This window comes from Microtus oregoni, unplaced genomic scaffold (assembly GCF_018167655.1).
Source record: "Microtus oregoni isolate MIOR12 unplaced genomic scaffold, Mior012 000019F_ref0000042, whole genome shotgun sequence".
NCBI lineage: Eukaryota > Metazoa > Chordata > Mammalia > Rodentia > Cricetidae > Microtus > Microtus oregoni.
Window position 1 is genome coordinate 2,845,648 of NW_024543078.1, and position 69,674 is coordinate 2,915,321.

The 69,674-nt window shown below is 53.2% G+C and overlaps 3 protein-coding genes across 3 annotated transcripts; all 3 read right to left on the reverse strand.

Annotated features, from left to right (window-relative positions):
• Positions 1-12,834: 12,834 nt before the first annotated feature.
• Positions 12,835-16,140, reverse strand: C2cd4c (C2 calcium dependent domain containing 4C). The gene is made up of 2 exons (XM_041668735.1): positions 15,765-16,140; positions 12,835-15,360 (listed from the first exon to the last, which is right to left on the reverse strand). The coding sequence occupies exon 2, from the start codon at positions 15,330-15,332 to the stop codon at positions 14,064-14,066; it is 1,269 nt and encodes a 422-aa protein (XP_041524669.1). The 5' UTR covers positions 15,333-15,360; positions 15,765-16,140; the 3' UTR covers positions 12,835-14,063.
• A 4,433-nt stretch (positions 16,141-20,573) lies between these two features.
• On the reverse strand, positions 20,574-42,608 carry Shc2 (SHC adaptor protein 2). Its single transcript, XM_041669350.1, has 13 exons — positions 42,102-42,608; positions 34,114-34,184; positions 32,438-32,498; positions 32,191-32,310; positions 29,643-29,696; positions 29,502-29,553; positions 29,292-29,418; positions 28,833-28,998; positions 28,662-28,725; positions 26,678-26,842; positions 24,632-24,942; positions 22,163-22,296; positions 20,574-21,309 (listed from the first exon to the last, which is right to left on the reverse strand). The coding sequence occupies exons 1-12, from the start codon at positions 42,504-42,506 to the stop codon at positions 22,168-22,170; spliced, it is 1,725 nt and encodes a 574-aa protein (XP_041525284.1). The 5' UTR covers positions 42,507-42,608; the 3' UTR covers positions 20,574-21,309; positions 22,163-22,167.
• Positions 42,609-44,688: 2,080 nt separating this feature from the next.
• On the reverse strand, positions 44,689-49,917 carry Odf3l2 (outer dense fiber of sperm tails 3 like 2). The gene is made up of 4 exons (XM_041670000.1): positions 49,791-49,917; positions 48,852-48,959; positions 46,412-46,525; positions 44,689-45,173 (listed from the first exon to the last, which is right to left on the reverse strand). The coding sequence occupies exons 1-4, from the start codon at positions 49,915-49,917 to the stop codon at positions 44,689-44,691; spliced, it is 834 nt and encodes a 277-aa protein (XP_041525934.1).
• Between the last annotated feature and the right edge of the window lie 19,757 nt (positions 49,918-69,674).

The following is a 69,674-nucleotide window of genomic DNA, read 5'->3' on the forward strand; positions in this document are numbered from 1 at the left end:
TTGTAGACCAGGCTGGCCTCGAACTCACAGAGACCCGCCTGCCTCTGCCTCCCGAGTGCTGGGATTAAAGGCGTGTGCCACCACCGCCCGGCTTAGTGTATGTAGTTTTGTATTGGGTTTGGAACTCTCTTATTTAAACAAAAAGGGAAGGTACTGTGGGAGCTCCTTCTGCTCCTTCAGCCAATAGCCTTTAAGATACCAGCCCACTTGGGCATAGTCTTTTACACTATAAATGCAGCTGTGAAGCCTGGGCTTGCTATCTTGCTTCTGGCTCTCACTTCCGGCTGCTAGACTCTGTTCCTGTTCCCTACTCAGAGGACTGTGATCTGAGTCAGTGATCTGTGAGTCTCCCCTAAATAAATAACCCTTTATTATATGCAATTCTGAACTAGTGTGGGATTATTTTGTATCTTCCGCCATCACAGGGGGAGGGGGCTATTTTTTGTCCTGGGACTTTACAATTCTTTCCAGCGGGTAGAACATCCCAGAACTTGCTCTAACGAAGAAGAAAGGGCAGGAGCGAGCTAACAACCCTGTCACAACACTTGGGCTTCCACCTCTTTCCAGGTCAGCATTTAGGAGTCAGAGGGGACCTGGAGGTGCCGAGGCTCCCTCAATGGCTGTCATGAGCACCCCCAAGCCCAGGCTTCAGTAAGGCAGAGGCAGAACCCATCTCCAGTGTGGTCCTCTATCCTGGCACTTCCCAGCCCAGTCTGGTTCCCATGGAGACGCCCAGAGAGGAACCAGGCTGAGCTGGGCTTCCCGCCACGCACCAGGCTCTCGCCTCAGACTAAATTAAGTCGTCCCAGTGGGGGAGGTGGAAAGAGAGAATCTAAAATGAGCCAGGGTGAGTCAGCACCCGGGGCCTGAGGGGGACAGAGCCAGCCCACCGAGGTCTCATTCAGCGAGGGGAGCTGCAGAGCAGCTCCATCTGAGAGAAGTTTATTAACAGGCGTTAGGCTTTCTGTCACTCGGGGAAGTGACCATCCCGCTCCGTGCTGGGAGCTCCCCTGGTTCAGAGAGACACACGTGACCCCAACAGGGCCCAGGATCCCCTAGAGCAGAATCGTCCTGAGTGCAGATGACTGTGCAGCGGGTAAGGCGATGAGCAGTAGTCGCTATGGAGACCACAGGCTGCGCACAACACCTGCCATCATTATCCCTCCCAACCAGACGTGGATGTCCTTGAGAGCCCACCTGGCCCAGGATGGCTGGTGGAGAGAGGAATACTCCCAGCCCAGGGCTTAGATGGCATATCTGGCATCATCTGCTCTGGGGGTGACGCTGGAGCTGTGGGGTACAGCCTCATATTGGCCACTGGGGCTTAGATGGCATATCTGACTATCATCTGCTCTGGGGTGGTGCTGGAGCTGTAGGGGGCTTAGGCTTCAGGAAAACCAATGGCTCATTTAGATTGAAACTTACTTGTTACTCATGGGGCCCAGCTGCTGGGAGCAGGCCTGGTTTCTGGTAAAAGGGAGAAGAGAGGCCTGCAAGGGCAAAGAACAGAAGGAATATTTAACCCCTTGCCTACCATCAGTGAGAACTAAACTCCTAACTACCTCAGGCCAAGCTAACCTATCTCCTGCTAGTCCCTGACTGCCTCAGTCCCAAGCCAAGATCCTCTGCTAACCCCTGAATACCTCAGGCCAAGCTAACCAGGCAGTGGTGGCACAAACTTTTAATCCCAGAACTCATGAGGCAGAAGTAGGCAGATCTCTGTGAGTTTGAGGCCAGCCCAGTCTACAGAATGAGTTCTAAGAAAGCCAGGGCTACAAAGAGAAACTTGTCTCAGAAAAAAGAAAGAAAGAAAGAAAGAAAGAAAATTAGAACAGGGAGTGAGAAGAGGAGGATGGGGGAGGATGGTGGAGTGGAGGATGGTGGAGGATGGTGGAGGATAGTGGGGGATGGTGGGGGATGATGGAGGATGGTGGGGGATGGTGGGGGGGTTGGAGGGTGGTAGTGGGAGGATGGTTGGAAGACAGCGGTTGGAGGATGGTGGGAGGATCCAAAGAGTGTAGCGGAAAGATGGGAAGATAGTGGTAGGATGAAGGAAAGATTATGGGATCGATTTTGAAGTTTGTGACAGATCAGTCATTGGACACCTTCCACTTGGTGCTGTATCAGTTTATCATCGCTGCGGGTATGGAGAGACAGCTCAGCATTAGGGCACAGGCTACTCTGCAGAGGACCCAGGTTAGGTTCTCAGCACCTACAGGTGCTCACAATCACCTTTAACTCTGGTTCCAGGGGATCCAATGCCCTCTTCTGGCCTTTGTTGGCACTATAAATACACAGAACATAGACCTACCTGCAAGCAAAATACCTATACACATCAAATAAAAAATGAAGAAAATATTAAATACTCAAACAAAAACAAATTAAAAGAGAAAGGCTTTGTTTTTCTTCATATTTTGTGTAGCACAGGCCATCATGGAGGGAAACCATGGCAACCGGAGCACTCACTGGCTACATTGTATCCCGGCAGGAAACAGTATAATGAATTCTGGGGCTCAGCTCACTTTCTCCCTACGCTGTCCAGGAACTCACTCTGTAGACCAGGTTGCCCTTAAACTCATAGAGATCCGCTTGCCTCTGCCTCCTGAGTGCTGGGATCAAAGGCTGTAGCACTAGCCGGGCTCATAGGACCCAGGCCAGGAAAGGTGCCATTAGCACTTAGGGTGGGTCTTCTTTACCTAATCTACACAACCCCTTGCAAGCAGGGCTAGAGGCTACCTGCTCCACAAGTGCTCACATACCTCTTGTCTATTTGACCTAAACGTATACCACTTTTACATCCTAATCTTTCTCCCCTTGCCCCCAGAGGTTCGTGGCCATCTCGAAATGCAGAATGCATCCCATCCAATTTCAAAGGTCACCCATAGTCTTTAACAGCTCCAACACTTTGGAGAGTCCAAGATATTCCTAGTTGTGAATGCCTATACAATCAAACACAGTTGCATCCTGCCAAGACACAACAGTGCACAGTAAACATTTCCATCCCAGACAGGAGAGGACAGGATATGGTGAGTATCTGTATCTACCAGACCAAAATAAGAATAAAACTCAGGGTGCCAGCCCCATGTCCAGCATCTGTGGTTTATAACAGAATCATCTGGGCTCCAGAGGACCTGGAGCCCCACCCCTCCAGCTCTGCCGCTTGAAACACATGTGACGTTTCTCTTGGGCTCACCCCACTCCATGCCTACAGCTCCCCTATGCTGGTGCTATCTACTTCCTCCTGGGTCTCTACTGAAACTTACATAGACTTTGCTTTCACCACAGTGGCCTCTCAAAGCCTTCTTGCAGAGACTCCACCCCTACCTCCCATTGCCTGGCTCAGTGACTCTCTGGAATCGTGGTATAAGACTCCCTGACCCCTTTTCTACCTGGAAAACCCGCACTTCATGGGAGATGCTGCCAAGTTCTGTCTCCAGCTCTGACACACATTGCATTGTAGCAGCCTTGATGTGATGTGCCTTAAGAAACGTTTCCCTGAGCAGGTTTGTCCAGCAGGGAACTCCTTCAGACGCATTCTTGATTCAGGCTGTCTGCTCTCAGAGAAGTTTGCATTTATATATCGGAACCTTTGATGGATTTTTGCCCTGAGGGCACACTGCCTATCAACCCGTAGTGCAGAAGGCTTTCTCTTTTTCAGTGTGTGCCTTGACGGAAACTTTAAAGCTATGTGTGTTCTTTCCCTCAATGTGTTGGTCAGGCCCTCTGGAGGGACAGAACTCACAGGATGAATATAACACACATAGGGGTGAGATTTATCTGAATGGCTTGTGGGCTGTGGTTCACCTAGTCCAACAACTACTGTCTACCAACAGGAGGTTCAAGAATCCAGGAGCTGTTCAGTCCACGAGGCAGGACGTCTCTGCTGGCCTTCAGGATAGTCAGGAATCCTGAAGAAGTCGACTACAGTGCCAGTGGGGGAAATGAACTCGATAGAGAGAATGCAAGCAAGCCCTTCCTTCTTCCACGTCCTTTATAGAGGTGTGGCCTGGATTAAAGGCAGATCTTCCCACCTCAAAGATCTGGATTAGAGGTGGTTCTTCCCACTCGAATGATCTAATTAAGAAAAATCCCTCTGGACAGTGGAGACCCAGCACTCAGGAGTCAGAAGCAGGGAAATCTCTGTGAGTTCGAGGCCAGCCTGGTCTACAGAGCGAGTTCCAGGCCAGCTAGAGAGCTATAGAAAGCAAAGCCTGTCTTGAAAAACAAAACAAAAAAGAAAGAAAGGGAAGGACAGAAGGAAGGAAGGAAGGAAGGAAGGAAGGAAGGTCAGTCCTTCACAGGCATTTGTGGTTGAATATTACTTTAATTGTACAAAGCTGTGTTGCTTTTGTTTATGCTGTATTTGTTTAATGATGTGAGGATGTGTGTTTTGTTATGTAAAGATGTGTTGCATCTGTTTCACAAGCTTGAGGCACCTGATTGGTCTAATAAAGACCTCACTGGCCAATAGGAAGGCAGGAAAAGGATAAAAGGGACTGGGAGGCAGAAAGAATAGGAGAAATCTGGGCTCAAAAGAAAGAAAAAGGAAAAAACTGGAGAAGAAAGAGGAGGGAACGAGGGACCCGCCTGAAACAAGAATTCAGGCAGACAGCAGCCAGTCAGAGAAGCAGTGAGAGTAAGACCTACAGAAGGAAGAAAGGTGAGAGCCCAGAGGCCAAAGGAAGATAAAGAGAAACAGGTTGATTTAAGCGCTACTTGGTAATTACCACTACCACCCCCTGCAAAAACAAAACCCGGCCTGATACAGGGGTTTCCGGCCCTTAGGGTTTTAATTAATCTAGATGTAGTCAAGTAGACAACTGAGCATCCCATCCCCTTACCAAGCCGCACACTTTGAATATCGTTCTTCCCAACCGTGTTTTCTCTCCCCGTACACCTGCACTGTGCCAGCATTTATGTGTGTTATAACTGGACCACAGGCTGTCTCTCGTCTTGAAACCTCCGCTGTCATATAAATGAATATATTAACTTGTATATTTGTTTAATTATTATTTTATGTGTATAGTTGTTTTCTCTGCATATGTGTCTTGCATCATGTGCCTAATGCCGTCAGAGGCCAGAAGAAGGCATAGAATCACCTGCAGCTGGAGTTCTCATGTGGGAAGTCCTTCTGTATTTCTGTATATGTGTTGCTTTTATTGGTTAATGAATAAAGCTGTTTCGGCCAGTGGCTTGGTAGAATAGAGCTAGGTGGGAAAACTAAACTGAATACTGGAAGGAAGAAGGCAGAGTCAATGGGAAGCCAGGTAGCCTATGCAGGAAGCCAGGTCAATGGGAAGCCAGGTAGCCGAGCCTACGCCTCGGCTGGAGCCACCAGAACCATGTGGCGATACACAGATGAATAGAAATGGGTTAATTTAAGATGAGCTAGCCAGAAACATGCTGGAGCTATTGGCCAAGCAGTGATTTAAATAATATAGTTTCTGTCTGTTTAATGCAGGACTGGGAGGGACAGAAGCCTCCCCCAGCGAATTACAGATGATTGTGAGCCACTGTGTGGATGCTGGGGACTTAGCCTGGGTCCTCTGCAAGAGCAGCCAGTGTTCTAACCACTGAGCAATCTCTCTGGTCCTGAGTCTGCATTCAGCCTCACTCAGGTTTTCTCTTGGCCAGGACAACCCCTTAGCCCTTATTTCCCTCTAACACCCGGTGAGCCAGGCCTCCACGGTCCTTATGGGTTTCCCCCAGCCTTATATTCTTCCAAAAATTCATCAGAACAACCCGTTAGGCTCTGCTCACATTTGAGGACTTTCCTGGGCCCAGCTTCTGCTCTTCCACGTTCCTCCCACAAACTGCTCTGAAGCTCCAAGAACTCCATGGTCAGGTCTATCAAAGCAATGACTCTCCTGACCATTCCGGTCCTCTCCCTGTTCCTGCCACTGTGACTACACACATGGGCAGAAGCAGTCTAAGGGGAGAGGTTTGCTCTGGCTCACACTCGGAGGGTGCAGTCCATGATGGGGGAGCATGCTGGTCGGCGCATGCTGCATCGGCTGCACCATGTGTGCAGTTAGGAAGCAGAGAGAGAAGCGCTGGTGTCGACTTGCCCCAAACACGGAAAGGCGGGTGTTTCGCTGCACTGGCTGGTTTTAGATCATTTTGACACAGCCAGAGGGAGCTTCAGTTGAGAAAAGGCCTCCATAATAATGGGCTGTAGGCAAGACTCAAGGCATTTTCCTCAATTAGTGATCAACGGGGGAGGGCCCAGCCCATTGTGGGTGGTGCCATCACTGGGCTGCTGGTCCTGGGTTCTATAAGAAAGCAGGCTGAGTGAGCCACGGGGGAACAAGTCAGTAAGCAGCACACTCCATGGTCTCTGTATCAGCTCCTGCCGCCAGAAACCTGCCCTGTTTGAGTTCCTGTCCTGACTTCTTCAGTGATGAAGTAATGTGGAAGTGTGAGCCTCATGAACCCTCTCCTCCCCAACTCGATCGGATCGTGGCGTTTCACCACAGCAACGGTGACCCCGGTGAAGACACTCCCAGTGAGGGGCTTGGCTCATAGGGGATTCTAATGCCACCAAGAGCTGTGCAGACACGTGTGCTGAGGTTCCACATGTCTTCTGCCTACGACTTTTTAATAGACAACAGCACAGACTCATGAGCTGCTGTGTAACTGCAGTGGAATTCAGATATCAAACTAATTCTATCGTACACCTCAGTTCCGGGTCCACGACACTTTTGCAGCATTATGCAACCATTGTCCTTACTCTTACCATATGTCCTTCTGTCATATCGAGAACTACTCCCGTCCCCAACCAGTCACCCCATGTCCTCCCAGCCCTTGGCATCTATGATCTCACATCTCCAGAGTCCCATACTGTTGTAGGAGGCTGGTTTTTCATTCCCACCTGCCCACACTCAAAATAGCCACACAGAAACTGTATTAATTAAACCACTGCTTGGGCTATTAGCTCTAGCTTCTTATTGGCTAAGTCTTACATCTTAATTTAACCCATTTCTATTAATCTGCATATCACCACGTGGCTGTGGCTTACTGGCAAGGTTCTGGCATGTCTGTTCCCTGCGGCAGCTACATGGAGTCTCCCAATTCTGTCTTCTTTCTCCCAGAATTCAGTTTAGTTTACCCCGCCTAGCTCTACTCTACCCTATCACAGGCCAAGGCAGTTTCTTTATTAACCAGTGGTATTCACAGCATACAGAGGGGAATCCCACATCACCATACTGATGTGAAAAGCCTTTCCATATATCCGTTGCTTTTATTGGTTAATGAATAAAGAAGCTGCTTTGTCCTGTGATAGGGCAGAATAGAGCTAGGTGGGAAAACTAAACTGAATGCTGGGAGAAAGAAGGCAGAGTCTGACAGAAGTCATGGAGCCTCTGCAGGAGACAGATGCAGGAGTCAGACACCAGATGGAATTCTGTTTATAGTTAAGACAGCTAAGAATAAGGTCCTGGCCAGGCAGGGGTGCACGCCTTTAATCCCAGCATTGGGGAAGATTGAACCTCGTGGCTGCTGCACATGATTCCCTCTCTCTTCTCCTCCCCCACTTCTCCCCGACTCAGGGTCATGCCCCTGCCTCTGCCTGTGTTTCCCTTGTATCTACAGTAACCTTCTCCCCCACCACACCTCGGAGGCGCCAAGCCCTTTCCTTTTTCTTCATCTGCTGCCAAACCCAGGAAACCTAACAAGAATGATATAATAATAATAACAATAATAAATTTTTAAAAACCTTATGCCCAGAGGTTTGTCTCTGCTCAGGACCCAACCTTTCACTCCTTGCTGCTACTCACACATCTCCCCCTCCTGTCCCCTCCCACTCCAGGAAGCCCCTAGTCTCACCCCTCTCTGGTGACACAGCACTGGACTGAAGGGAACTCAGGCACATAGGGGCCCTTATCCCTTGTCCCACTGAGGCTAGGCTCTTGTGTGCTGCCAGCTGGCCCTCGGCTGCCTGGACCTCCCCTTGGCCGGTGGCAGGTTCCCAGAGTAAGCGAAGAGTGAATGAGAACGAGGACATGGTCACTGGGAGGCATGGTCGAGAGATGGTCCCTACTGTAGACATTAAGGAGAGTTCAGTCAAAGCAGCAGATTGAACATGGCCAGCAGAATAGAGGAGAGGTGGGGAAGAGACGAGAGAGAAGCAAGAGATGAGACCAGGAGCCAAGAGCAGGAGATCAAGAGGAATCAAGAGAAGAACCAAGACAGCATGTGGCCAAGATGACAGGTTTTCTTAGGAAGCTGGGGTGAGAAGAGCAGAGAGGATCCGGGGTGCAGAAGGAGCCTGGTGACCAGCACGCACATTGTGTGTTAACAGGCACCACAGTCAGCCACTTTCCTGGGTTTCTCTGGGACCTAACTGAGAGCAGACGAGAAAAAAACAAAGCATCCTGCTGTTACTTGGCCATGGGGATCATGACATATCTGCCCAAACTGAGAGAGGGCGGGGGATGTCATCTGGGACACTATTCCAGGAACATGAGTCCCCATAGGGTCCTACCTTCTATCAGAGACTCCAGAGCCAGACTTGAATATCAGCTAAGGAATGCGGACGGAGCACCTTCTGTCTGCACAGAAGGCATTGTGCGCAGCCGGCATGCACTGAGCACTGACTGCCACAGCTGGCTGTATCATGTGGCCGACGGGTCACAGGTCCTTTCTAAGAAAACCCAGAGCCTGAAAAGGGACACAAACATCCCTGCTGCCTTCTTGTTACACCCTAGACCGAGGGTCTCGTGGTGTGGCTTGACGTGGCATAGCATGGCACGTGAGTTCTCCAGCCTAGCCCTCTCTCCCTCCCGACAATGGGAATGACTGACTCCCACCGGGGCCCTCTGGTAAGCAGAGCCAGTACCATGTGTATCAGTCTCTATCCCTCCCACACCACCATCAGGATGCAGGCCAAGTCTGCACACAGAGCAGCCCTGAACCTGAGTCCTACAATCTGCAGCCCTGAGGGTGGGCGCTTACAGCAGCCCATTGTAAAGTGGATGCCAGGTGGTAGCTCACAGACCCCCCTGTAAACACTGCAATCATCGCTATGCGGCCACCACCACCCCACAACTCCAGCAGCTTGAAACCCAAAGTCAGCTGAGATGGCTGAAGCCCCTCCTACCCAGAGCATGGAGGGAAGTGGGGGATCACCATCCAGGGAGACACTGTCTCAGACAACCTGCAATTACCACCTAATATGATTGTGTTCATTACCACTGCAGTGTAGCGCACTGAGCTGGGAGCCCAAGGTTACTCTAGACCACACACAGGCTTTCCAAACCAATCACAGGCTCAGCTGGAACCCCACACAGTCAAATGGAAAAACAGAGGCTTAAGCTGGAGCATGGAGACGAAGGGAGGCCCCTCAAGCAGCCGCAGCACGCCTTTCCAGCGAGTGGACTTGAGGAGGCGGCAGGTGGGGCTCCAGAGATCCTGGAAAGCTGTGGAGCAGGGCCAGCAGGGCATCAAGAGACATCCCTGTGGCCCTTCCTCGCACCCTTCCTTGGTTCAGTGCCTTACACAAATCTCGGGCAGGAGGCTCATGCCCTCTTCATTTCCTCCCGAGCTCTCCAAGCATCCACAGCCCAGGCTTCTGGAGCTGTATCCATTGTCTGCTTCTTCCTGGGGCTCCCCAGGACAGGGACCTCACCCCTCAGTCATGAGGCCACTGCGCCACTATTCTTGGCAAAACAGGCTAGAGCACAAGAGAGACGCAGTGCCTTTCCCAGCTGCAAGGATGCCCAGTCACGGACTTCAAGCATAGCTGGACCCAGGGAGCCAGCGTGGACAACCCTCACCCTCAGTTCCTCTTCCCCCTACGCTGGTCTCCTCTGAAGAAGGCACGTCCGCTGTGCGTGGAGTCCACTAAGAGGCTTCAGATTCCACCTATGAAGACCTGGATGGTCACTGCATCTTCAAGGCAGGGCAGCTCAAACGGAAGCCGTGCTGGCAGGGCTGTGTGCTCACTCACCTGCCTGTGTCATCACCACAGACCGGAGGGGCCTGAGTGCCCTGGGGACAAGGCAGAGAAAAGTTCTCCCAGGCAACCCTGGACTGTCCGTGCTCCCTCATGTCCTCCTAGGTAGCAGAGAGGCCACCAGGCTCAAACGGGCTCTCATCTTTAGGAGAGAGACGGGATGGACATGCAGGACCTGTGTGTAGGGATATCTTGTTTGTGTTTTAACAAATAAAGCGTACCTGAGACCACAGTGCAGAGCTAAGACACTAGAGGACAAACGGTGGTGGCTCAGTGGCTCACACCTTTAATCCCAGACGAAGGAGGTAGAGACATGAAGGACATGGCTGGGCAGAGGGAGGAATGTAGGGCTGGAGGAGAGAGCTGCTCAGACGTTTGGTGGAGACAATTGCAGTCTGGAGATGCAGTCTGAAGCAGTCAGTCAGAGGATGCAATCTGAGCATGGGATTGCCCCTTCGGTCTGAGGATTTGGTTGAGGTAAAAGGTCTCTCCAGTGGCTGGCCACATTGCTTCTCTGATCTCTCACTTTTTACTACCTAATATCTGGCTCCAGGTTTCTATGAAAAGCAACTAGAATTCATGCTACACCATTCACGTGCTTTGGTGTGGGGAAGCCCCGGCCAGACACAGATGCAGGGTGAGACAGCCATCCAGGGGCACATTCACATTACATAAGGGCACAGGTATATACACGCAAACACATAAGTGTGCACCGAGACAGGGATCTATTTAGAGTCACACAGGGTGTCTTCTGAGAGATGAAATTAGTTCTGGAATGGCACACAGTGGCCCAGAAGACGCCCAGTGGCCCCAGTAACACATCCCAGGACCTCGGCCTTGGCGGTACTGGTCTTCTGGTCACTGGCAGCAGCAGCTGCTGCGGATTCCAAGGCAGCAGGAGGACTTGTGTGCCCTGGGGCAGTGAGCCAAACTGGCTAATGGGCAAAGAGTGACACGGAGTCCTAACCTGGGCAGAGAGGGACATGGCGTCCTGTCCTGGGGTCAGGGGGACACAGGGATCCTGTCCTGGGGTCAGAGGGACACAGGGATCATGTCCTGAGCAGAGAGGGACACAGGGCCCCTGTCCTGGGGTCAGAGGGACACAGGGGTCCTGTCCTGTGCAGAGAGGGACACGGGGATAATGTCCTGGGGTCAGAGGGACACTGGGGTCCTGTCCTGGGGTCAGAGGGACACTGGGGTCCTGTCCTGGGGTCAGAGGGACACAGGGATCATGTCCTGAGCAGAGAGGGGCACAGGGGTCCTGTCCTAGGGTCAAAGGAACACTGGGGTCCTGTCCTGGGGTCAGAGGGACATAGGGATAATGTCCTGAGCAGAGAGGGACACAGGGGTCCTGTCCTAGGGTCAGAGGGACACTGGGGTCATGTCCGGGGTTCAGAGGGACACAGGGGTCCTGTCCTGGGCAGAGAGGGACACAGGGCCCCTGCCCTGGGGTCAGAGGGACACAGAGATCATGTCCTGGGGTCAGAGGGACACTGGGGTCATGTCCTGGGTTCAGAGGGACACAGGGGTCCTGTCCTGGGCAGAGAGAGACACGGGGATCATGTCCTGGGCAGAGAGGGACACGGGGATCATGTCCTGGGGTCAGAGGGACACTGGGGTCCTGTCCTGGGGTCAGAGGGACACAGGGATCATGTCCTGGGGTCAGAGGGACACGGGGATCATGTCCTGGGGTCAGAGGGACACGGGGATCACGTCCTGGGGTCAGAGGAACACGGGGATCCTGTCCTGGGGTTAGAGGAACACAAGGGTCGTGTCCTGGGATCAGGGGGACACAGGGGCCCTGTCCTAGGGTGAGAGGGACACAGGGATCATGTCCTGGGCAGAGAGGGACACAGGGGCCCTGTCCTGGGGTCAGAGGGACACTGGGATCATGTCCTGGGCAGAGAGGGACATGAGGTCCTTGGTGGGTATTAGAGAGGCCGCAGGGCCTTAGGGTGGACACCAAGAACTGTGCCCTGTCCTGAAAATCTAGGAGGCCTTAAATCCAGGACTCTGACCCTCCAGTCATCAGGACACCCAGCCTGGGCTCTGCTCGCTTCTCTTCTGTAACCGAGGACCAGCCAGCCCGGCCCTCTACACATGGTCACAAACTTCCCATCTTCCTTCCTCTAATATTGTAACTCATGCACAGGTTTAGCACAAGGCCACAGGCCACAGTATGGTAGCTCTCCCTCTTAGCATGTCCCTCCCACCCACAGGAACCCATGTTGACCAGAGTAGCCAGGTGATGATGAGGGGCAGTGGAACCTCCTCTCCTCAATCTGCTGCCATCTAAGGCATCCTCATCCAGCACCCTGGACGTCCTATACATGTGTGCATGCGGAACGGTGACCCCCAAGGACGCATAGCCACACGGTGACTTAGTACAGAGAAAACCCTGTTTCCAGAGGGCTTCCTGTAGGAAGTGCCTACCACCCCGGGGAAGCAGCCTCCAGACCTGAGTCTCACTGGGCCAGATAGGGCCAGGTCAATTCCTGGTTTAGGCGTCTGGCAGGACCTGGAAATGGAGGAAATGGAGACAGCTCTCTGAGGACTGCAGTTTGACTAGGCTCCACTCTCAACCCTGTCCAGACAGTTGGGCTACGGTGAGGACAGGATGGGTTGATGTGGACGCAGGGTGAGGACAGGGCCCAGCACTGGGATCTGCTGATGTGGACGCAGGGTGAGGACAGGGCCCAGCACTGGGATCTGTGAGTCCCTCATCACACAGGCTGGGGCCTCCCTCCCTCTCTGTCCAGCAGTCCCAAGCGACAGAGTAGGAGTGTGAGAAAGGCCTTCCTCACCCAAGGCTCCCCACTCCCCACCTGCCATCCACAGAGAAACTATGTTGTTATTAAACACAAAGCAAGCAGACCTGCACCCCCGCAATCCCCAAACACCTTTACTGCACTAAAAACAGCATTATAAACAAAACATTGGGAGAGGCGTCTTAAAGAGGCACACACAGTCAACTGCAAACACAAAGATATCGAACAGTGCAGGGTGTAGAAAACGGGACCCCATGGAGCATAGGGGATGGGAAACAGAAAACATCAGGTGATCCGTGCGCCCTTCTGTCCACCACCCCAACTGACTAGCCCAGGTCTTGGTTGTACCCCAGTTCCAGAGACTGTGGGCACCAGGCACAGGGAAGAGTCAACTCCAAGGTGCCACTAGGCTGTGCCTAAAGGGTCCCTAAAGAATCAGCTCCCATGTTCTCTAGAGGGACTTGGGCTTTTAGAGTTTGAGGATAGCAAAAGAGGAAGGACACCGGGCCCTTCCTAATCCACCAGGGCCCAACAGGCAGTCCATTTAATTCGAGTCATAGTTTGTGCAGAACACAGCAGCCATTCAGGGAGCCAGGATCCTACCCCAGGAGGGCTTCCTGTGCGGAGAAACCACACAGAACCCAGACCTGTCCCTCCCTCCCATCACCAAAGCCTATTTACACTCTGGAGCAAGGGGCACCCTGGGAAGGAAGGAAGTTTGTAGCCTGTAGAATGGGGAGGGAGTCGTGGGCTTGAGGCAGAAGCTCCAGGTTACAGGTGCTTCTGGTTGGTCGGCAGGAGTGGAGAGAATCCTGCGCCAAAGAGCCAACAGCGAAGAGACACTGCGACCCTCGGCTCCTAACGCACTTCTAGTCTCCCCTGCTCTAGCCAGAAAGGAACACCAGCCCCAGAACCTGAGAGGCTGGGTCTACCTGGAGCCAGCCTGGTCAGGGAGGATGACCTCCCACAGACGAGAGGTTCTCAGAGCATCTGAACTGAGTATATCCACCAGGCTGTGACGGAAAACACCCCCTGTACAGTGAAGGGGGGGAAGAAAGGCCAGCCCCCACTCGGGGACCTAATCTCTGGGTACCGGTTGCCTTAGGTATCCAGGATCCTGGGACCGCTAAGAACCCCACAACTCAAGATGAAAGGGCCAAGAGGTATCACGAGTGGGAAGGGGGAGGGGTGCCGGCCGGCAGAGCAATGCTTTGTGCCTACAGCCCATCTTCTCCTCCTATGAAAAGAGCAATCCACTAAGAGACCCAGGGAAACACAGGGCCGCAGGCCCCGCCCCCACCCACTCCGATGAGCTCAATGTGGAGGGGGAGGAGCCGGTGACCTCACAGAAAGGGCAGCAGCGAGGTCAGTGGCAGTTCCTCCTCCCCCAGGATTGTGTCCCGCTTGAGACTGCTACCCTTATTGACCACCTTGATTCTGAGGGCCAGCTTGCGCACGCTGGCCGGACCCAGGCCGTCAAAGAAGAAGTCCTCGTTGAAGATGGGGTGGCGACTGTTTTTGATGATGGTGCTCCGCTGCTTCTGCAGCTTCCCGGGCACCAGGCACAGCCCCACGCAGCAGTTGATGCTCCGGGCATCACAAGGCCGGTCGTACAGACCCTCAGCCGCCAACAGGCGCACCCGCAGGCGGGCCTGAGCCGCCTCGTATTCTGCCAGCAGCCTCACGCTGCCCCTGGTGCCCATCCGCACTGTGTGCTCTCCACGTGGTGCCTGACCAGACTCGGGGCCTGGCTCCGGGGTAGCCTTGCGGGTCAAGCGGCGACGGACACCTGGGCTAGTGTCTGGGGTGCTGTCATCGGCAGACAGGGAACCATGGCGGCCCACCGAGTGTTTCAGCTGGCTCACCTTGGCCTGGCTGTCCTGGGCGAAGCCCTTGAGCAGCGACACAGAGCGAGAGAGCAGAGGGGACCCGAAGGGAGAAGACTCGGCAGAGGACCCCGTGTCACTTTCCCCGCCGCTGAAGTAGCGACAAGGGCTCATCAGGCCCCCCCCAGCCTCCCGGGGTCCCCCATTACCTCCATTGGCCTTGGCACCTGCTCGCCGGCGGCCAGCACCAGGGGAACCCACCTGGGCCAGGGCCCCGTGCTCACTGTGGAAAAGGGACTCCTTGCGTCGGGTGTGGGGGCTCTCAGCCAGTGTGGCAAAGCCATAGGATGTTTGAGCCTTGGGCACAGAGGGCAACGACATGGCACCCTGTGCCTGGGGGTCGGCGTTGGTGGCCTCCTCTGCTGTCCAGTCCTCTGCGCTCTCTATCTGAATCACGTGTCGTGTGGCTGCCTTCAGCAGACTCCTGCTCTCTGAGGCCAACTTGACAGGCAGCCGGGGGCTTCGTGGTGCTCGGCGGGGCCCAGGTGAAGCCAGGTTCTGCTCGGAAGTGGATGGGCCCAGGTCTGCCTGCCCCTCAGCCTCTGGAGGGCCTGAGGGCAGCTTGGGGGGTATGAAGAAGTCGGGGATCTTGTCCGGCGTCAGCACGTTGCTATATAGAGGGCCCTTGGAGGCCTTGTCCCCAGCCTCGCCACCCACCCCGCGGCTGGCTCCATTGTCCCCAGACCCCCGAAGCCGTTCCAAGAACCACATGTTGGTTTTTCTCATGAGGACAACAGGGAAGAGACCAGGGAGTCTGAGAAAAGAAATAGGGATCAGAGGTGACAGATGTACTCAAAGGCCACCTGTCAGAGGGTGGGACCTGTTGGGGTTACCAAGAGGTTGGTATTTGTGCCCAGGTGTAAGATGACTGTCAGAACTGTCAGGGGCAGGCACTTTACACGGGGCGGGGGGGAGGGATCATCTGCCAGGGCCCCATGGGGTTGCCATCTGGTTCAGTGGTCATCACCTGTCAGGGTCGAGGCCAGCGTAATGCAGGGACACGCTGAGCGCTTGGAGCGCCCTGAGTAGTGTCAGCCTCCCAGGCCAGCTGGCCCCAGCCTGCATTCCGCACACCTACCCACCCACCTGAAGGGCCGGGGTCTCCCCCAGGAACCACAGGCCTGAGCTGTCCCGGCCCCGCCCCCAGCTGCCACCCACCTGTGGCTTCGCTCAGCTGCTGCGCCTTGCGTTGGGTGGGGGGAGGCGGCGGTCCTGGGTCCCGCGCAGCGAGGTGACCGCGCCCCCGGCTTTCCGGGCGCGGGGTCTGGGCACCTCGGAGCTCGCGAGGCTCCCCTGCCGCGGGCTTCGGCGACTCCGGAACGCGGGGCTCGGCTGCGGGCCCGGCGCAGCTGCGAGCGAGGCGGCAGCGCAGGGGCCAGCTCTGCGCCCGGCGCGGGAAACCGCCCACCAAGCCGTATTCCTCCGAATGTGGCCGCGCGCCCGCGTCCCCGCAGTCCGGCAGGGGCGGGGCCTCCCGGAACTGGCCAAGGGTGGCGAATCGGGGGCGGGGTTCCTAATATAAATAGGGCGGGGTCTGCACGTAGGACCGGACTGGGAGCGGGGTTGGATGACGGGCGGGGCTCCTGGTTAAAATAAGGTGGAGCCTGAAGAAGGGGCGGGGCTGGCAGGAGAGGCAGGACTTTGTTGGTCGGGGCCTGGGGGGGGGGGGGCGGGGGGCGGTAGTATTGGATCAATTGCCTGGCACAAGGAGGGGACGCTGAGAGGGTTAGGGGAACCCACTCGTACAGCCAGGGGCGGATCCAGCTGTGTGGGACGGGTCTTGGGCTCTGGGCTGAACCTCCTGATACCAACTTGTAACGCCTGTGGTCCTGAGCAGGACCCCACAGCACTGATCTGGGCCTCTGGTTCTAGACTGAGTGGAATACAGACTGGATGGGGAGCTGAGGGGCGGGGTTTGTGGCACTGAACCCAGCTGAGGCAAACTGTACCACTTCCGGTCTGGGTACGGTGGGGGGGAGGGCCTCACCTCTGAGGAGCGTAGTAGTTATGATTGGAGTTGGGAACTGAGTCCCAATCTGCTTCTAAATGACTTTCTCCATCTTGGGTTCTCATGGCCCTCAGCAGGTGAATGGCAGTATGGGTGTGTGGCTCTCCACGACACAACCGTAACAAGCCGATCGTGGTGGCGGCGCACACCTTTAATCCCAGCACTCAGGAAGCAGCCGCAGGCGGATCTGTGAGTGAGGCCAGCCTGGTCTACAGAGTGAGTTACAGGGCTATACAGAGAAACCCTGTCTCAAACCAACAAAACAAAAATAACAAAAACCTGTGGCAGGAAATCTACAGGGGAATGGAAGAAACTGCCATTGGCCATGGCAGATAAAGAGGCCTGGCAAGGTAAAGCCAGGGCTCAAACTACGCTCACCTACTGGGTCACAGTGCCTAGGAGCCAGGCTGCCTTGGTCTGCTCAGCTGGAGCTTGGATCTTGTGGCCATACGCACTTGCTGCCATGTGTCCCTAAACTCCCTATCCCTCTGCCACCCCAGTGATTCCACAGGCCACATTTGTCCACAGCTGAGAGTCCTGGAGAGTCTAAGAGATGTTGGCTGGAATTTTTTCTCAAGTTCTGCAGGTGATCAAGCATCTTAGCGAAGGGCACTGACAACCCTCGCAGCAAAGGACTCCAGCAGCTGGCTCCAACAGCTGAGCCCAGCGGCTGTCCCCTGCACCCTGTTATGTTTGGAAGCTTAGAAATGGAAGCCATGGGGAAAGTTATCTGGAAGTGGGTCTCCACCCCTACCCTATTGGCCCCCATGAACCCCACCCTGCCGGGAGGGAGCCCAACCCTTCCAGCTGGCAGATGGCGACCAGGAGCCTCTTGGTCAACAAAGCCGTCTGCCTCTTTCTGAGCAGAACCACTGGCCGAGGCAGATGTGGCCAACCCCCTTCTATCTAGGACTCAGGCTCAGTTCATGCTGGAGAGAGCTCCTAGAGCAGGTGGTATTGATCCAGCTTCTTCCTACAGTCCTGAGTCGTGCCACCTCCTGCTGGGCACAACCTTAGCCCCCAGGGTCAGTGGGAGGGGTCTTTCTCAGAGGTCTGTGTGCTATTTTGCTCCTGTCTGGGGCTAAAGAGATGGCTCAGTGCTTAAAAAGAACATTCTCTCATCGAGGATCCAGGTTCCGTTCCTAGTACCCATGACTCACAGACATACACGCGGGCAAAGCGCTCATGCACATAAAACACGGAGCAGTGCTATAGACAACACATACACATAAAACAGTGCAGTACTATAGACAACACATACACATAAAACACGGAGCAGTGCTATAGACAACACATACACATAAAACACGGAGCAGTGCTATAGACAACACATACACATAAAACACGGAGCAGTGCTATAGACAACACATACACATAAAACACGGAGCAGTGCTATAGACAACACATACACATAAAACAGTGCAGTACTATAGACAACACATACACATAAAACACGGAGCAGTGCTATAGACAACACATACACATAAAACAGTGCAGTACTATAGACAACACATACACATAAAACACGGAGCAGTGCTATAGACAACACATACACATAAAACAGTGCAGTACTATAGACAACACATACACATAAAACACGGAGCAGTACTATAGACAACACATACACATAAAACACGGAGCAGTGCTATAGACAACGAAGGTGTGGGGCTCAAGACCTGATGCCAATCTTTGTACCCACACAGCTCCAGGTCACAGGGGCCTGACGGCTCCTACCCTACAGCCTGTTCACTTAGACATGAGCAGTGCGTGGCAGGCCCACAGGAAGCTGGGCCTCCTGTCTCAGAGTAAGGGACCTATGGGCACCACAGAGGAAGAAACCCCCAGAATTCTCAGGACTGTGGCACACTCATCTGAGATCCCTCAGGGCAAGCATTTGCTGAGTAGTTGCTGTGAAGGGTAGGATGTGGGTGGAATTCCTCAGAGCCAAGCACCTGAGCTTCCTGGAGAACTGAGCCTGAGTCCTAAACAGGAGGGTTGGCCACAGCTGCCTTCACCCATGGCTCAGCTCGGTGACAGGAAGATAATGGAGCCTGGCGGCTCGGCCATCGTTGTCACCCCTCACTGATGGAGGAAGGTCATTGGTTAATTATAATAAAGAAACTGCTTGGCTGGCCCTCATAGGTTAAAACATAGGTGGGAGGAGTAAACAGAACAGAATGCTGGGAGGAAGAGGAAGTGAGCTCAGACGGACAGCTCTGCTCTCTGGAGCAGAGACACCATGCCCCGCTCCTGGGCAGACACGCGATGAAGCTCCAACCCAGGATGGACGTGGGCTAGAATCTTTCCCGGTAAGACCGGTGCTCATAGATTATTAGAGATGGGTTGATCGGGATATCAGAATTAGCCAGTAAGGGCTAGAGCTAAAGGGCCAAGCAGTGTTTAAAAGAATACAGTGTCCGTGTAATTATTTCGGGTAAAGCTAGCTATGTGGGCTGCCAGGTGCCGGGGACGCAGCCCCGCCACTCCTATCACTACACCTCACCTCGCGTGGGTCTCTGGTGGGTCACTAGCATCCACCTCCTAGCCTTCACCATGAGACCTGAGGTCCCTGTACACATCCTGAGAGGCACCAGACACGGGACTTGGGGGCGGGGGGGGGGCTGGACCTTGTAAAAACAGTGTATGAACGGATTCACCAATGACTGAATAAAGCTAGTTGAGACCTCTTTGACCCAGGTTCCAGAATCCAATTCTCAGACATTCCTGTCCCTGCCAGAGTGGCTCTTCTCACTGGAAATCAAGTTTAGGACCTCATGCCTCCTCAGTCCTGTGTCCTCCACCCCTGGGCACCATTCTGTTCCCTGGGCATGCCAGCTCCACACACACAGGCCCTCTCTGCATGTTCTCGCTCTGCCCAGAACTCTATGCCCTCCACGTTGGGATCAGCAGTGGTCTGCAACTAGGCCGTTCAGATTTCCTGGACTCTGAAACAGTCCTCTCCCTAGGTATTATCTTTAAAGTACACTTAGTGAGACTTGCTGATCAATGTCTGAGATAGTTTTTCATCCCTGCTGAAGACTGTGGTGGGAAGAATGGATGAGTTGGTATGTGGGTAGATGAGTAAGTGGATAAAAGGGTTGGTGGGTGTGGGCAGGGCTGAAGGTTGGATGGGTAATGACACGGATGGATGGGTGGGTGGATGGATGGATGGGTGGGTGTGGGTGGATGGATAGGTGGGTGGGTGGATGGATGGGTGAGTGGGTGGATGGATGGATGGATGGGTGGGTGGGTGGGTGGATGGATGGATGGATGGGTGGGTGGGCGAGTGGATGGATGGATGGATGGATGGGTGGGTGGATGGATGGGTGGGTGGGTGGATGGATGGGTGGGTGGGTGGATGGATAGATGGGTGGGTGGATGGGTGGGTGGGTGGGTGGATGGATGGATGGGTGGATGGGTGGGTGGATGGATGGATGGATGGATGGATGGGTGGGTGGCTGGATGGGTGGATGGGTGGATGGATGGGTGAGTGGGTGGGTGGATGGGTGGATGGATGGGTGAGTGGGTGGGTGGATGGATAGGTGAGTGGATAGATCGATGGTGGGTGGATGGGTGGATAGATGGGTTGGTAGACGGACAAACTGATGGTTGGATAGGGAGGTAGGTGGGTGGATGAATGGATGGGCTGATGAGTGGTGGGTGGATATGTGGCTAGATGGGCATATGAATGGGTGGATGGAAAGACAAGCGTGTGAATGGGTGTTAGGAGACGGGTGGGTGGGTGGGGATGGGAGGAAGAGAACCCTACCTCTATTGTGTCTCATGTTTGGGGCAGGTGGAGGTGTTTACTCCCACGCCCTCCCCGGCATGTACTCCAGAACACCACAGAGAAGCCCAATCCTTGCCTGTGTCCAGGGTCTGTTCCTCAGGGGGGCCCTAGCAGGTAAGCCACAGTGACTCCAAGAAGGGGCTAAGAAACATTGAGAAAGAAGCTGGCTTTATCTTGGAATAAAACCGGAGGCCTGTTGAGAGTTGGGGAATGGGGTGGGGTAGGGTGCTCCCGCCCCAGGACTCCGCACAGCTTCCTGCTCGGCCTCAGTTTCCCCCCCGGGAGCCCTGGCAGGTGCACACAGACGCGGCGGCACATGTTCAACACTGTTTAATTACAGCTGAAGGTCCGGGGAGGTGACAGTTGGAAGAGCTGACTGGATACCATACTTCAGTGAGGCTCCTCGGCCTCTAACTCACCTGGATGTCCTACCATTCCAGGCGAGCCCCAAGGCTGCTCCCCCACCAGGGGTTTGAGACTCAAAAGCACCTTGATCCCCCCAAAGGCAACAATGCATCCGGGTCCTCAGAGCCAGTCAGGGCACACACAGAGGTATGCATGTCACTCATAGACACAGCCTGATAACTCTGCCCCACTAGGGACCAAAGGCACAGGGCCTGCCATTGGGGTGTCTGTTAAAGGCGACTCGGTCAGTCTTTGGTTTATACAACCCCACCCACGTTCAGAATGGGGGCTCAGGCAGGACCAGGGGTTTGAACCCTAACTCTATCTCACTGGCCCAGCCAGCCGAGCGCAGCTGGGGAAAGGCGGCTTCCTGAGGCTCATGCGGAAGAAGAAATGACAGCCATTCTGTTTCTGGTGGTTTCAGGGTCCGAGAAAAGGGCTGTGCCCTCAAAGCCACTGCAAGGGCCTCTGGGGGTAGAAGCTGTGTTGAGAACCATCACCTGTGGACAGAAAGAAGTGACGGCAGGGTGTCCATGACAACAGCCACCGCTGTGTTCGCTGAACAGAAAAGGCCTCAGTATCCATGGGCACCCAGCTACCTGGGCCTTGGGGTTCCCCAAGCTGCTGCTGTGTACCCCAGGGCAGTATCTTAAACTCTCTGTGTAGACAGAGCTGCCAGCATCACAGCCTGTCTCAGAACTGTGCTGAGAGAATGACAGCTCTGACTGTTGGCACCTCAGTTCACTGCTTTGAGGCTGGAACAGAACCTGTCTGGGTGACATCACGGGCCCCAGCATGGTAGATAGCCGAGAGGCCCACAGGGCCTCATCCTCCATCTCACAGAGCAGTTCTGCCTGCAGCCCTGACCCCCAGGCAGGAGGCCTGAGGGGGACAGGAAGGAGACATTGCCATGGGGATGAAGAACAGCTTGACCTGACCAGCTGCTTCAGGGAAAATTCCACAGTGCCCCTCTTCTTCCCGCCACCCAGCCCCACATCCAGCTGCTACCTCCTGCCCTCCCCTACCATAGCCACCTCCCTCCTCCTGTTCTGCACAGAGATCCTGAGGGCATCACATCTTTCCCTCCTTCCCAGTCAGCCCTCCATCCCCTTTACACCAAAATCCAAAGCTAAACCAAACCCACCCTCCACCAGACAGGAAACCTGGGCAAGCAGCACACAGTAGGGCCACCTTGAAGGATGGGTGACTGCTTCTAGGGGCTGAGCTTGCTTTGGAATGATAAGATGTTCCACAGTGAGTTGCGGCAATGGCTGCACAACCCAGCCAGTGTACTGAAGCCATCGGTGGTGAACGGAACATTGAAGACAGCAGCTGTAGCTGGTTACTACACACCTGGTTCACGGCTCCCGGGAGACCACTCCCCGAAGGTGCAACTCACTCTCGGCAGCCACAATGGGCAACCCGTTCTTCAGGTGGTAGTCTATGAGGTGGCTGATGCTCTCAAACAGCACGTCCTTCGTCCGCACCTGTGGGCAGAAACCTCAGCACCCATCCCTGACGGCATCCCATGGACCACCTGCTGGGTAAGCACTTGTGGAGCATAGGGCTCCACCTGAGAACCAGCCCCAAAACTCCAGAACCACAGGCCCAGTGTGATAAGGCACACCCATGAGCCTAGCGCTCAGAGAGACTGAGGCAGGAGGATTTTGAGTTTGAGGACCGCCTCGTAGACTCTGTCTCAAAACTAACAATAAAAAGTTGAAAAGCTGAGGAGTTTGGTCAGTAACGTGCCTGCTGCACAGCATGGAGACCCGAATCTGGAGCCCCAACTCTGTATGAAAGCTGTGTGCACCTGCTACCCCAGTGCTAAAAGAAGATCCAGCCCAAGGTGGGCCCCTTGGAGCCCGCTCACCAGCCAACCTAAATCTCTGAATTCCAGCTTCAGTGAGAGAACGTGCCTCAAGATAAAGGGAAAAACTGTATGCCCTTAATCCAACATTCAAGAGGGCAAAGACTAGCCTGGTCTACAAGCTCCAGGACAACCACTGCTGCACAGTGAGACCCTGCCTCAAGAAAGAGAGGAAGCCCCAAGAGGGAGATGTGTGCGCATGCACACAAGTAAGGAAGAAGAAGAGACAGAGCCCATGTGTCCGCAAGCCAAAGACGGCAGAGATTACCAACCACCCCCAGGCTCCGGCTAAGGGCTGGCACAGAGATCTCAGGACAAGTCCCGCCCTTTTCTAGGCTGTATCATTGGTGGTCACGTGCTTCAGATCCCCAGGAAACCAAGACACCCCAAAATCACACAAGGGTCCAGCTAGACTAGCAGTTCTCGGGGTGCAACGACCCTTTCACAGGGGTCAGATGTCAGATGTCCCGCCTATCACAACACTGGACAATTGACAATTATGAAGCCGCAATGAAACAGTTGTATGGCTGGGGTCACACAGCATGAGGAAGGTTGGGAATTACTAATCTAGACAGGAAAATCACTACAGCTTCCGTGGCTGAGAAGGCTCCAAGCCCAATCTTTCCTCAGCAGGATCCTAGAAAAGGCCTCTAAGTCCCCACGAAGTTAGAAGGACTCCCCAGCCTGGAGGGCTTCAGAAATGGCCATTTATGGGTTCTCACGGCACCAGCAATATCCTTGCCAGAGGAACAGAGAGGAAGAAACCCAAGGTCAGTCATGCTGCCGTTCAAGAGGCAGCATGTAGTTTAGAAAAATAAATAAATAGACGGACTGGAGAGATGGCTCCGCATTTGAGAGCACCGGCTGCTCCAGCAGAGGACCGGGATTTGAGTCACAGCAGCCACGTGGGCACTCATAACATTCATAACTCCAGTCCTCTGGGATACTCTTCTGGCCTTGGAGGATACTGCACACACACACCACACACACACACCACCACTACCACCAAACACACCACATATACACACACACCACATACACACACAACCACACACACACACCACCACCACCACCAAACACACCACATATACACACACACCACATACACACATAACACCACATACACACACACACTACACAATATAACACCACATACACACACCACATACACACACATAACACCACACACACCATATACACACACACGCAGGCAAAACACCCATAGACATAAAATAATAACAAATATGAAAAAAAAGAAAAAGGAACAAGAGCCAGGTGTGGTGGCACACACCTTAATCCCAGCACTCCGGGGCAGAGCTCTGAGTTCCAAAGTAGGCTGAAGTCTACAGAGGGAGCGTCAGTCAGACAGGGCTACACAGGGAGACTAAGCAGGAGCCAGAGCAGCTGATTCCAGCAAGGCTGACTTGGTAAACACTGCAGTGAGAAACCGTAACTGCCATCCTGCATGTGGAACAGCCACCCGGGCTGGGAGCTCGGAGAGGCTGGGGGTCAGAGGTGCTTCTGTGAACCCCAAAGTGCTTTTCAAAGTAGAAACCCCTTTGTTGGGACAAGGTTCTCACTCTGAAGTTCCAGGCTGGCCTGAAACTTACAGCAATCCTCCTGCCTCTGCCCCCAGTGCTGGGATGTCAGGCATAAGTCACACATCTGGATTCAACATTCTTTTTGATCAATCCCAGCACTCAGGAGGCAAAGGCACGTGAATCTCTGTAAATTTGAGGCCAACCTGGTCTACAGAATGAGTTCCAGGTCAGCCAGGGCTACACAGAAAATCCGTCTCAGAAGAAAAAAAAAAAATTAACTGAAAATGTTTTGTAGTTCTCTACAAACTGATGCCAATGAGCTTCGCCACAGTAAGGGATCCATTATCTAAAGAACGGCACCAACCCTGAAGTCGGCCCCTGCCCTCCCTCCTGCCCCAAGTGCCAGCTTACCACACCCTCGGGGTCCACCAGCAGCAGATGTTTGGGCTGCCCTGCGTGCATGCCTGTGAGGACATACTGCCCCGGGTTGGTGATGCTGTCTCTCACAAGGAAGTCCCCATCGGCACGAAGCAGCTTCTCCGCAGCCCGACGGCTCATGCGTCCATGGTACCAGGGCTCCTGCCTCAATTGCTCCTCTGTGGGTGCAATGGGGGCCCTGCGGGTAGGGGGACTGGGCCACTGGTCCTCCAGAGGGAACGGGGCTGCAGTGATGCCTGTTGCGACTGTGCACTCGTGCAACTTCAGGGCATCCTCAAAGGGTCCTGCGGGTCATTTTTTTCTATTGCTGGGACAGAACCCAAGCTCTCGGGCTTGCAAGGTAGGTGCAATCCAGGGTCACAACCCCAGCCCCTCCTCACTGGGGAATTCTAGGCGGGGTTCCACTCCCTGACCACGCCCCAGCTCCTCATTGGGGATTCTAGGCGGGGCTCCACCCTAACCACGCCCTCAGCCCCTCACTGGGGATTCTGGGCGGGGCTCCACCCTAACCATGTCCCCAGCCCCTCCCTGGGGATTCTAGGCAAGGACTTTACCCCTCGGTCAAATCCCCAGTCCTTGTTTTACTTCTTGACAGAGTCTCACCAAGTTGTCAAGGCTAGCCTCAAATTCTGTCTTTCCGTCTCATTCTCTTACTTAGCTGGAATGACAGGTGCTCAATTATAAGGCCAAACCTAGAACTTGACTCAACCTGGTGCTAGGCGCAGCCTCTACAACCCATCTGGGGGTTGTCAGCAAGGCTTACTGGTTCCACTCACAGCCAAAGCTGTTTTCATAAGAAGCTGAGGCACACAGCACTCCCTTCACTCCAGCCCTCTACCCCCATGGACGTCCCTCATTGCTGACCACATTATGGGTATGGCCAATGATTGGTAACAGCAAGTGGCCACACATCCCTACTTCTATGGAGCTGTCACCGCTGAGCCAAGTGACCTCTCCCAGTCTCAGGACCCTCCCGAAAAAGGGGGGCGACAAAAGGTGACACAGATTGGCACCCACATGCCTGATACAGGAGCTTCAGTAGGCCCCACTGACCAACCTACCAAGGGCTAACTGGGAGCCCACCTTCCCATGGAAGTCAGGTAAGCGGCTGTCACCTCTGCAGGGAGCTCACCCCAACCTGTTTTCCTGCTGAGGGGAGCCAAGAGACATGCTCTGTAACCAGTACCATGCACACAGCAGGCATCATGTGGGACCTCACGCCACAGTCACAATGATGAGCAGGAACACAACCGAGATGTCTTGGGAAATGGCTAAGTAAGTCCTTGCAGTGCCAACCAGAGGACCAAAGTTTGATTTCCAGCACCCATGTAAAAAGCTGGGAACAACAGTGTGTCCCGGTAACTCCAACACAGAGGAAATGGGGCCAGGAGGATCCCGGGGGCTCACTGGGCATCCAGTTTAGCCTAGTTAGTAAATCCCAGGCACTAGAGAACAAGGCGGTTAGTCAGCACTGAGCAATGCTAGCCAAGGTTGTCTTCTGGCATCTAAATGCTCACAGACACAAAGAAAAGATGGCAGTAATGGGAGATCACCTGCAATGATCTGGGGGAGGCTCTGAGAGAGTCAGCACCCCATAGTGCCCAGGGAACATCAGAATATGGAGTGCTACAAACCCTTCTGGGAGGAAAGATTAGCAGGGCCATCAGGCTGAGTCATCTTCCTGGGGTTTCCGAGGAGAGAGCTGGACCAGCTCTCCCACCCCCACGTGAGACCCTGAGTTGAGACTGAGACAGAGAGAGAGATCTCCTAGCCAAGTAGGTGGAAACTGACAGTCCCCGCTGACAGGAAGTCGGGGCTCTCCCCTCAGACTGTGAGTCTGTGGGCAGAGGCTGGGCTGCCCACAGAAGGGGCTTCAGCCTCACCCAGCAGACTAGCTTAGGTGTGGCACAGAAGTCTGTCCCTAGCTGACTGAGGCTCATAGTCTGGGACCTCTACCCTCTGGATTCCCAAGGACCGCCCCCATGCAATCCCAGGTCAGATGGGAAACAGGCCACGCACGCATGTCAAACAGGTCCTTCTTGGGGCTGTCCTCGGGCAGCAAAGGGGCCTCGAACATGTCCTCGGACTCCATAGCGTCCAGGCCCTGGGTGTTGACGTACAGGTGCTCCTCGTAGTCATGTGGCCCTCGAGCATCTGCCTGCACGTAGCCATCCCCAGGTGGGGCTGGAAAGGAGGGAGGGTGGCAGATGAGTCATGAGAGGACTTAGAGAGAGGGAGGCAGGAGTGGGCAGGGGTGCCACCTGTGTCACCCCACAAACGGAGGCTCCTCACACGAGTAAAGAGCCACACAGTGTTCCAGCTGGGGACAAAGGCTGGCCATACGTGCAAGATTGAGGCAGAGCCCAGTTATGCCACAGCCAGAGAATAGCTCTCTGGCCGAAGGGATGGTGGGGAGGGACTCCAAGCTCCAAAGAGCTAGATGCTCACACTGACCCTGTTTAGACAGTAATGACCGTGGCTATCCTGATCCTGCCACTACGTGACCCGCCACATGGTGGAGCTGTTACCACTCGCTGCTCCTATTCTACGGCTGGCAAATCCCTCCTCCTCTTTCGTGTGGAGGTTGAAGGTCAGTGTTGGTGTCTTCTCACTCACTACCCATCTTATTGTTTGAGACAAGGTCTCTAAACTAAAATGGTGGAAGGCCAATGAGCCCTCGGGATCCTCTAGTCTCTGTCCCCAGTGTTGGGACTCCAGACAGCGACCACCTCACTCAGCTTTTACCTGGGAGATAAGGATTAAATCTGAATTTTTGTGCTGTCTTTTGTCTTGTCTTCTTTGTATTTACCTGTAAGATGGATCTCAGTCTCCTGAAGGCTGTTCAACTTGCCTGCACCCACGCAGGGGTAGCAGGACACCCTATCCCCTCAGCCTCACCCCTCAGGGTCCCTGGGGGTCGTGCCAACCTCATGAACAGCCTGACATTCATTTCTCCCATCTGAGCTCAGCTGAGCAAATTTCTCAGAGTCCAAGGGTGGTTCCAGGCACTTCTCAGAACCCCAGGTAGGAAGTGGGGAATGGATGGTGTCAGCTGTGGCCAAGCCCTCCTCGAGGAGTGTGAACCCTGCCTGCATCAGCATGAGACAAGCTCTGCCCTCCAAGAACCCAGATACGGCTGTCACTTAGGTTCTAACACGGGAAGAGTAAGAACTTAATCATGAAATCAGAAGCTGGCAGGATGTATGTTCAAGGCCAGCTGAGGTGCAGAACGAGACCCTGTCTCACGTGGTTCTCTTCTGTCTTCGTTTCTGTCTCAAGGAAAAGCCTCGTTTTCGTGAGCAGGAGCTCAGGGTCATCCTCAGCTATAGAGTAAATTCAAGGCCAGCCTGGGCTACGTGAGATCCTGTCTCCAAAAATCATCATCATGATAATATGGCAGAGAGTGAGAGGGGCTGGCGAGACCTGGGAGCTGTATGGACACTACTGACGGCTCAGGTGGGTGCTGAGGGAGAGCGAGCCAAAGCCACAGCCCAGGTGGGAAGATTAATAAGACACCAGAGAGAAGTCACACTGCCTTGTATGAAGGGGGATTGTACTGTTGTGAAAATGATCAAGAGGTCTGTGGTGTGCAGGGATGGAAAGACCCCACAAGGATAAACACTTGGACAAGAGCCCAGTGTATCACCTATGAGTGAGCCCCCACTGGAGACACAGGAAGCACTTGAGTGTACACAGATGATTCTGGAAACCTCCAAAGTCATAGCCACCCATCAAACGATATGATGATGTCATATGCCTGCCTCGTCAGGGTACAGGAAGCAGACACAGGCTCACAGGAGAGCAGCGCCCCTGAAGCTCAGAAGTGTACGAAGCTGAGTGTACCCCCAAATGTGTGTGCCTCATTGTGTGAGGCAATAAAGATGGCAGATGGGGTAGATCAGGGAGAACACAACTGGGGGCACATTTACACAATAACAGACAGGTTTGTCGGGGATGGGACATTTCAGGGGACACCAGACACAGTAAGGTTAGCACCACCTACCTGTTCCGGAAGGACCCATGTCCCATGGCAAGCCCCGGGCATCTCTCCGTGCAGGTGACATTCCCTGCAAGAGAAGCATGGTGACCCTGGCATGTGCCAGGCCCTCTTCGCACTCACCCACCCCAAGGATAGCTCCGGGCCCCTCTGCCCCATAGGGGAGTGGAGACTCACCTGTCCAAGGCCTCCAAGTGTCGCCAGGGCACACGGCTGTGTGACAGCCAGTCTGGAGTCCACCAGCCCACCCAGGGGTGGTTCCTTCCCTGGAATGCTGTTATAGTAATTGTGGTCCATGGCCTCGTCGTTGTCACCCCAGGCCGACTCCTCCAGCCCTGTCAGCCTGGGGACCCAGAGCAAGGCTAGGACACTTGGTCCTCCCTTCCCAACCCCCACTGCCACCTAACACCCACACCTTCCCCACGTAGCACTGGTGAGATGGGAGGATTGCCACCCGAGCCGGCAGCTGTCGTACTACAGCCTGTGTGGGAACGCAGCAGGCAGCACCCCCATCTGCTATCGGATGAGGCTCCTCCCTCACGAGGACAAGGAGGCTGGTGCTGAAGATGGAGCAGCCACACAAGGGACTCCAGGCAAAGAGAAGGCAAAGGCAGCCAGCCCCTGGGCTCTTTTTACCTTTCGGGGGGCACTATGGCCTTGGGGGGACTGTGCAGGTATTGCTTGAAGCGCAGCTCGAAGGCTTGGCCTACAGTGCTGATGATGCTCTGAGCTAGACCCTCACAGCACTCCAAGATGTGGCAGGCTGTGGAGGTCACTTGTCAGCGCACCTGTGACCCCAGCACATCCCTGCCCCCGGCCCAGGTTCCCAAGCTCCGCTCAGCTCACCTCTCTGGTTGATGGGGTCCTTGGCCACATAGGCCACGTAATCAGTCATGTCCTGGAGAGACAGTGGGAGAGATCGGCAGGTTCAGCTCCCTGGAGGTGGGGTCCAGGGAAGGACACAGAGGTCCGCCTGTCCCTTCTTACCGTGTCTCCACCCGAAGCGAAGGAAATGGATTGCATATGATGGTTGGCAATGATCTGTGAGGACAGGAAAGCAGACATGGGCACACAGCCAGCTGGCAGGGAACAGGGGACATGGGATGGATGGAGGGATGTCCCTTTGACTGATGTCTACCATTGCTGAGGCCAAAGAGTCCCACCTGGACACCAGCCCCCATGAGGACTAGAACAGGACCTAAAGAGGGTACAGGAAGGCCAGGCCTTGGAGACACACGATTGTGTGCCCACCTGAGTGTAGAAATGGCAGCACCCTCACACACACACACACGCACATGCACACACGCCCCAAGCAGCCCATCCCAGGCTCTGGTCTCTGAAGATGAACCAGTTACATGTTCATTTCCGTTCATTTACACAACCCCACCCCATCTGTTCCCTGTCATTCGGGTTCCTAAAGTTGTATAGAGATTTGCTTTCCTCAGAATTAAAGCACTCCCTCCTGGAGGGAGGAGGGAAAGAGGAAGGAGTGGAGAGAAAGGAGGAAGGGAGGAGTGGGGAGGAGAGAGGAGTGGAGAAGAGGGAGGGAGGAAGGGGAAGAGGAGGGAGGAAGGGGAAGAGGAAGGAGGAGTGAAGAAGGGGGAGGAGTAGGGAGAAGAGAGGCTCCTAAGACTCGAAGGCCAAAACTGGGGTCTCAGTAGCCACATCTTCCCCAGGAACCAGGGCTCAGAATGAGATGAAACACGCCATGTCCCTCCCACCATCTGACTGAGGCTTCTGCTCCAGGCTCTGGTCCCCTGCCCACTGCCTTCATCGCTCCATCCCTAGGCCTGTGTCAGGAGTGGTCTCCCTTCTCCACCATATCAGCAGCATCTGTGGGAGCCTCCATGCTGCGGGCTCCCAGTCTTTGTGTGGGGCAGAGAAGCCTCCACTCACTATAACCAGTGGACTCTGGAGCTGGGGAACCTCAGAAGACACCACACCCACTACACTCCCAACTGGGCCCCAGCCCACAGGCATGTCTCTTTGGTACCACCTGCGTCTGATGGAAGGCCAGCCTTGTCCCATATCTGATGTGAGACACCCTCCTGCATGCAGCATGTGCCCGCGCCAGCACCAGCCAGGAGGGGTAGAGATGGAAGGAATGCTCACTGAGGGGCTACAGCAGGAACCAGTGTTGATAAGACTCAACCTGTGCCTGGCTAGCAGATAAAATTCCAGCTCAAGACTTCCTTGAATCTCAGCTCTACCAGGGCAAAATGAGAATTTGTGCCCACAGCTAAGAGGGCCAGGTCTGCCACAGACCTGATGACCTGGTTAGGGTTAGAGTTAAAGTTAGGGGTTGGGGAGCTTGCAATTGGGGCTAGTGTTAGAAGTACGGTTGAAACCAATCATGGTGACCCATGCCTTTATCCCAACACAGGCAAGTGGATCTCTGAGTTTGAGGCCAGGCAAGGCTATATGGTGAGATTTTGCCTCAAAACAAAGAAATGGGGTTGGGGTAGAGGTTGAAGCTAGAGTTAAGGTAATCAGAATTAAGAGTTGGGCTTGGGGTTCAGATGGTTACAGTTGGGGTCAAGGTCTTCCCACAGCCTGTCTGTTCACCACCATGAGTCCCTCAGCAGGGCCTGCCCATTCTGCCTCTCAGATTCTCCTAATTTCAGCACCCCCCCATGAGATCTAACTATGGCCCCTCTTGCCAGGACAACTTCTCAGCTGGCCCTACACTCCCCCCTCAGTTCCTGACAGGGTCTGCAACGCCATTGTCACCACTCTCAGGACAGACCCCAGACTCCTCCCCCAGGTTCATGCTGCCTGTACCATAGGAGAAGCCTCTCCTCAGGGGCCAGCCTAGAATCCCTCTCCTCCCACATCCCTCCGGGCACTCCAGCCCAGGCACCCTTCTAGACACCTGTGGACATAGCTGCCCTGCACCAAGGATCCTGGCTACTGGGGACTTCGTGCACACAGCAACCCCCACTTCCTGATTCCACCTCAGTGGACAGCAGATATTTCTGGACATCTTAAAGGTCTTGCAGATTATAGGAGAGGCCTGCTGGGTAGGTGTGGTTGAGGGCTTTGAAGTTGGGTGGCGGGTTTGTGGATGGGTGAAACAGAGGGCAAGGCCCAGGGGTTGGTTCGCCAGTGGTGGGGCAAGGGGCGCTGTGGACTGGGTTGAAAGTGGGCGTGGCACCGTGGGAGTGGTGGGCAGGCAGGATGCATTCAGGGGCAGGGCTAAGGGTGGGGATTTGGATAGAGCTAGATGCAGGGACTTAATTATAGGACTGAACTGAAAGGTGGTGGTGCACACCTTTGATCCCAGCACTCGGGAGGCAGAGGCAGGCAGAATTCTTGAGCTCAAGACCAGCCTGGTCTACAAAGGGAGTTTCAGGACAGCCAGGGCTACACAGAGTATAGGAAAATATAGGACTGAGAAGAAGGGTGCTGGGCTGTGGGGTGAAGGATATGGAGGTGTGGTTAGGGGGGGCAGATATCAGGACATGGACAGGGTAGAGATGGCAGGGTTGTAGGCTGGGCAAAGGCGGGGTTGTGGGCAGAGGGCAGTGGCTCCCACCTGGCGGGTAGCAGGAACAGACAGATTGAGGCCATCCACAGAGATGTTGATGGAGATGCTCATGCCAGCGAAACGCAGGTTGCTCTTCCCCAGGATGGAAGCCAGCGCCTTGTTTGGGGCCTGGGAGGAGGGTACAGTGAGCCACCTGAGTCGGATGCCTGGGACCAGAGGGGCTCTGGGTGGCCACAGTGTTCCTTCAGTCTCCCAAGACACACACCAGCTCTGCGGGGCCACAGGCCACACCCACCTTCTTCTTCCAGGAGCCGCGAACACCAGGCACAGCCTCATGGAGCCGGTTGATGGCTTCCCTGTAGGATGAGACCAAACTTAGAAACAGCAGGGATGAGGGCCAGGAGAGCAGCCAAGGGAAGCCAGGCGAGATGATCCCTTTGCTCAGGAGGCAGAGCCAGGAAGACAATGAGTTCAAGGCCCGCCTGAGAGGTGTTGCAAGTTAGAGGCTAGGCTGGCCTTCATAAGAATGGGTGGTACAAAAGACCAGGGGCAGAAATAGGACGCCAGGCTGATGGGAAGTGAAGGGTCCTAGGTACCAGGTGTCCAGAGTGGGTGAAGGTACACACAGCACGGTCCACCCACCCACGGAGAGGAGTGAGGGTGGACATACACCACAGCGTTGAAGGGATCGTGAGGACACTTTATGATCAGTGAGACAGGTGGTCTATCCCCTAGGGGTAAGCCTCAGAGAATGCCTCTAGAGGACTATCTCGATTGTGTGGAGGTGGGGAGAATGTCCACTGTGGGTGGCACCATCCGCTAGCCAGGGGATCCTGGACCGCATACAAGTGGACAAAGCAAGGTGCACATAAACATGAGTTTATTAATTCATCTCTCTCTGTTCCTTATATGAGTATGATCCCTCAAGAAGACTTAGCTTTTTATTTATTGTCTTATTACATATTTATTATGATGAGCAGAGGATGCACTGGAGGGCCTGAGTAGACCCTGTCTCCCTGCTGCACTGGAGGGCCTGAGTAGACCCTGTCTCCCTGCTGCACTGGAGGGCCTGAGTAGACCCTGTCTCCCTGCTGCACTGGAGGGCCTGAGTAGACCCTGTCTCCCTGCTGCACTGGAGGGCCTGAGTAGACCCTGTCTCCCTGCTGCACTGGAGGGCCTGAGTAGACCCTGTCTCCCTGCTGCACTGGAGGGGCTGAGTAGACCCTGTCTCCCTTGAACGAGCTGAATAGACCCTGTTCTTGTCAGGACTTTGTCACAGTGACACCAAGGGAGACAGAGACATGTGGCCACAGTGGGCTCCATGCTCAGAAATGCCCAGAGACAGGAAGGGGATTCATAGGTGCTGGGTGGGTTAGGGGATGGGATAAATGCTCAGGAGAACAGGGCTTCTTCTTAGGGTGTTGGAATGTTCTGGAACTGGCTATAAAACACTATGCAGAGATATTTTAAAGCAATGAACTGCAGTTGACAGGGCGGGTTGCTGGGGCAATAAATCCTATCTATTGTTCTTGTTTGTTTCTTGAGACAGTCTCATTCTGTAGCCTAGGCTAGCCTGGTCAGTCCCACTCTGTAGCCAAGGCTAGGCCGGTGATGGCCAACCTCCTGACTCTGTCTTCTGACTGCTGGAACTCCAGGTGTGAGCTCCCACACCTAGTTTTGTGTCTTGGTGTTTAAGTTCACAGCAAATGGAATAAGCAAAGGCCTTCCCGTCACCCTCCTGAAGTCACACCCCAGGGTACGGCAGGCTGAGGGAAAATGGAAGCAGGGGAGTGTCCATGACAGCCATGCACAACAACCAGGGATGGAGCTGAGACACAAAGCTGAAGCAGGGCTGGTGCTGGGCTCAGTCTACCTGCTGTCAGGGGTGCCCAGCGGGTCACCCCCAACCCACCATGCCACCCTCGAGAGGCCAACTGTGACCCGAGCCCCCAGCCTACTCCAAGGCCTCACCTCGTCACCTGCGTTCGGGTGTTGAAATCCAGAGAGCGCATGGACCGGAGCACCTCAATACAGCCCATGTACTGGGGAGAGAGAGTGGTCAGTCAGCAGGTGAGCCAGCCCAGGAACTGGATCGCTGCTGAGAACTTAATTTTCTTTCCAGCTTCCCAGAGCTCTCCTCCCTCCCTGACATCTACAGCCACCTTCCCAGGACTCTGTGCCTGATGTCCCGGATCCACCCTCCTCCCTCACCTACCATCGAGTCCCACCCAGCTCGGAACCCAATCTCAGGCGGGATGGAGGCACGTGCGTTTATCGAGTCCAGTCACCACCCACAGACAAGATCCAGACAGGAACCATCAGCCAACCACCGTCCACAGTTGGTAGAGCCCTCACCCAGCATGCATTAGGCCCTGGGCGCTGGCCCAAGCACCCCATGAATGCGGTGTGGTGGTGCACACCCGACCACAATGCACGAGGCAGTGGTCAGGAGTTAAAAGCCATCTTCAGCTAGATAGGGAGTTCGTTCTTTGTTTTGTTTTTCAAGACAGGGTTTCTCTGCATGGCCCTGGCTGTCACAGAACTAAACTCTGTAGACCAGGCTGGCCTCAAACTCAGAGATCCGCCTATCCCTGCCTCCTAAGTGTTGGGATTAAAGACGTGCATCACCACAGCCCAGCTACACAGGAAGCCTGAGGCCAACTTGGGATATAAAGACCAGGTCTCAAAAGAAGAAACTTTGTAGGCCTCTATTTGACAAACGTCTCCGTGGAAAGGGACACCTTCCGCGCATCCACCACCTGGCTTCCCCTCTGGAAGTGAAGCCAGCATGGGGGCACTTAGGAGGCTGAAGCAGGAAGATCAGAAGTTTGAGGTTACCCTGAGCTACATAGGAGAACTGTGTCAATGGAAGGGAAGGAATCTAGCGAGAAGAGGAAGTGACCAGAAATTACTGCCACTCCCTTCCAATCCCATCTTGGCGGCCATAGCATAGCCCCATTCACAGGCTGTGTGTGTGGGTTTGTGCATGTAACGTTTCAGGGTACCAGATGCCCTGGAGCTGAAGCTGGGGCTCCTGGGAGCCACCCAGCTGTGGGAACTAGGAAGAAGGGCTCTTAACTCAACCAGGCGGGTCCCCAGCCTGTCGTGATTTAGGCTTTGTTAGTTAATTCTGGAGTAGTGCTTGGTGCAGAGGCTAGCCCCGAACCTCTGGGTCTGAGATGTTCTGCAGCTTCCCCACCCTCCGAGTGCTGGACCGATGTCCATGCACCACCACACCCAGCTTATTTTGTAATTTTGCTGTTTGAGGGGCAGGGGCTCTTGTAGCCCAGGCTGGCCTCAAATTCACTATATAAAGTATGACCTTATACCTCCAGCCTCCACCTTCCAACTGCTGGGATTGCAGCCACGTGCCATCACCAGCTCTCGATTAAAATAAAATAAAATAAAATAGATCAATGTATACATGCTTTCACCTCATGACTCCAATTCTAGAATTTTACCCCACAGCCCATCAGCACTGTGCCATGTGGCAGATTTCCCATGGGTGGGAAGAGACAGCTGAGGCACCCACCATCCCATCCCTCCCACTCGTAACTACTGCCTCAGTTTCTTCTACGGGGTCCCAGCCCTGAAGGTACTCCCAGCGGAGGGAGCAGACTTTCCCGCAGACATAGGGGGCAGGGTGATCCGTGCTGGCTGAATTCACTCTCAGCAAATAAACAGCTTTGAAGCCCCAGGAGCTACCCGTGCATGACATGCGGACATGAGATCTGCCCATGCTCTCTGGAAGTTTATATTAAGTCGGCTGCCACTGCGTTGGAGAAGCTGAACAAACACGGCGCAGTGGTAAAAGTGAGGCAGGTTATTTTTGTGAATTTATATGACATTTCCAAATTCTGCTGCTGGTGGGAAGGGGGAGTCATCATGAGAACATTCGTGTGACTCAACATGAAGGAGCACAGAGGGCACTCACAGGTGTGTGGACTCGGCCGCCAGGAGTGCCTCCAAACAGAGGACAGGAAGACACTGACACTCTAAAGTGCAGTAATTCACTCCTCGTAGACCATGTGATTTTTCCAGTATGATATCAGCAAAAGGAACAGGGTTTCAGAAGTACAGGGACATTGGATGCATCCCTAGCAGTTATCTAAGGTGATATGACTGTCCAAGATGCAAGGAGCAACGAAGTGACCTGCATCCCAGCCAGGCTGCTCACATGCAAAAAGGGGTACAAAGAGGGCACTCAGGACCTGCCCAGGAAGGAGACTCTGAGCTCACATCTTCTGGACCACGGGGCAATGACCAAGAGAAGGGAGCAGTACGAAAGGACCCAGGCAAATGGAGCAGCATTGCCAGGCCAGAAGTGGGTTAGAGACCAAGTGGAAGAGACAAGAGATGAAGGCCGGGAAGCCAAGGCCACAGGACCCTGCTGTGATGATGTTACAGGGTTCATGCACTCTGAGGTGAAGAGGTACGGGGGAGCTACAAACAGGAATGAGCTGAGGACCTCACCTATGAGATGAATGGATGGTCAGAAGGGGGATGAGAGGGAAGATGGGTGGAGTGGATGGGTGGGTGGATGTATGGGTGGGTGGAGTGGGTGGGTGGATGGATGGATGGGTAGATGGGTGGATGGGTGGGTGGATGGGTGGGTGGATGGGTGGATGGGTGGATGGATGGATCTATAGGTAAATGTTGTGAGGTATGCTCTTGTACACTCTAAAAATTTGTCACTTGTTTTGGTTTAATAAAATGCTGACTGGCCAGTAGTCAGGCAGGAAGAATAGGCAGGGAAACCAGACTAGGAAAATTCTGGGAAAGACAGAGATGCATTCATTATCCAGAAGCAGAGAAAGCAAGATGAGAAAAGGTACCAAGCCACATGGCTAAACATAGAAAAGAATTATGGGTGAATCTAAGTCAAAGACCTAGTTCGTAACAAGCCTGAGCAATAGGTCAAACAGTTTATAATCAATATAAGCCTCTGTGTTTAACTGGGACTCAATGGTCGTGGAACTGAATGGGACAAAAACTTCCATCTACAGGTAGGTGGATGGGTGGATGGGTGGGTGGGTGGGTGGGCAGAGGAGTGGGAGATTAGATAAGTTATGAATGGATGACTGTTGGGTGGGTAAGTGGGTGGGTGAGCAGATGGCCGATGGTGAGTTTGTCAGTTCCTGGATAGAGAAGAGTAACAGATAAACAGACAATGTGGACTCCCTATCAGGCGTATCTCACTACAAGTGTATCAGAGAGCATCACCCAGGCCCCCTGCTTTGGAAGGACCCAGTTGCTCCCACATCTGCCAGTGTCACTGCCCCAGGGGGGCCGGGGGTGCTGATGGCTCATAAGTAAAGTACTTGCCACATGCCGGGCGGTGGTGGCGCACGCCTTTAATCCCAGCACTCGGGAGGCAGAGGCAGGCGGATCTCTGTGAGTTCGAGACCAGCCTGGTCTACAAGAGCTAGTTCCAGGACAGGCTCCAAAACCACAGAGAAACCCTGACTCGAAAAACCAAAAAAAAAAAAAAAAAAAAAAAGTACTTGCCACACAAGCATGAGGACCTGAGTTCACAACCCCAGCACCCACATAAAAAATGGGGCATCAGGATACACACTGATAACTCCACTGTATACACTGGTGCACTGATAACCCCACTGTATACACTGTATACACTGACACACTGATAACCCCACTGTATACACTGACACACTGATAACCCCACTGTATACACTGTATACACTGATAACCCCACTGTATACACTGTATACACTGATAACCCCACTGTATACACTGACACACTGATAACCCCACTGTATACACTGTATACACTGATAACCCCACTGTATACACTGACACACTGATAACCCCACTGTATACACTGATAACCCCACTGTATACACTGTATACACTGATAACCCCACTGTATACACTGTATGCACTGACACACTGATAACCCCACTGTATACACTGTATACACTGACGCACTGATAACTACACTGTAGGAGACAGAGAGAGATGCAGAATTTCTGGGACTTGCTTGCTGGCCAACCTCGTCCAATTGGTGAGCTATGGGCCAGTGAGAGTACATACGCATATGTGCATAACACACACACACACACACACACACACGTGCACTAAGGGGAGGAGGGCTGTGCTACACGGGATCGAGTAAGCAACCATCAGCTGCCATGCCTCAGGACACAAATGTACAAGGGTCCCAGTCAGTGTGGTTCTGAAGTCATGTGGCCCTGTTCTGGTGGGTCAGTCGGGAAAAGCACCACAAACGTGGCCCACAGACACCAGGAGAGGAGCTAGCCAAGGACAGTCAAGACCCTGAGGATGAATAGGTCCCCAGAAACAGACTGACGATTCCCACAAGGATAGTGCTTTCAATACTTCTATCCACATTCTAGATGCCAAAGACTAGGACTCAGGTCTGCTAGGGCCTACTTGGGGCCAAGCTGCCTACAGTGGGCCCTTCCTGCCTCTCCCAGGCTTCTGCGTGACCACGGTCCTCTGAAGCCTTTGATTGGCAGATACGGTGCTCACTCTGCCTGACCTGTCACAGCCTCCTTCCCCATGTCTTCCCGTGGTTTTCTGAGGACAGCAGTGACCAGATGTAGGACCTGGCCTTCCTAGTCCAAGCCCATCCCCACTGCATCTCCTATCTGCAGAGATGCTGTACCCCAAAACAGCTGCATTCTGGGGTACCTGGTGGGCATGAATCTGGAGGGGCACCTTTACCCAGCTGCTCACAACCTGGGTTCATGACGAAGCTGCTGGGCTAGCCAATGCAAGCTGTTCACCCAGAGTCTCTCTCTTCTGACACACTCCTCCAGGTTTGAGCCGCTGAACCAGGCTGGCAGTGGCCAGGACACTGGCATCTCCACTCCTGGGAAAGACTCAAATGGCTTTCTGCTTCACTGGGTTCTGCAGCTCAGAAAACATCACAGTGTGGTGACACTGGTCCCCAGATGAATCTAGATAGCCAGGGTTTGACCTGAACTCATCTGCAGGTCCCTTCATTCATAGGTTATAGTCACAGGGTCCCAATGTGGGGGGGGGCACGCCTTTCTGTCCTGTCCATTTCTAACATGGACACCATTCTGCATAACCCGCAGTCACCTAGATCCACATCACTGTCAGCTCACCCCACACCTTCCAGGTCCCCCTTCAATCCCTGTACCCCTCTGTGCCCCATGACACTGTTCTGACAATACCCTGAAATGATCCTTTGGAAACCCCAGGCTCCATCTTACCAAGGTCTTCCACTGCAATCGGAGACTGCTCTTTTGTTCCAGCCACCCACACCCAAACAATCACACAAAAACATATTACAACACTCTCTGACCTATTAGCTCAGGCTTCTTATTTACTAACTCTTACATCTTAAATTAACCCATTTCTGTTCATCTGTGTATCGCCACGAGGCTGTGGCTTACAGGGTAAAGTTCTGTCCTGCCGTCTCCTCCAACTCCATCTCCTCTCTCTTCCAGCCTGGCTCTATTCTGCTAAGCCACTGGCCGAAACAGCTTTATTTATCAACCAATAAAGGCAACACACATACATCATTCCATTGTTCCTAGAAAATTCCAGATCTGCCCCCCTGCACAGAGCCTTTGCGCTGGCTGTGTCCTGCCAGAAACGTCTCCTGTGTTGTTTTCTGCCGGAGGTTTCCACAAGTTCAAGTCTCAGCACTTGAGACATGTGTTCCAAAGCACTGCGACCAGAGAAGCTACAACTCCCATGGACATCACAGTTTTACCACCCCTGCCCCATCAGGACCTTCAGTCTTCCCATGGGCAGTCTTCTTGTGTATTTATTATCTACTTCTCCTATGCAATCAAAGACCTGGCAGATGGAGATCAGAGATTTCCCTTGTCCTCTGCAATGTCACTACTCCATAAGGGCTGATCTAAATACCACACTGCTTTCACCCCAACATTTGGAGCCCCAACAATGACAGTATGTGAACTCTCAACATGTATCCACCAGACAGGACAGGCTGGAGGAACTGGGTGAGAGGCAGCTGAAGGCAGCATTGATGGGACGCTTTCTCACAGTGACACCAGAATAGTTGAACATCAAACCATGTGGACACAGGAGAGAGGAGACTGCGGGGAGGGACCCAGTGCCACAGCCAGCAGCAGGCACACACCCAGAGGACTCAGTGTCAAGGCCAAAGGGCAGGAGGGTTATCACTTAGTACGGCTGGAGAGGGACAGAACACAAGGGGAGTGCATTAGCACTCCATTCTGAAGGCTGGTCTGTGCAGCATCTGGGGGTCCAGGAATCTCCACTGGCCCTTGGGTTGAGACTTAGCTCTTGTTCTAGCCTCAAACTCCTCTCTAAGCTGTTCAGTTTTCTTACAACAGGGTCTCAAACAGCCTAGGCTAGCCTCAAACTTACCATCCAGGCAAGGATAACCTTGAATTCCTGCTCCCACTGCCCCCACTTTCCAAGTACTAGAATGACAGGTGTGAGCCACCTTGTGTCTTGGCTTGACTTTGTGTCTCAGTCAGTGCCTGAGGACCCACCCTGCTCCGGGGAAACCGCCCCTGGATCCACAACACCTACAACAAACATACTTCCTTCTTTGAGTCTTTCCTTTCTGTGTGCTTAAGCATTTTGAGACAGAACTGGAACTCACTATGTAGACCAGGCTGGCCTTGGACTCACAGCTTCCCCAGTGCAGGGATTAAAGGTATACACCACCATGCCCACCTTCTTTTTCTTTGGCTGTGTAGCCCAGGCTGGCCTACAACCATCAGCAATCCTCCTGCTGCAGCTTCCTGAATGCTGGGATTACAGGTGTGCCCCACCAGTCACAGCTGAAGTCACCTCTAAAACAGGTCCTAGTTGCAGATCCCCAAGGCATAAATATTGGAGGACTCAACCCAGTTCACACAGAAGGAAGTGACACTGTGGACCACGGTGGGGAAAACAGGACACCCGCTCAGCATCCTGGTCCAGGACAGCCAACAAACGGCATTCTGGGATCATTTGTCATCTCATAAACTGTGGTGGGCATGACACCGGACTAGGGTGCCTATAGTGAGCGTCACACACCAGCTTACTTTCAAGTGGTTGATAAAACTGCACACACAGGAGTTGAGGCTTAGAGTGAAGATAAAATGTCTGTGGTGACAGGTGGGCACGTGGGAGACCATCCCCCACACCGCATCCCTTGCAAAGGTCACAATAAAAACCTGGTGGAGGGGCGACTGGGGCTGGCGCTCAGTGTATACAGACCTCGCCTGGCATAAAGAAGACTCTGAGTTCCATCCCCAGCACCATACAGATGGGGCGTGGGGGTGCGTGACTGTCACCACAACATTTGCCAAGTAGAAGCAAGGGGCTACATAGTGACTTCCGGGTCAGCCCGAGCTACAAGAGACCCTGTTTCAAAAACAAAACAAAGACTAAAGCTCCGGGAGTGGCGACACACATGCAACATCCCAATATTAGGGAAGCTGATGAGGCCGGCTGGTAGCTGGCAGTCGGTGCTCGAATCCCCTCCTCAAATCCCTGTTTCCTCCCACCCCTGCCAAAATAAAAGGGATAAACAGCCAGGTCCATTAGCTTCATAAGTAGAACCCCGAGCACCGAGCTTAGCTTCCACGCTCCATCCAAAGTCTTTGCATGTCCCCACTACATCGCTGCAAAGTCGCTTTCCCTGAGACTCCGAGAGTGAGAGGGTACTGCGTTCGCTCCCTGCACCTCACCTAAGGACTCTCTCACCCAACAGCAAAGGGGGGATAGCCTGCGCATGCGTGTGTTTCCTCCCCACCTGCGCTCTCTCCCCGCCCCTCCCCACGTGATGCCGTGGGAACCCGGACCCCAGAGCCTGCGGGTGGGGGCGGCCAAGAAGCGCGCACCGGAGACGGGGTTACATGGTAGTGGGGAAGAGCTCACTTGGCTCTCTTTGAGATACGGGACCAAACTGGAGGGGTCCCCGAACCCGACGTGCCGGGAAGGAGGCTGGGCGCACTCACCCGCACGATGTAAGAGACCCCGGGCCCCAGGACCCTGGCGTCGGGGTGCAGCCAGCCGTGAGCCGGCTTGTGGATGAAGCCGCCCTTGCGTGCCCACTCATCGGCGACGTCTGGGGTCCCCCGTGTGCACCGCGTTCCCGAACCGCGGCAGCGGCCGAGCGCGGGCAGCGGGCAGGGCGCGGCGCAGCGCGGTTCGCAGGCGCCCAGCACGGCGGTCAGCGCGGGGACCCCTGGCTCGGGCTGCGCCTCGGCCGCTCCCGCCGCGCGCGCCGCCGCCGCCGGACCGCGACCCAGGAAGCCGCCGGGTGCCGCGAACTTCCACTGCGGCATGCGCGGCAACAGCGCGCAGAAGGTGGTGGGCGCCTCGGGCTCGGGGGCCGCGCGGCCACCCGGACCCTGCGTCATGGCCGCGGCCGCCGAGGAGCCCCGGCTGAGCCTGGCACGGAGCCGCGCGCTCCTCCCCGCCTGGTGATGTCACCGCTTCGCGCAGCGCGCAGCCGCGGGGGGCTGCGCTCCTAGGACCCCAGCCCTTCGCTGGCGGCACCCATTCGACCTGCCTGCCGGGGCTCCCGGAGGGGCTGTCCAGTCACGCTCTGACCGGTGGGGAAACTGAGACTAGTGTCTGCAGATGCGAGGTGGGGCGCGATCCTCCAACCTCGAAGTGCCCCTTCGCCCCTGCTCCAGCACCATTCTACCCTTCGTCTGAAAGGAGAAACTGAGGTCTGGGGTCGCGGGTGCAGGGCGTCATCCATCCTCCAACCCCGAGGTGCCCGTCACCACCGTTCCAACAACATTATGCTTTTCTTCTAAGTTGGGAAACTGAGGCCTGGCTTTGTAGAGGCATCCTCCTCCCTTCCCTAAGTGACCCCTAAGCCACTGTTCCAGCCGGACCGTGCTTTCTTTCCTGAGTAGGGAAACTGAAGCCAGAGCAGTGGGAAAACTAAGGGCTAGGGTAGGGAGAAGGTAGCAGAGGCAGGATGTGAGGGTCTCAGTCGCCGACACTTCCAGCCATATCCTGACTAACTACTTCAAAATAGGGCCTGGGCCAGCGCAGAGGCTGGGGTCCAGAACTCCAACTCAGAGGTGTCCCCTTCCCCTGTTTTGCTATTTAGTGGATAAATTGAAGCCTGGGGCGGGGACAAGGTTTAAAGGGAAACTGACGGCTGAAAGTGAATCAAGTGCCCCGGACAGCGCAGTCGCAGGCGGGGCTGCGGCTGGAAGGGTCTGAGAGTAAACACAGGCCGCCTCTGCGTACTCCTGGCCTGTTGCCATGGCTGTAAGCCAAGGACTCCCTTTGGTTCTTGGGGTTATTAGAACCCGAATATCAGAACTCTCAGGCCCGCCACCAGTCTCACCCCAGGCTCAAGGGACCTCTGAGATGCCTCCCTCAGACCCCAAGAGGATTCCTTCTGTGAGGGAAAGGGGTTGGCATCACCACCCTACCTCTGTCTACCCCACCCCACCCACACACCCACGACAGTCCTGCCCGGAAACAAAGGGAAGAGAGATGGGCGGGGCAGGGTGTGGAGGAGGGGCAAGGCCAGCCAGATCGATGAGGAGAGAAGCTAGATCACTGCGTGCGCTTGCGAAGGGGGCTGGCGTGCGCACGCTCGCGCCCGCCCAGACGCTTAGCAACATCAACAAAGACACACCACTGAGCCCTTGGTGCTCTCGGCTGGAGGAAGACTGGCTGGGCTGAGGTCTGCGAAAGAGGCTGTGGGATCTGGCTGTGTCGAGTGTAGATCTCGGCATTCCGGATTTGGGTGCCATCTATCCTGTGTCCTCTCCATTGTAAAGAGGGTTGGTTCTACTCTTTAACCTGCTGTACGACAGTAAATCATACTGCAATAGTTTAAACTCCTACACACCCTTCAAAGCCCAGCTTCACAGAACCCCTCCCCAAGAACCTAGTAGGTCCCACAATCCAAATCCAGGCTCTAACTCTGGCCTCCTGGTGCCAAGGTCTCCCATTTGCCCCATCTGGACCGCAAGAGGTTTGTAGAGTTGTGGATCTGGAGGGCAATGTTTGTGTTCTTTTGTGGTCAAAAGTAAACCAAAGTGCAAGCCGGGTAGAGCATGCCTTTAATCCCAGCACTCGGGAAGCAGAGACAGACTGAGTTTGAGCCCAGTCTAGTCCAGAAGAGCTAGGTCCAGGACAGGCTCCAAAGCTACAGAGAAGCCCTGTCTCAAATAAATAAACAAACAAACAAACAAACCAATGTGCACAATGCTGACAGCCGTTGGAGGAACAATTTATTGGCAACTCTAGAGGGTGGGATAGGTAGGGCAGAGGTATCAGGGTCACCTCCAGGAGAATTCTCCTGCCTCATCTGCAGAAACCCAAGTGGCCTAGATGCTGAATTCTAGGACACACAGCCCCTTGTCCTGCCAAGGGAAGGGATACTTCTCCCTGGGCTGGCTTGACCTAGGAAAAGAAACTGGGGCTCTGGAAGAAGACTCACCCTGACCCCGGATGGGGCCTTGGGTCACTGGCCCCAGGGACAGAAAGATCAAGTGGCCCCTAAGGACCTCAGACTGCCAGAAGGGTGGCATCTCCTCTGCCCAGGGAAACTGTACCCAGCAGCCATCAGCATTTGGTGTTCCCTGCCACTGTAGATACCTGCTTTGAGTGACGGAATCCCATGGAGTATGCTGGGGCCCGGGCCCGGTTCACGGTGACCTGCTCTGGGTTGTGAGTACCAGGACCAGGTGTCTCCTCCAGGGGCCGAGGGGCTTGGGGTCTCCCCAGTATGCTGAAGGCCGGCCTACGCTGTCGGTAGGTGTTGGGGTCAGGAGTCTCATACTGCCCAGGGCCTGGAATCTCTGAGGGATCCTGAGCAGGGCGTGCTGGGGGCCTGCGGCCCACAACTGTGAAGCTGGGGCTACTAGGTTTAATAAAGATCTGCGATCCCCAGAGGGATGGCATGCTGTAGGCATTGGGGGCAGGAAAAGAGGCGTCTGGGAGCTTCTGTCGGAGGCGGGAGCCCAGAGTGAAAGCTGGGGGGTTCCGCTGGCGAACCGGGGGAGCCTTCTCTGGGCTGTAGGCCCCAGGGCCTGGTGTCACCTCCAGACCTGGGGAGTGAAGGAGCATTCGCACAAGATGGAGGCCTCACCGGACCTGCATCAGACATCACGAAGACCCAGAGTCTAGCCCAAGCAAATTCTTCACACATGCATTCTGTGCCTGATACTCCTGGTCGGAGCCAGCAGAGGCTCCAACTTCCACCCCAGAGCCCAGACATCTGCCTCCTGCTTCCCACGCCCACCAGGTGGTACCTTCCACCCCTCCAAGGCCCCATGATCACCCGGATTGTCCTCCTTGAAGATCTGGGCATCCTGAGATGGAGCTCTAGGTGGTCTGAGTCTACCAGGAAGTTCACTAAAGATGTCTCAGCATTAGTGTGACTAAAGAGCTGGAGCGGGGCCGTGAGTAAAGGCTGAGCAGAGCAATGGAGCACAGGGAGATGGATGAGTGGGTAGGCAGGAAGATGGGATGGGCAGAAGAGTGGGTGGTGGATGGGTGGATGGATGGGTGGGTGGGTAGGTGGATGGGTGGGTGGGTGGATGGGTGGATGGATGGATGGGTGGGTGGATGGGTGGGTGGATGGATGGGTGGGTGGGTGGGTGGATGGAGGGGTGGATGGAGGGGTGGATGGAGGGGTGGATGGAGGGGTGGATGGATGGGTGGGTGGGTGGATGGGTGGGTGGGTGGGTGGGTGGATGGGTGTATGGATGGGTGGGTGGGTGGATGGATGGGTGGGTGGGTGGATGGATGGATGGATGGATGGATGGATAGGTATATGGATGGGTGGGTGGGTGGATGGATGGGTGGGTGGATGGATGGACGGATGGATGGATGCATAGACGTAGAATGGATAGATGGGTGGGTATATGAATTGCTGGGTAGATAGATGGTGAATGGGTAGATTGGTGGATGTGTGGATGGATGGACGGGTGGATAGGTGGGTGGGTAGGTGGGTGGGTGGGTGGATGGGTGCGTTGGTGGAGGGTGGTTGGATGGATGCATAGGTGGGTATATGAATGACTGGGTAGATGCATGGATGGACTGATAACATGCAGAGAATAAAATCAAGTGTTTGAGCATTCCTCTGGGACCATGAAGGGGCTTTAAAAAAAGGGCCCCTAGGCAGCAGAGTCACCATGTGTTGTCACCCCAGCTCAAGGCTGCGGGACTGGAGTAGTTAGCCTTCCTGAAACTCAGATTGTATCGCTGCGAACACTGAAGTGCAGGAAGAGGACAGCCTCCCAGACTGTAAAAGGCCACTTCCCACCACACACATTGTACTCACCTCGAATCTTGCCCCGGCCCTGCATGGAGTAGGCAGGGGGACAGCTACGGCCAAAGCGAGTAACTCTGGGGTCCAAGAAATACACGGGTCCTGGGCTGGAACCCTGAAGAGGTGCTGGGGAAAGGCCCCGAAAGCGTAAAGGTGCCGTGAGCTCAGGGCTCCCCACACCTGGCCCAGAGCCGCCCAAGTGCCGACCTGGGAAGGACTGACTCCCCTGAAAGGGGTCTAGGAGAGGGACTGTGTGGGGCACGCCAATCCCATCAGGGCCTTGGCTCACGCCGAGTCACCTGGAGTCACCCTTGAAATGGCTCGGCTTGCCTGACCCACATTTTCACATCAGTGTAGAAGGAAGAGATCACAAAGGCTACAGTTGGTTACCATTTTTACAGTTGTATATGTGGGAATGGAACCTAGGCCGTCATAAATGGTAGTCTTGAGCTTCCCCCTCAGCCACACCACTGGATTCTAGGCCGGGCTCCACCCTGACCACGCCCCCAGTCCCTCACTGGGGATTCTAGGTGTGGCTTCACCCTGGCCATGCCCCCAACCCCTCACTGGGGATTCTAGGCGGGACTCCACCCTGACCACGCCCCCAGTCCCTCACTGGGGGAATTCTAGGCGGGGCTCCACCCTGACCACGCCCCCAGCTCCTCACTGGGAGATTCTAGGCAGGGGCTCCATTCTTTTTCCCTTAAACTCTTGATCCTCCTGCCTCAGTTTTTGAGTTGTCAAAAACGACAATTCTGTAGCATCATGCTTGGCCTGGTCACTGGTTGCTGGACTTTAGACACTCCATGCCGGGCCCACAGGTGAGGGCTAAGCTTCACCAAGTCTTTCTCAAAGCCTCAGCGAGTCCCAGGATGTGCGTAGGTACCACGCAGGTGTGGGCTTCTGTGCACGCCCACACCGGCAGTGTTTGCACACACACAGTCTCCCTACTAACCCTATGGTGGTCACTAATGTTAAAGAATGGGCTCAGAAACAACCTACGCCTGTGCGCCTAACAGCTCTTCCCTAGCTCAGAGCTAATCTAAATGACTCCCAGGATAGGAGGAATGTGGTTGCAGCCACCAATATGTGCTGGGCCACACACAGGAAGATGCCTGTCCCTCGTCACCTCAGCCAGCCTGTGGCAAGCAGAACTGTTGGTGCTCAGCCCCTGCTCAGCACGGGCAAACCTGCTTTCCATCTCCTATCCAGTTTGTGTAATGAGAGAACCCAACTCGCCGGCCAGGACACGTCCCTCCCGACCTGCAGGCTGCAGCGGGTGGGCTCTTCTCCTGGGTCCCCCTTCACCAAACTTTCTCTTTTTTCGGGGGGGGGGGTGTCCTAGAACTCGCTCTGTAGACCAGGTGGCCTCAGGCTCACAGAGATATGCCTGCGTGTGCCACCACACCCAATTAAGAGTTCATTTTTCAGGGCTGGAGAGATGGCTCAGAGGTTAAGAGCACTGACTGCTCTTCCAGAGGTCCTGAGTTCAGTTCCCAGCAACCACATGGTGGCGCACAGCCATTTATAATGGGATCTGGTGCCCTCTTCTGGCCCGCAGGCAGACATGGAAGGAATATTGTATACATAATAAATAAATAAATAAATAAATAAAAGAGTTCATTTTTCAGTTAAACGCTGTGTACTTGTCGGGGAAGATTTGTGCTCTGTGGGTGCAGGGCCCACAGAGGTTGGCAGACAGCATCGAATTCCACTGGAGGTGGAGTTACAGGAAGTTGTGAGCCACCGTCACCGTCTCCGCCCCATCCCAGCACAACCGCACTGCCCACGCAGGACCCTTGCCTGTCCCAGCTGGAGAGAGACTCACTGGAGCCTCCGTCCTTCTGTCTCGTGGTCTCTAAGTATTCACAGCAGCTCCCAATCCAGGTGGCCTCTGTCCAGCCCCCTGGGGCCTCAGAGCAGCTGCAGGACCAAGGGCTGGGTCTAAGGGCTGGTACATTCAGTCAACATCACTGAGAACTCCAAGCTTGCTGGGGGGGTTAGATGCCACACGCTACAGAATGTCAGAGACAAGAAAGCTCCATGCCTGGTCACTGCATCTATGACAGCCACGAACAACCAACCTACACTTGGGACAGAAAATCCACTCGCAACACACAGAGTGCTTTTTGGACACCAAGCAGAACTGTGGCTTTTTTTTTTAACCAAGCCTGAGGTCTTAGGCATGGTAGGCTAGGACTCTACCCACTGAACCACACCCTGAACCCTGGCCACCCAATCCTTGCTGACCCATCAAAACCTTGGTGTCTTGCCAGATATGATGATAAACATCTGTGATCCCAGAATTCAGGTGATGGAGGCACCTGAGCTACATGAGGAGGCAACAACCTACCCGATGTGGTACAGCCACTGGGAGGGAGACCAGACCTGCCTACGAGGCCTTGCTCACCCTGAGGTGAGCAAGAACTTTGGGGCCCTCAGCTGGCCTTACCTTCACTGGGCCGCTGAGCAAGTGAGTAGGCGGGACTGGCTGTCTTGGTGCAGTCGTGGTTGACATAACCAACGGTGGACGGAAGAATGTACAAGCCAGGTCCGGAGCCTGAGACCCAAAGACCAGATCAGAGCTGGTGTCTGCAACCCTGAGAGGCTGGGCAAAGCATCCCACCCTGGTCCCCCCGTCACCTCCATGGCAGAGTAAGGAAAGGGGTCCTGGAGGACTGGATGACACCCACATTGTGAGCTGCTCATGAGTCACAGGACTGTGGAGATTCAGGAAACAGGCTGGGAGCAAAGACCCTCACTGGTGGGGAAACTGAGGCTAGGAACAGGACAGTTGTGTTACAGGCGGTTACAAAGCTGAAAGCATAGACCCTGTCACAGGTGAGGAAACAGACGCTACGGGCAGAGATACTTCTCATGAGCAGGAAAACAGGCCAACAGGCCAAAGCAAAGAGACTCACAAGAGAGAAAACCGAGGCCAGGATATAGAGACCACTACGACTAGGGAAACTGAGGCTGGGGACATAGAAATCATTGAGGGAGGGAAACTGAGCTCAAGACAAAGAGATCATTCTGGAGGGGAAGGTGAAGCCAGCACAGAGAAACACCACCTCAGAGGGGGGGAGATGGAACCTGGTGTAGATCTGACCCCACTGTCCACCCTAGGATGGGAAACTGAGGCACAGGCTACAGCCTGAATCCTCCACGAATGCCCCCCCCCCCCCGCCTCTGAACCCAGCCTCAGCCCCTTCACACACTCTGCAGTTCCCACAGGGACCCTCCCTCTGACTCCTTCCCTCCAGTCCTGCCCTACTGTGTCCCTGCTGGGCAAGCGTGCAGGACCAGCAGATCCCACAGGGGACGTATGGACATACGGTCCTGCCTTAGATGCTGCCTCTGCTGAGCCCTCTCCCACAAGGCCAGCACAAACCATTCTCCAGGGTGACCATTCCACAGGACTTCCTCAGCCCGGTCTCTGGAATGTGGCCCTCAGCCACCCGCCGGGCCAGGGGTACTGTGGCCAACCTGGCCGCTGGGTCGCAGCTGAGGGTCCCCATGGTGAGCAGGGCCTGGTGTGGGCTCCTGTGCCCTGCTGTTCTGGAGCCACAAACCAGGCACTGTCCCCGATCCTCACAGCTCAGCCAGTGTGTTGGCAGAGGCCTGGCCTCACCACACCCTCCCACCACCACACAGACAGCCCCTTGTCCCTACGCAAGGATCTTGGGGCCTGGCCCGAGCCAGGCTGGTCGCCGGACGCTGGCCTGGAAGAGGAGCTGAGATCAAGTGTCAGCCAGGTGGCTGGATGGCCCAGGAAAGACTCCAGTGTCAGCCGAACAGGTCCCCAAGGAGCTGACTGAGCTGGGCCACCAGGCCAGAGCAGGCTCCAGGGAGCCGGGACTGCAAACAGGACACCCCCAGCCACATGGATAAAGAGTGCAGCGCCCCATTTCCACAGAGCCCAGGGTTGTGTACAGCACATCCCCAACTCGGCCAAGTGCTCATCAGCAAGCGTGCACCGAGTACCTGGTATTGTATACCTGACTCCTTTTAGGGTGGCGTGAACAAAACAGGAATAAACTGGTAAAGGGCAGGTATGTTCTTACCGTGGGGAGAGAAGCTAGGCAATAAATGAAGTGGATTGTTCTGGTGTGGAGCGCGCTGAGAAGGAAGGCATCAGGAGGAGAGGTCCCGAGGCAGGGCTGAGGACAGCGGTCTAGGGCGGTGCTGTGTTCTCACCCTTGCTTAGGGCTGCTATAGCAGCTTCAGGTAGGGAGTTCTGGGAACGCTGGCCTAATGAACGAGGACACACTTTTGCCCGAACGTTTGTCTCTAAGCTGCTAGGCGTTTTTTTAAATGTAGTGACTTGGAGTTTTGGTGGAGACAAGGACTCACAATGTAGCCCAGGCTGACCTTGAACTCCTCTGTTTCCCTGCTGCTAGGATCACAGTCAAGAGGTCAAGAGCGCCATCTGTGGTCTCAGATGGAGGAAACGGAGGAGGGTGTGCCTATATTATTTCTATATTTCTCTCCGTTTCACCACCATCCAGCACACCTATATTTCTGTGTATATAGATGGGCTACAGAGGGCCAGCCTGGTCTACAGAGTGAGTTCTGGGACAGCCAGGACTACACAGAGAAAGCCTGTCTCAAAAACAAATAGTTACGTGGCTGTACAGAGTTCATGAAGTTTAAGGAGCTGAGACAGAGTCGATACTGGATCATAACAAAGCAGACCAAGCACGGGAGGGGGCTGCTGGGATCAGGGCTAGAAGGTGAGCTGCCATGTTCTGTTACAAGGTAAAGGGCCAAACTGATCAGGGAATAGCAGGTTTGCATCCTGACCCAGATGGGCAAACAGGTGGCTGGCAGGCAATCCAACAGACGGTGTCAACCAGGGGACAAAACTGGATCTGCACCCAGGAAAAGTTAGGGAGTCCTTGACATACACACACACCAGTAGCAGACAATGAATGAATTGGTGTGGGGTCACCAGTGTCTTTCACTTCACGGGATCCAGGTGTGGGGTCACCTGTGTCCTTCATGGGATCCAGGTGTGGGGTCACCTGTGTCCTTCATAGGATCCAGGTGTGGGAGCACCAGTGTCCTTCATGGGATCCAGATGTGGAAGCACCAGTGTCCTTCACGGGATCCAGGTGTGGGGCCACCTGTGTCCTTCACTTCACGGGATCCATGTGTGGGGCCACCTGTGTCCTTCACTTCAGGGATCCAGGTGTGGGGCCATGTAGTAATAAGGGCGGTGGGACTGCGTCCCCAGCACCCCAGCCGCCCGCACAGCTAGCTTTACCCGAAATAACAACACACAAACTGTATTCATTTAAACACTGCTTGGCCCTTTAACTCTAGCCCTTACTGGCTAATTCTGATATCCCAATCAACCCATCTCTAATAATCTGTGAGAACAGGTCTTACCGGGAAAGGTTCAGCATGTCTAACCTGGCGGCTTGCTTCATGGCATGTGTCTGCCCGGGAGCGGGGCATGGCGTCTCTCTCAGGCGTCTGCTCCCGAGAGGAGAGCTGTGGAGTCTGAGCTCATTTCCTCTTCCTCCCAGCATTCTGTTCTGTTTACTCCTCCCACCTATCTTCTAACCAATGAGAGCCAAGCAGTTTCTTTTTATTTAACCAATGACCTTCCTCCATCAGGGCCACCTGTGTCCTTCACTTCACAGGATTCAGGTGAAGGATTTGGCACCTTCCCTTGCTTGGATGAGTCTGATAAATCGTTGGTCATGGTTTACCTGATATTTCTTTAATATGTCCGTGTGTCCTCCACAACCTTGATTAACCTCCATGAACACAGAGCAGTCCTGTCTGACCACCAGGAATACATGATGTGTCGACCTTGTGTTAGCCACACAGGCTACAGTTATGGGTCCACCCGGGGAGGGCTGTGGTCATTCTTCTCCTCAGGACAAAGCCAAAGGCTGCTTGTAAAATGAATGATGGTGGAGTTGCCTAAAGCAATGTACTGTGGGGGGAGGACATGACTGTTTCATCCAATATGTAGTAACTTAGGGTAGGCACAGCCTGCTGGACAGAACCTCATTCTGCCTCTCTACAACCAGAGCTGCCCAGTCAGAAAGACAAGATCCTTCCCCTGGCATTGGCCATAGACCCAGAGCCAAGCAGAGACAGGACCAGGCAGAGAATTCTCTGATCCCCACCTGAGGCTATTTCCTGGGCCCAGCCCGCCAGAAAGCCCCGGAGTGCAAGAATCTAGGGCTCAACCTGCATGTCTGTTTCTCCATAGGGACCAGGGAAAGAAGTTTAGGTAGGAAAGTCTTGGAAGCAGAGGAATGGAGGGAGAAAGGGGACAGAGAGACAGGGTGGAGAAGGAAGCAGAGAGACAGGGGCACAGGCATGAAAGGCCTGGTCTGGGCAGGAAGGAATCTTCGCCTGGCACATGGCAGGGGAAGGCTTGAGGGCTGGTGGATTCTGGAGCCCACAGCACAGGGATCTCATGGGTACCCTCTGGTGGATCACTGATGAATAGGCCCTAGCATGCGGAGATTAATACAAGGAAAGAAAGATGGGGACATGAGGAAAAGACAAGTAAAAGCGTTAGAAGGGATGGGAAAGTGGAGGATGGTAGAGGATGATGGAGGGTCGTGGAGGGTGGTGGGGGATGATGGGGGATGGTGGAGGATAGTGAAGGATAGTGGGGGATGGTGGAGGGTGGTGGAGGGTGGTGGAGGGTGGTGGGAGATGGTGGGGGATGATAAAGGATAGTGGGGGATGGTGGGGGGTGGTGGAGGGTGGTAGGGGTGGTTGGGGATGGTGGAGGTTGATGGAGGATGGTGGAGGTGGGAGGAGATGGGGAGGGTGGGGGAGAAAAGGGATGGTGGAGGATAGTGAAGGATGGTGGGGGATGGTGGAGGGTGGTGGGAGATGGTGGGGGATAGTGGAGGATAGTGGGGGATGGTGGAGGGTGGTGGAGAGTGGTGGAAGGTGGGGGGTATGGGGGAAGGTGGGGGAGGGTGATGGAAGATGGTAGAAGATGGGGAGGGTGGGGGAAAGTGGGGGAGGCTGGAGGATGGTTGGATATGGTGAACAGTAATGGTAGATTACAGAATATAGTGAAGCATGCTGGGAGGATGGTTGAGTTGGTGGGTGAAGGTGTGAAGGAGTGGGAAGATGGTGACAACTGACCACACTATTTTATTTTATTTTATTTTTTATATTTTCAAGACAGGGTTTCTCTGTGTAACTGTCCTTGCTCTCCTGAAACTCACTTTGTAAACCAAGCAGGCCTGGAACTCACGGAGATCCGCCTGCCTCTGCCTCTTGAATGCTGGGATTAAAGGCATGTGCCACCACCAGGCAGAAATGAGAGGTCTAAAGGAAGACTAACTGGAATAAAGAGTGTGGTACCCTCAGGATGAGACCTCACTCAGCTAACCCTGCAGCCTGTGAAAGGAAAAAGTTATGCAAATGTAATTTAAGGAGGGAGGAGCAGGTTCTAGACCCAACAGACAGGAGAACTTGGCAGCTTCAGCCGTGTGATTCTGGCTTTGTCACGAAGAGTACAGGACAGGTGGAGAGATGGCTCATCAGTTAAAAACACCAGGTACAGAGGACCTGGATTCAATCTTACATGGCAGCTGACAACTGTCCATAACCCTGTTCCAAGGGATCCAACTCCCTCATGCAGATAAAACATCATATCAAAATTTAAAATCCAGGGGGAGGGGCTGGAGAGATGGCTCAGAGGTTAAGAGCACTGGCTGCTCTTCCAGAGGTCCTGAGTTCAATTCCCAGCACCCACATGGTGGCTCACAACCATCTATAATGAGATCTGGTGCCCTCTTCTGGCATGCAGGCATACATAGAAGAAATGTTTTTTTTTTTTTAAATATTTATTTATTTATTATGTATACAATATTCTGTGTGTATGCCTGAAGGCCAGAAGAGGGCGCCAGACCTCTTTACAGATGGTTGTGAGCCACCATGTGGTTGCTGGGAATTGAACTCAGGACCTTTGGAAGAGCAGGCAATGCTCTTAACCACTGAGCCATCTCTCCAGTCCCTAGAAGAAATGTTATATACATAATAAATAAATCTTAAAAAATAAAAGAAAACAAATAAAAACCGGGGGGGACTGGAGAAATGGCTCAAGCAAAATCAAAGAAATAGAATTTGAGGTTTATCCTGCTCGGTTCTGAGTCTTGCATTGGTCCTACAATTTTTTGTTTGTTTGTGTTTACTATGTCCCCTTTCTTCCCTTTTGAAATGATAATGTATGTTCTATGCCATTGTATGTTGGAAGTATGTAATTTTACAGGGGTCACAATAAAGACTGACTTGAGTCTCAGAAGATGAATCTCTGAGACAGTGTTGAGGCTAAGATTATGGGGACTCTTTTTATTTTATGTACATTGGTGGTCTGCCTGCATCTGTGTCCGTGTGAGGGTGCCAGACCCCCCGGGAACTGAAGTCACAGACAGAGCTGCCATGTGTGGGCTGGTCCTGTGGGAGAGTACGCAGTCATCTCTCCAGCCCCCAGTGGTGGGGACCAGGGGTATAATGTCATGGTTTGAGTGAGAATGAACCCCATAAGCTTATATGTTTGAATGCTTGGTCCCCAGCTGGTGGAGCTGTTTGGGAAGGATTAGGAGGTGTGGCCATGTTAGAGGAGGTGTGTCACTGGGAGTGGCCTTAGAGGTTTCAAACGCCCTCACCAGGCCCAGGCTCCCTCTCTTTCTGCCTCCAACTTGTAGGTGAGGTGTAAGCTCTTAGCTACTGCTTCAGAGCCTGCCTGCCTGCCTTGCTGCCATGTCCCCATCATGGCGGTCATGGGCTCACCCTTTGACACCGTAACCAAGCCTCCATTAAATGCTTTCTTTTATAAGTTGCCTTTGTCGTGGTGTCTCTTCAGAGCAATAGAGAAGCAACCAGCAAGCCTTTAATCCCAGCACTTGGGAGGCAGAGGCAGGTGGATCTCTGTGAGTTCGAGGCCAGCCTGGTCTACAAGAGCTAGTTACAGGACAGGCTCCAAAGCTACAAAAAAAAACCTTGTCTCGAAAAAACCAAAACCAGCCGGGCGATGGTGGCGCACGCCTTTAATCCCAGCACTCGGGAGGCAGAGGTAGGCGGATCTCTGTGAGTTCGAGACCAGCCTGGTCTATAGAGCTAGTTCCAGGACAGACTCCAAAGCCACAGAGAAACCCTATCTCGAAAAACCAAAAAAAAAAAAGAAAAAACCAAAACCAAAACAGAAAGATAAAAAAAGAAAGGAAGGAAGGGAAGAAAGAAAGAGAAAGAAAGAAAGAAAGAAAGAAAAGCGACCAAGACAAGGAGAAAAGGGTTTATTTCCGATTATGTGTCCTGATCACGGTCCTTCATTAAGAGACATCCCTGGAGACAGGAACTGAAGCAGAGGCCATGGAGCAGGGCTCTCATATATGGGTCGTAGTGCCTTCAGGGTCAAATGCCCCTTTCACGGGAGTTGCATATCAAATATCCTGTATAACAGATATTTACATTGTGATTCATAAAAGTAGCAAAATTACAGTTATGAAGAAGTGTCAAAAAATATTTTTATGGTCAGTGGTGACCACAGCATGAGGAATTGTATCAAAGGCTCCCAGCATCGGGAAGGTTGAGAGCAGGACGCCTTGGAGGAGCGCTGCTTACAAGCCTACGCCCCATGGCTTGCTCAGCCTATAGGAGTGCTGCTTACAAGCCTACGCCCCATCGCTTGCTCAGCCTGCTTTCTTGTGTAACTCTGGACCACCTGCACGGGGATGGTACCACCCACAGTGAGCTAGACCCTCCTGCATTAATCATCAGTCAAGAAAATACCATACATGTTGGGAGGTGGTGACACACGTCTTTAATCCCAGCTCTTAGGAGGTAGAGGCAGGCGGATCTCTGTGAGTTTAAGGACAACCTGGTCTACAGAGTGAGTTCCAAGACAGTTAGGGCTACACAGAGAAGCCCTGTCTCAGAAAGAAAGAAAGAAAGAAAGAAAGAAAGAAAGAAAGAAAGAAAGAAAGGAAAGAAAGACAACAACAACTAGCAGGACACAGAGCATCCAAACAGGGACCGAGCAGCGGCAAAGGGACCACATTCTGTGGACAGGAAAGGTCTGGGTTTCCTGTGAGTCACAGTGAGGCCACAGGAGTGCTGACAGGAACAAGGGTACATTGAGAACTTAACAGAACCCTCCGTGAGTGGACCGCAGAGGAGGCTCAGTGTTTAAGAGCATTTACTGCTCTTGTAGATGACCTGGGTTCACTTCTAACACCCATATGGCATCTCACAACCTTCTGCTAACTCTAATTTTAGGGGTATGACGCCATCTTCTGGCGTGTATTGGCACTGCACACAGATGGTGCATGCAGGTACATGCACGCAGGCACATAAATTCAAAACAAATATTTTGTTTGGTTTGGGTTTTGTTTTTTGTTTTTGTTTTTTGAGACAGGGTTTCTCCGTGTAACAATCCTGGCTGTCCTAGAACTCACTTTGTAGACCAGGCTGGCCTCGAACTCACAGAGATCCACCTGTCTCTGCCTCCCGGGTGCTGAGATTAAAGGCGTGTGCCATCACTGCCTGGATAAAAAAAAATTTTAAATGTAAATAAATAAGAGTAGGTTGTGGTGACTGACACCTTTAATCCCAACACTGTAGAGGCAGAGGCAGGCAAATCTCTGAACTCCAGGGCAGTCGGGGTTACACAGAGAAGCCCTCTCAAAGCACACTAAACAATCGTGAGGACATGTACTCAAATCCCCAGAACCTACATAGATCTCTGTGGTGGAGGTCATCTGTAATTCCAGTGTTCTGAGGGCAAGATGGGAAGTGGAGTTGGAGAGCTCCCTGGAAACTCTCAGGGCAGCCACCTTGATATATGAAGGAAAAAATGAGACCCTGTCTTAAAAAAAAAAAAAAAGCAAGGACTGTCACCAGCCTGTCTTCCAATGCCCAAATTTTGCTGCCACTTATCCAACCCACCCCCATGATGATGATGGAAGTCATAAAATAATCCCACACCAGTTTATAAATATGAATAATAAAAGGGTTATTTATTTAAGGGAAAACTTACAGATCGCTGTCCTAGATAATAGTCCTCTGCACAAACAGGAACAGAGTCTAGCAGCCGGAAGCTGAGCCAGAAGGTGCACACTTTACAACTGCTTTTAGAGTATCAGAGACCACGCCCAAGTGAGCTGTGGTCTGGTATCTCAAAGGCTACTGGCTGAAGGAGTGGAACGTGCTCCCACAGCACCTCCCACTCCACCCCGTACACACGGAACAATGGTGGAGGTTGTCCTTTGACTTACGTGCACAGACATGTGCACCCACACATGAACTTGTACCCAAAGAAGATGTAGGAGATTGAAAACAAAGCAGACCCCTTCTCATTGTCTGACAGATGTCCTGAGTTCAGGAAGATATAGAAGGACGCACCTGCATTGCCAGAGATGGGCTCCAAGGACCCAGCTGGTGCGTGGCTGTTGAGGGGGGGGTCGCTTGTTCATCCCGGCTGCCTGACTAGCTTAGACCCAAAATAATCACACAGAAACTATTAAGTAGGGCTGGAGAGATGGCTCAGAGGTTAAGAGCACTGGCTGCTCTTCCAAAGGTCCTGAGTTCAATTCCCAGCAATCACATGGTGGCTCACAACCATCTGTAATGAGGTCTGGTGCCCTCTTCTGGCCAGCAGGCATACACACAGACAGAATATTGTATACATAATAAATAAATAAATATTAAAAAAAAAGAAAAAAAGGGGGCTGGAGAGATGGCTCAGAGGTTAAGAGCACTGCCTGCTCTTCCAAAGGTCCTGAGTTCAATTCCCAGCAACCACATGGTGGCTCACAACCATCTGTAATGGGGTCTGGTGCCTCTTCTGGCCTGCAGGCGTATGCACAGACAGAATATTGTATACATAATAAATAAATAAATATTTAAAAAAAAAAAAAAAAGAAAAAAAAAGAAACTATTAAGTAAATCACTACTTGGCCCATTAACTCTAGCTTCTTATTGGCTAACATAGTCATTTAACCCATTTCTATTAAGCTGTGTATTGCCATGAGGCTATGGCTTACCAAATAAAGTTCCAGTGTTTGTCTCCAGCGGGCTTCATGGCTTCTCCCTGATTCCACCCTTCTTTCTTCCAGCATTCAGCCTAGCTTTCCCTGCCTGGTCTGTTCTTCCCTGCCATAGACTCAAAACAGTTCTTTATTCACTAACCAATAAAAGCAACACACAGACAGTAGGACCTCCCACACCATTTCCCCTTCTCTGTTTAAACAAAAAGGAAAGCCTTAACTTTAACATAGTAAAATTACATATAACAAAACAGGCATCAAGCAAGAATTACAGTTACAATATTTATATCTACTTTATCTTTTATCATAACTAAGAAAAACTTTATCTATTCTTCAACTCCATCAGACTCCAGAAGGATATAATATTACCTAAGTTAACATGAAGTGCACTGTAAGCAACGTCCAAAACTCTAGAATTGACAGAGATGTCTCACTGCCTGGACAGTCACTCAAAGTTCTTCTATGGGGGCTAGAGAGATGGCTCAGAGGTTAAGAGCATTGCCTGCTCTTCCAAAGGTCCTGAGTTCAATTCCCAGCAACCACATGGTGGCTCACAACCATCTGTAATGGGGTCTGGTGCCCTCTTCTGGCCTGCAGGCATACACACAGACAGAATATTGTATACATAATAAATAAATATTTTTAAAAAGTTCTTCTATAACATTGGAGCATCCATCTTTTGCCTACTGGCCCATATATCCAGCAAACTTTTCCATGAATCAGGAAATTTCAAAGACAGTTCCATCTATATTAGCAGCAGCAGACACTTTCATCAAGCAGGAACCCCAAAAGATCGTCTCCCCTTTAGGCAAGTTCAGCAGTCATTTCTCTGCGGGTCCTGTATGTCCGGTTCATCAAGCAGTCCAGGCAACAGCAGTTTCTTGCCCAAATGGCTAACCAACTTCATAAAGAGTCTCTTTGATGCCCATCTTTTTTTTTTTTTTTTTGGTTTTTCAAAACAGAGTTTCTCTGTAGCTTTGGAGCCCTGTAACATGAGGACCTGTTAGTTGGGGTGTCTTGTCCTGCCTGGTCCCCCAGCCATTTAGTCCCATAGAAAATCACACAGAGAGGCGGGCGGTGGTGGCGCACGCCTTTAATCCCAGCACTCGGGAGGCAGAGGCAGGTGGATCTCTGTGAGTTCGAGACCAGCCTGGTCTACAGAGCTAGTTCCAGGACAGGCTCCAAAGCCACAGAGAAACCCTGTCTCGAAAAACAAAAAAAAAAATCACACAGAGAATCTATATTAGGTTATAAACTGATAGGCCCATTAGCTAAGGCTTCGTATTAACTCTTATAAACTTTATTAACCCATTATTCTTTTTTTAAGGTTTATTTATTTGTACAGTATCCTGCCTGTAGGCCGGAAGAGGGCACCAGATCTCATTCTAGATGGTTGTGAGCCACCATGTGGTTGCTGGGAATTGAACTCAGGACTTCTGAAAGAGCAGCCAGTGCTCTTAACCGCTGTGTCATCTCTCCAGCCCTTAACCCATTATTCTTATCTATGTTAGCAACATGGCTCAGTACCTTTTTCAGCAGGGCAGGTCACATCTTGCTTCTTAGGTGGTTGAGACAGGACTACGGGAAGAGCTTCCTTCTTCCCAGAATACTCCTCTTCTCATTGACCCACCTCTACTTCCTGTCTGGTTGTCCTGCCTATACTTCCTGCCTGGCTACTGGCCAATCAGCATTTATTTAAAACATAATTGACCGCCGGGCGGTGGTGGCGCACGCCTTTAATCCCAGCACTCGGGAGGCAGAGGCAGGCGGATCTCTGTGAGTTCGAGACCAGCCTGGTCTACAGAGCTAGTTCCAGGACAGGCTCCAAAGCCACAGAGAAACCCTGTCTCGAAAAACCAAAAAAAAAAAAAAAAAAAAAACCCATAATTGAAAGAGATAATTCTCCTGCACCAGAGCCCATCCTGGAACTAACTCTTGTAGACCAGGCTGGCCTCAAACTCACAGAGATCTGCCTACCTCTGCATCCCAAGTGCTGGGATTAAAGGTGTGAGCCACCACCACCTGGCAATGCCCATCTTTCTCTTGAATTAGCTTGGTACTGACTGCCAGCAGATGTGACTCATTGTCATGATAAATCCTAAATTCTTAAAACACTTTAAATGCCATATTCTGTAGTTTTTGAAAGGTTTGAAGAATACCTATCTGAAATACATCTCTGTACATCTAGAAAAATCTAACTTAACATGGCTACAAGCTTGACTATTATAGATGATTCTCTATTAACCTATATTTCTTAATTATACATTACATTTTAAATGAGCTGCAAAACATAATACTTTAATCAAGAGCAGAAAAATATATATAACAAAGTTGACCTTAAATTTGTATCACTAAGCCGGGCAGTGGTGGTGCACGCCTTTAATCCCAGCACTCGGGAGGCAGAGGCAGGCGGATCTCTGTGAGTTTGAGACCAGCCTGGTCTACAAGAGCTAGTTCCAGGACAGGCTCCAAAACCACAGAGAAACCCTGTCTCGAAAAAACCAAAAAAAAAAATTTGTATCACTAAACCAAGATCCATACCAATGCAAATCTCTATGGCATAACCCCTTTAAATGTAAACAAACATTTATAGACAATATTTGGGAACATGGGAGTAGTTCTCCTCCAAACTTCTTCCTGCTGTTTATTGGGTAAAGTATTTTTAGGGGTGTTCAAGATAACCTTTCAGGGGGTCTTGGTCCATCAAATCACATTAGTCTGGAAGGAATCCACAGGTTCTCATCCTTTGTGGAAACAAAAGCAGAACCTCTTTTCCAAAGCAACATATCCTTAGATTCATATTTTGAAATCAAGATACCTTTAAGATATTTATGTTGGTTTAGCTTAGCAGCCCATACAATGAAATTCTCTCTGTACTTAGCACCTTCATAGTCAAAAAATTCAAAGATAACACAATAATATACATAATCCAGACTCTTTGTGAATTTTTCATTTTTTGTGACTTATTTTTATTTACTCCTTTTAATCTATGACTGTCTGTACTCTGCCTCTTTAAAGACTTTCCTTTTTATAAAAAAAAATTTACTTCTTTTTATAACTCTCTGTTATAAAAAGAACTCTGTACTCTTTTTCCTCTCTCTCCCAAGCCTACCGTACATTTATCCAACACTGTGACCCATTTAGAGGTCTTTTATGTCTGAATCTGTCCTATTGTGTATCTGTAATTCTTTACTGTCTTGAAGAGCTTTTAAAATGGTAAACAGCTTGTTTGCAGTGGCTCTGGATGCTTGGTCCACCTCTCTCCACTTTCAAAGTGGTGGGGATACCATTAATGTCAGTGAGCTGCGGGCAAGGTCTCAGCTACTTTCCCAAGCGGGCATACAAGCACCTGAGCTCCTCACAAATCCTATTCAAGAGCTCCATAGCTGGGCCAGCAAACAGCAAGAAGCTGTGTTAAACTCTGCATTGTTGTGTCTAGAATTCCTTTCTAAGACCTCTCAGGTTTTATGTTGAATTAGAGAGCCACATTGTCACCAATTTGTTGAAGGGAGAGGGCTGCTTGTTGGTTCCTGGCTGCTTAGCCCTGAAATAATCACATAGAAACTATATTAATTAAATCACTGCTTAGCCCATTAGCTCTAGCTTCTTATTGGCTAACTCTTAGATTCATTTAATCCATTTCTATTAATCTGTGTGCCACCATGAGTCTGTTGCTTACTAGGAAATGTTCCAGCGTCTATCTCTGGTGGGTTACATGGCTTCTTCTCTCAGCTTAGTTTTCCCCACCCAGTTCTGTTCTTTCCTGCCGTCAGCTCAAAGCAGTTCTTTATTCGTTAGCCAATAAAAGCAGCACATAGAAGGACCTCCCACACCAGATGACTGTGGGTGCTCAGACAAGACAGAGTCTAGATCCACTCCTATCCCAAGGCAGTGGGCAGGAGATGGAGAATGGTGACCAGGGTGGTACATGCCCATCACCCAAGCACTGGGGAGACTAAGGCAGGGAGACTGTACAGCCTGACAGGCACTCCCGAGGGGGCTGAGTGTCTTGCGTTCCTGTCGTTTGTGCCCCTGACCTGTGGTGGGCGACTCAGAGGGCTGGACTTTCCCAGGTGGCAGTTCACAAACTGCCCTCCCAGACACCTCCATCTGTCCCCTACCTTCCTAGTACTGCACATCTTGTCCTCTGTCCCAAAGCCAGGCCCGCTGACTTGGACTCACAGAGCTCTGAAGTTGCCTGTTGGCCTTGTTCCGTGGGACTCTTAACAAAGAAAACCTGTCCTGTTCCAGCTGGGCTCCTGTCCTGTCTCTCCCGTGCAGGTCAGAACCAGTTCCAGCCTCAGGTTTAGATCAGGGGGACATGAGCTTCTCCAGGAACGAAAGACCAGGGGATCTGCAGAGGGGACCTGGTAGACTCATTTGTCCCCACAAGATCCTCCCCTCTCTAGCAGCCCCTCGTGTTTCCTGCTCTTCCAGAGCACCCTGAAACCCAGCCAGCACACTTGTCTGCTGTCTGCCTGGTGCGCCCTCTCCTCCCCTCCTCCAAGCCTTTGTCTGTCCCCATAGGAATGACCTATGACCTTACTGACCCCAATCTACCCCACAGTTCACCCCATGCCCATTCAGCCAAGCTCAAGACACTAACCAAGCACTTGCCACTTCACAGAGCCTGTTTTCCAGGCTAGAAGCAAACTGTGGCTTAAGCCTGAGGTACCCCCAAAAGATCCTGAGTTCCAGCATGGGGAGATGAGGGACACTTAAAGAACAGGGCCTAGGTGGAGGCCCTCTAAGGTCACTGACATAGTGCCCTCAGAAGGGTTTGTGGGACTCCAGTCTCTCCCTCACTCTCTGACCCTGGTTTTGTCTAGTTTTGTTTCTGAGACAGGGTCTTGTGAGGAAGTCTGGGCTAGGCTCAACTTCATGGCAATTCTCCTGCCTCAACCCACTGAGTGCTGGGATGGCAGGTATGTGCTGCCAGTCCCAGCTCTTGCTCTCTCTTTTGTTTCTTGGCTGTAGGGTGAATAGAATGCATCTCTGCACTCACCCTAATTCATCAAACTCCCAAAACTCTGAGTCAAAACAAACCACTTCCCAGGTGTTAAAGTAATAGAAAATAGACTACTCGGGGCTCAGACTCCTCCTCCCCCTAGAACCAAAGCTCCAGGAGTCGAGGAAGTGTGACTCATGGATGGAGTGCCGCCTAGAATCCCCAGTGAGGGGCTGGGGGTGTAGTCAGGGTGGAGCCCAGCCTAGAATCCCCAGTGAGGGGTTGGGGGTGTGGTCAGGGTGGAGCCCCGCCTAGAATCCCCAGTGAGGGGCTGGGGGTGTGATCAGGGTGGAGCCCCACCTAGAATCCCCCCAGTGAGGGGCTGGGGGTGTGGTCAGGGTGGAGCCCCGCCTAGAATCCCCCCAGTGAGGGGCTGGGGGCGTGGTCAGGATGGACCCCGCCTAGAATCCCCAGTGAGGGGCTGGGGGTGTGGTCAGAGTGGAGCCCCGCCTAGAATCACCAGTGAGGAGCTGGGGGCGTGGCCAGGAGTGTAGCCCCTGATTCAAATCCCCCAGTGGGGGGTTGGGTGTGTAATGATGGTAACATGCTTCCCTACCACATAGATGCCCTCAGCCTATCCCAGCACCACCTGTCAAGTAAGGCAAAGAGCATAAGATCCTTGAGCCAGGAGTTTCTGTGGTACTTAGAACAACACTTACTATAGAGCATCGTTCAATAAATCCATCCTGAGTTATCTGACCATGTCTTGTCCTAGCAGCTACTCTCACACTCCAGGACCTCAGGGCTCTGCCAAAGGCTAGTGTATCAAACAGGACCCTGGTGTCCAGTAATATCCTGTCTGATGTATGCAAGGCGTCAGGAAGCTGAGACAGGAGAATTGAGTTTGAGAACAGCCTTAGTTCCTGCCCAGCCTGGTTATTAAAATTAAATAAATAAAACATCAGATTTCCCCAGCATCTTCATCCCAGGTAAGGAAGTGAGGCACTTGACTCCATCCTGACAACAAGACCTGCTGCTTAGCAACCTTGTCACTTGCCATCATAATCTCAGCCCCTAGTAATAGCATGGTTACTTTGGTAACAGAACCCAGACACAAGAAAATTGAACCCATCTCCCTAGAAACAGGACCTGAGACCTATCAACATTCAACCAGCCCCTAGCAACAGGATCTCAAGCTTAGCAGCAGGTCTCCACCTTGGCAACACAATCCCAGCCCCTAGCAACAAGATCCCAGCCTAGCAACATGATCCCAGCCTATCACCATGGTCCCAGCCAGCAGTGCCAACTCCTGAGGTGGTAACACACATTCCTGGCACAGGGAGACCGTGAGCACATCCTTGGACTCTAATGCCTGCACCCTGGCACTGACCAAAGCCCCTCAAGTGAGATCTGTGACTGACAAACTGAGTGAGACTCGAAGTCCCCTCAGCTCCAAATCCCCCTTGGTTGAGAGTGCTGAAGATTGAGAGCTCAGGTGCCGGCTTCCACAGTTTTGTTGGCCACATACTTGGCCCACAGCATGATGGGAATTGGAGTTCAGTCACAGTGGTGGTAAAGGACTCCAGAGAACCATGGACTTGACTGAGATCACAGGGAAGGGTGGAGCCAACAACGGAGAGATGAATGAAGGGGCTGCTGAGCCCATAGGCGTGCCCTCAGTGAGTAGGGGGCTAGAGACAGCTCCTGTCCCATGGGCAGGGTGTAGTGGCCTTGGGTAGGTAGGTAGGTCAAAAGCTGAGGGACCGGCCCAGTGTTTGTGGGTAGGATGTACAAGTGAGGGGTCAGGAACTGGTAGAGATGCAGCCAGAGTCCAGAGTAGAAGGTTAGGGACAGCATCAGGGCTAAATGCTTCATGGCTCCCAGATCCTGGTAAACCTTCTCATTTCTGTGTCCAACCATCAGCCGGATGAATTCTGAGAGGTCAGTCAGGGCTACTGCTGAGCGTGTCCTCAAGTGAGGGGTCAGCGTGGCAGCCCCTGGCATGCAACAATCAATAACAGACCTGAGGTCAAGGCTTCAGGTTGCTCAATCAAATGGAGGGCAGTTCTGGAAGCCAGGCCCTGTCAGGTCCACTTGGGACACCCTACCCACGCCTGCCTGGGCTCACTCCTGGGCAGAGCCAGCACCCACCATACAATTATCACTGCAACATGTCACTCTGATCCTCTAGCAGGTGTGAGGGCCACCAGAGAGGGCCCCGAGCTCCCAGCCTCTCCGCCCAGGTTTGCCCACAGAGGCCACTGACTGGGCGGCATGTCTTACAGGGGAGGTCTTTTGTCTTGGACATCAAGCTGTCTGTCGTGGGGCTTTCCAGCCCAGTACTGCCTGAGACACCCCTTCACACACTCCCAGGACAGACCCCTGATGAGGGATCGCCAGTGTGGGGTGAAGAGTGGGTCGTTTTGGATCTGTGAAGACACTGCAGCCAGCCCACCCACCCCAAGCCAGCAGGTGTCGCTATCAGCCTGACCAGGTACCTCAGCGGCCCAGATCCACCCGGCAGGCATCCAGCTTCCCCGGTCTCTGCGATGCCTGGCATCTGCAGAGTCCCTCCAGAGAAAAGGCAGCAGGCAGCATGAAGCCCCTCTGGCTGACAAAGCAAACCTCATCGCTTGTGATTTGTCGGCTCCCCGTCCAGGCCCAACACAGCTTACACAGGTGATTCCAGGACAGTAGGTAGCCAGGGCCAGCCCTCCCTCCGTGGTGGTCTGCACAGGACAGTGTATGCTGTGTCTCGGGAGTGCACTAGAATGTGCTCGTTGTTGTTAAAGATTCTTTTTAGTTATTTTATTCTTTTTTATGCTTTCTCTTTAACTTTAATGTGCATTGGTGTTTTGCTTGCATGTATGTCTGCGTAAGGGTGTCAAATCCCCTGGAGTTGGAGTTACAGAACCAGGGGCCTCTGGAAGAGTAAAATCAGTGTTCTTAACCTCTGAGCCATCTCTCCAAACAGCAATGTCCCCTGCCCCCCCCCTTTTTTTTTGAAACAGGGTTTCTCTGTGAAGACTTGGCTGTCCTGGAACTTGCTCTGTAGACCAGGTTGACCTTGAACTCACAGAGCTCCACCTACCCAGACCCTTATTTTATTCTTTCGTGTGTGAGGATTTCACCGGGATTTAAGTTTGTGTGCCACACTCGTGCAGGGCCATGGAGGCCAGAAGAGGGTGTCAGAGATCGTTGTGAGCTACCATGTTTGTGCTGGGAACTGAACCCCAGTCCTCTGGAAGAAGTTAACTACTTAGTCCCTATCTCTCCGGCTCCTATTTTAGGTTTGTTTTCTTTTTCGTTTGTTTGTCTATTTACTTAATATTTTTTAATATTTATTTATTAATTTATTATGTATACAATGTTCTGTCTGTGTATATGCCTGCAGGCCAGAAGAGGGCACCAGACCCCATTACAACTGGTTGTGAGCCACCATGTGGTTGCTGGGAAATGAACTCCGGACCTTTGGAAGAGCAGGCAATGCTCTTAACCTCTAAGCCATCTCTCCAGCCCCTACTTAATATTTATTTAACTTTGTTTTTTTAGTTAGGGCCTCCTTCCCTACATAGTCTGCAGAAACTTACTATTTACATCAGGCTGGCCTCGAACTCAAAGATCCGCCTGCCTCTGCCTCCTGAGTGCTGGGATTAAAGGCGTGCGCCACCACCGCCCTGCCAGCCCTGTGTCTGTGTGTATGGGGTAGGAATGCATGTGAATGTGAGTGACCTCAGAAGCCAGACTTTGATCTCCCTGGAACTAGATTTACAGAGCTACCTGGCCTGCATGTTTAGGACTCGGGTCCTCTGAAGAGCAGTCAATGCTCTTAACCCCTGAACCATCTCCCCAGCCCCCCACATTGTCCCCTCAAAGTCCAATCTCCAGCTGGCCCCCAGCTCCTCAAGCTCCACAGGGCCAGGGATCCCAGCCAGTCTCTTACCACCCTGGTCTCTGGCAGCCACACTCTGAAAAAGCCAGGAATGTTGAGCATGCAAAATTGACAAGGTAGTGGGAGTGAGCAGGAGGACCATTGTTGGAACAAGACTACCTTCTGGAACTTTCCTGATGCTGTCAGTGAGGGAGCCAGGATGTCAGGTCTCCTGAGAAGGCTGAACCTCTGTGGAGAGGAGGGCTTCCTGTGGCACTAGAAGGACTTCCTCCTCATAGGACAATGGCGGGAAGGGGGGTCGGGCCCTGGACTTGCAGGGAAAGGGTGAGGACAGGAGGTGCCTGCCCCAAGTGCCACAGAGCACAACAGAGTCCTGCTGGCCCTTGGCCCTGCTGGGGATGGACAGCCCCCCGGGCCACCAGCACTCCAGGCCGCCGTGCCCTCACTGTCTCTACTGTTTGTCCCTATATGTCTGGGCGTCTGCCTCTGCACCTCTCTCTGTCTCTCTGTCTCTGTTTCTTAGTCTGATCTATGTCTGTCTTTCTCTGTCCTTGGTCATTCTCTGTCTGTCTGGTGTCATGTCATGTCTCTGACCCTGTCATCTGTGTCTTTCTGTCTCTGTGTGTGTGTGTGATGTCTCTTTCCCTTTCTGTCTCTCTGTCTCTGTCCCCCTCTCTGTCTCTCTCTGTGTATGATGTCTCCGTCCCTTTCTGTCTCTCTGTCTCTGTCCCCCTCTCTGTCTCTCTCTCTGTGATGTCTCTGTCCCTTTCTGTCTCTGTCTCTGTCCCCCCTCTCTGTCTCTCTCTCTGTGTCATGGCTCTGTCCCTTTCTGTCTCTCTGTCTCTCTCTGGGCCCTCTGTTTCTCCAAGTCTCACCATTCCTCTTTCCCCTCTGGCCCTCCCAAAGCTTGTCCCCTCTACCCTGTGGCTCCGGTCCCTACCCTCTTCCCCACCAGGAACAGGGATGCTCCACTGCCCTGCAGGTGGGGTCAGAGCTGAGAAGAGGGTCCCCTGAGATCTTCAAGGAAACAGGGACCACGCCTGCAGCCCACTGCACCTCAGCCTGCCAGGCGCCTGCTGACCCCTTCCCACCTGGCCTTGGTATAGCAGGAAGCCAGGTCAGGGTCTGGGAAGCAGCCCATTCACCAGGCCCACTGCCCCCCACCCGGGTTAAGGGCCCAGCTTCCCGGGGAAGGGCCCATGTCTTAGAGTCACCTTCCTGCACAGCTTCCGGACGCTGGCGCATGCTGGGCAAGGAAGGAGGAGGGGAGGGACCCAGGCAGCCACAGTCCTGAGTCAACACACCTGAGCCTGTGCGTTACTCTGTGTGTGCTTCAGTTTCTCTGGTGTGATACCAGCCTCCACCTGTCATGCACCCTGCCACTGGTGCCTCAGTTTCTACTTCTGAGAAGATCCCGACAGTCTGCACGCTGGGTAGGGGTCAGGGGTTATGGCAGGAGCAAAGTCTCACCCTGTCTAGTTAGGGTCTCTGTCGCTGTGGCAAATACCGTGACCAAAAGCAGCCTAGGAAGGAAAGGGTTTCCTTCAGCTCATACTCAGGCACTGCCCGCCATGAAGGGAAGCCAAGACAGGCCCTCGCAGGCCGGAGCTGATGCATCGGCCACGGAGGGGTTCCGCCTACTGGACTGCTCCCCATGGCTTGCTCAGTTTGCTTCCTGATAGTATCCAGGACCACCTGCCCAGTCATGACTCCACTAACAATCATTAATCAAAAATACACCCCCACAACCCAACTGGAATGTGACGGTCACCTTTAATCCCAGCACTCTGGAAGCAGAGGCAGGAGGATCTCTGTGAGTTTAAGGCCAGCCTGGTCTACAGAGCGAGTTCCAGGACAGCCAGGGCTACACAGAGAAACCCTGTTTCAAAAAAACAAAACAATCAAAAAATACCCACAAAGGGTTGCCTACAGACCAATCTGGTGGGACATTTTTTTTTCCAAGTGAAATTCTCTCTTTCCAAATAATGCTACTTATGTCAAGTTACGAAAGCCTTAGGTAAACACACTCCCCATATGTCTGAAGACTTGGCCTCCTCAGGGGCCAAGGAAGGCAGAGGATGGGGGGGGGGGCGGGGGTGCCTTGGAGACAGGAGAGTACAGAGCAGAGGTGCAAAGGTCAGGAAGGACACAGGACTCTAGCTTTCTTCCTCTGCCTGCAGCACAGCCCTGGGGGTGTTGATACGCAGAGGGGTGTCCTCAATAAAGGCCTAGGCCAGGAGGGGATGATGGGAGGGACAGTGTGCCAGTCTTGGATGAAGGCGGCAGAGAACTCTCAGAACTCCAACTCCACCTCCAGGCCCCGGATCTACCCCAAACACATCCAAAGCAAGCCAGGCCCAGACCCCAGGCTCTGTTGGGAAGGACACAGCCTGGGGGTGA

Excerpts from the sequence above, each read along its gene's own strand:
- Odf3l2 (XM_041670000.1), bottom strand. The coding sequence starts at position 49,917 with ATGGGGACCCTCAGCTGCGACCCAGCGGCCAGGTTGGCCACAGTACCC. Across the intron at positions 46,526-48,851 it reads TGCTCAGCGGCCCAGTGAAG|CACCTCTTCAGGGTTCCAGC; the intron begins GTAAGGCCAGCT and ends GCCTTTCCCCAG. Across the intron at positions 45,174-46,411 it reads GGGCCGGGGCAAGATTCGAG|GTCTGGAGGTGACACCAGGC; the intron begins GTGAGTACAATG and ends TTCACTCCCCAG.
- Shc2 (XM_041669350.1), bottom strand. The coding sequence starts at position 42,506 with ATGACGCAGGGTCCGGGTGGCCGCGCGGCCCCCGAGCCCGAGGCGCCC. Across the intron at positions 29,697-32,190 it reads CTGTTCCTGCTACCCGCCAG|ATCATTGCCAACCATCATAT; the intron begins GTGGGAGCCACT and ends CTGTCCTCACAG. Across the intron at positions 29,419-29,501 it reads GGACCCCATCAACCAGAGAG|CCTGCCACATCTTGGAGTGC; the intron begins GTGAGCTGAGCG and ends TGACCTCCACAG.
- C2cd4c (XM_041668735.1), bottom strand. The coding sequence starts at position 15,332 with ATGAGAAAAACCAACATGTGGTTCTTGGAACGGCTTCGGGGGTCTGGG.